Genomic DNA, 70,423 nt, shown 5'->3' with positions numbered 1-70,423 from the left:
ATAATTATTCTATTTTTAAAAAGTCAAAACCTTTTCTTATACAATTATTTATTTGAAATAAGGTGAACTAAATATTATTATTGGTAGCCGCTGCTTTTAATGTGGAGGAATGAATTGCTTGTGTTTATTGTGTATTTGTACAACTTTAAAGATTAATTCTAGTCAGTGATAAATATAAGATAGTAAAGTCATAATTATGAGATAATAAGTCAACCATTAGATAGTGAGTCATAATTATCGTAAGTGATCAATATGATAGTAAGCCATAGTTATGAGCTTTTTAAGTGATAATCATGAGATATTAAGTGATAATCATGAGATATAAAGTCATAGTTATGAGATATGAAGTGATAATCATGAGATATAGAGCCATAATTATGAGATATTAAGTCATAATGAGGTAGAAGTGATAATCATGAGATATAAAGTCAGAACTATGAGATATTAAGTGATAATCATGAGATATTAAGTCATAGTTATGAGATATTAAGTCATAATCATGAGGTAGAAGTGATAATCATGAGATATAAAGTCAGAACTATGAGATATTAAGTGATAATCATGAGATATAAAGTCATAATTATGAGATATTAAGTGATAATCATGAAATATGAAGTCAGTTATGAGATATTAAGTGATAATCATGAAATATGAAGTCATAGTTATGAGATATTAAGTCATAATCAGGAGGTAGAAGTGATAATCATGAGATATTAAGTCATAGTTATGAGATATGAAGTGATAATCATGAGATATAAAGTCAGAACTATGAGATATTAAGTGATAATCATGAGATAAATCATAATCATGAGATATTAAGTCATAATGATGATAAATTAAGTCAGAATCATGAAATATGAAGTCATAGTTATGAGATATAAAGTCATAGTTATGAGATATAAAGTCATAACTGAGACATTAAGTGATAATCATGAGATATTAAGTCATAATCATAAGATATTAAGTCATAATGATGATAAATTAAGTCATAATCATGAGCCATGAAGTCATAATCATGATAGTAAGTAAAAGTTGTGACAGTATCTCATTATTGTGACTTCCATATATGTTTGAAAGATAAATATATTTGTAGTCTGAACCATTTTGTTTCCAAGATATTGTAATATTGTTATGCACATTCATCGACATCACACGTGTGTATTTGTGTTACATATATTTAGATATATATATATATATATATATATATATATTACACGACAGATTATTTATTTGTGAAGGTGTGGAATATATGCACATATATATTCCACATATATTTGTATGTATATGTAATAATATCGTATATATGTACAGTAAGACATATATAAATATCTGTATTTATTCTATTATCTCCCGGTGGCGGAGCCCGGTGATTCACATCCGGGTGATGTTTACTGCAGGAGGGAAGCGCTTCCCGGTTCTGCTAACGAGCCTCCGTCGCCCATCCGATGAGATCAATAAATCGCGGATACCGCTGATCCGCTCACACGCACACACGATATCGATCACCTGGAACTCCGGAGGCGCTTCGGTCACGGAGAGGCACGTGACCGCGCGCGCGAGCCGCTAAGGAGCCCACCGTTCATGTCGCGCGGACTTCCCCCGAGCTCGGATATTTCTACGACGAGGTTAGCCGGCTAGCTTTAGCCCCCGTTTACTGATTCACCAATAAATACTCTGTCGTGTTTTAATACTCGACTGTGTACAAATATACACAAGCGCGCGCGCGATGTACGTGAATGTGTGCGCGTTTGAGGTATTTGATGTATTTGTGTGTGTTTTTGGTTAAGTAAGCTAGGTCAACGTAACTAGCTAGTTAGCGTTAGCTTCAGTGCGCGTCAACGCGGCTGGTTGGTTTAACCCGCTAGTTAAGGTCAACTAGTGGCTAACTAGTCGCGCTGGTGTTAACTAGGGGCTCGTTTAGGGGCGTCGCTGTGCGGCCGCGGAGGAAAGGCCCGGTGTCGTGACGGGCTGGGACGGTTGTGGTGTCCGCCAGGTGTTGAGATGGGTCGAGGTGGGTAGCTTTTCATCAGGGAGCCAAATCAGACGCGACACCTGAGGGTCTCCCGAGTGAACCCGGCCCAGTTAGCCCGGTCCGGGGGTTCGTGTCGGGTTTACTGTCCTCCTCTCGGTGTGTTTATGATAACCTGCAGCAGGTTTGGCAGCTGTCTCGTGTTCTGTCTCCACCTTCCCGGCCGGCTGGGGATCAATTATATTCATAACATCAGACTTTATTCTGAACTCGGCCCTGATGCTTGATGCTGGTATGTTTACTCTTGGTACATTGAGTCAACATTGGAAAACATGTGTACATTTTTAACTAATTTGAATGCTTGTATTTCTACACTGTGGTATGACGACTTGTCCATGTTTTATATCTGAACCCCCCCCCCCCCCCCCCACACACACACACACACACACAAACTAACTAAATCAGGTAAAATTGATATGAAATGTGTGTTTCATGTTCATCAACTCCCGAGTTCAGTTATAAAATTAAAGTGTGATGTGATCTGGTGATGATTCCCCCTTTCCCTGCTGTCTGAAGAGGTGTGTGTGTGTGTGTGTGTGTGTGTGTGTGTGTGTGTGTGTGTGTGTGTGTGTGTGTGTGTGTGTGTGTGTGGGGGGGGGGGGGATTATTGCACAGGAAGTATCACAAATTGGTTCTGTGTCGCAATGTATTTTCAGACCGTGTTTTCAGGTCTCCGTGTTTATCTAGTTCAGGTTTGACGGTTCAGCTCGGTGGTTTTTCCGGCTGCCCCGGTCTCCTGTGGGCACGAGGATCCGACAAGGAGAACGGAGAAATAAAAGATCCTTCAGAGGGGACCACGGATTCTAGTCCAGGTCTGAGGATCGTGGTCTGACGTGGTCTCTGACGTGGTCTGATGTGGTCTGTGGTCTCTGACGTGGTCTGTGGTCTATGACGTGGTCTCTGGTCTCTGACGTGGTCTCTGACGTGGTCTGTGGTCTCTGACGTGGTCTGTGGTCTTGACGTGGTCTCTGACGTGGTCTGTGGTCTTGACGTGGTCTCTGATGTGGTCTCTGACGTGGTCTGTGGTCTCTGACGTGGTCTCTGGTCTCTGACGTGGTCTCTGACGTGGTCTCTGACGTGGTCTCTGACGTGGTCTCTGACGTGGTCTGTGGTCTTGACGTGGTCTCTGGTCTCTGACGTGGTCTCTGGTCTCTGACGTGGTCTGTGGTCTCTGACGTGGTCTCTGACGTGGTCTGTGGTCTTGACGTGGTCTCTGGTCTCTGACGTGGTCTCTGACGTGGTCTGTGGTCTCTGACGTGGTCTTGACGTGGTCTGTGGTCTTGACGTGGTCTCTGACGTGGTCTGTGGTCTTGACGTGGTCTTGACGTGGTCTGTGGTCTTGACGTGGTCTCTGACGTGGTCTGTGGTCTCTGACGTGGTCTCTGACGTGGTCTGTGGTCTTGACGTGGTCTCTGATGTGGTCTGTGGTCTCTGACGTGGTCTCTGGCGTGGTCTGTGGTCTCTGACGTGGTCTCTGACGTGGTCTCTGACGTGGTCTTGACGTGGTCTGTGGTCTTGACGTGGTCTTGACGTGGTCCAGATCTCCAACATTTTCATTTTTCACAAATCCCCAAATATGTTTATATTCGGATTATTTTATAACTTAAAATAGTGACAATATTATACATTAGATAATTAATTTGATTCGTCAATTGATATTGATTGTTTGATATTTTAATTCATTTTTAACCTAAATGTTAAAAAAATTCTCCTTTTCCAGCTTCAGGCGTGTTTTATTCGTCGTTTTTGTGAAAGTAATTTGAATATTTTTGTTGTGTTTTGGACTGATTTTAAAAGAATCAACGGATGAAAGATAATAACGCCGATCCGACGTCGCCCGCGTCTGTTCGCCGTCTCCTCACCTTCCTCCTCTTCCTCCTCTTCCTCCCCCTGCAGCTGGCGGCTCTTCATCCCATCCTGCCCAACATCCTGCTCAGGGGCTTCACGCACTCGCTCATCGTAGCTCTGTCAGTCTGCACCGCCGCGGCGTCGGACCGGCCTGACGCCTTTCACCAGAGGGCGCGAGCAGCCCACGCCGATGGTAAGCACCGCGGGGGGATCTCCTTAGAGCCGCCGCCGCACGTCCCGGAGAGCCGCTGCGCCGCCTTCCGGTATCGAGCCCACGAGCGTTCAGAGGGAGGCGACGGTGCCCGACGCGGAGCCGCAGCAGCGCTAGCGATGCCCGGGTCCACGCCGGCCAGCAGCAAGGCTCGGGTGTACACCGACGTCAACACACAGAAGAACCGAGAGTACTGGGACTACGACGCACACGTGCCAAACTGGAGGTACGGATGCACGCGTTTACACAAAAGCGGCGAGTTTGTCATCATGTTGTTGTTGTTGTTGTTGTTGGCCCCTTTGGGACACAACGAACGTGTGACGAGCAAAACAACAGCAGTTGCACATTCCTGTACAGCGTGCGTACGGCCATGGAAAACCTGGAAAAGCCATGGCATTTAACAATTAAGTTATTAATATTTATTTAATTTTATATATATATATATTATTATTTAATATTATATATTTATTTATTTAATATTATATATTTATTTAATATTATATATATATTTATTTAATATTATTATTTAAAATTATATATATATTTATTTAATATTATATATATATTTATTTAATATTATTTATTTAATATTAATACTTATTTTATTAAGTTATTTCCAGGCCTGGAGATGTCCTTGGAGAAAATTAAACTTTCCAAGTGTTTTGGAAAAGTCCTGGAAATGTCTTATTTTCATGTGTTCATTCACGCCGTTTGATGAATAGAATAAACGTTCGTATAAATATTTATTCTTTTCGTCAAACTATTGTCTCTCATTCATTTCTGTCATTTAACTTTAAGATTTCACAAAATGTTGGTCATGGAAATTTGGTTTAAAAGTCGTGGAAATCCATCGGTCACATGTTGTAGTGCGTCTTTTTTTAAATGTGAATAGTGTGGTACAGTGTGTACATTGTGTTGTACATTGTGTACATTGTGTTGTACAGTGTGTACATTGTGTTGTACATTGTGTGGTAGTGTGTACATTGTGTGGTACAGTGTGTACATTGTGTGGTAGTGTGTACTTTGTGTTGTACATTGTGTGGTACAGTGTGTACATTGTGTGGTAGTGTGTACTTTGTGTTGTACAGTGTGTACATTGTGTTGTACAGTGTGGTACATTGTGTACATTGTGTACAGTGTGGTACAGTGTGTACATTGTGTGGTACATTGTGGTATATTGTGTACATTGTGTACAGTGTGTACATTGTGGTACAGTGTGTGTGTACATTGTGGTACATTGTGTGGTACATTGTGTTGTACAGTGTGGTACAGTGTGTGGTACATTGTGTGGTACATTGTGGTACATTGTGGTACATTGTGTGGTACATTGTGTTGTACATTGTGGTACATTGTGGTACATTGTGTGGTACATTGTGTGGTACATTGTGCAGCACGGTGGCGCAGTGGTTAGCACTGTCGCCTCACAGCAAGAAGGTCCTGGGTTCGAATCCCGGTCGTCCCGTCCCAGGTCCTTTCTGTGTGGAGTTTGCATGTTCTCCTCGTGCCTGCGTGGGTTTCCTCTGGGTCCTCCGGTTTCCCCCACCATCATAAAGACATGCACCGCAGCCTCACCCCGGTTGTATGGATGTGAATGAATGTTGGTGGTGGTCGGAGGGGCCGGAGGCGCTGATTGGCTGCCACGCTTCCGTCAGTCTGCCCCAGGGCAGCTGTGGCTACTGATGTAGCTTACCACCACCGAGATGACTGTGTGTGTGTGTGACTACTGGACTCTGGACTCTGTAAAGCGACTTCGGGATGTCGGCATGCCTTGAGAAGCGCTATATAAAATAAATGATTATTATTTATTATTATTATTACATTGTGTGGTACATTGTGGTACATTGTGTACATTGTGGTACATTGTGTACATTGTGTGGTACATTGTGTACATTGTGTGGTACATTGTGTTGTACATTGTGTGGTACATTGTGTACATTGTGTTGTACATTGTGTACATTGGGGTACATTGTGTACAACAGTGTGTGGTACAGTGTGGTACATTGTGTACAGTGTGTATATTGTGTGGTACATTGTGTGTATATTGTGTGGTACATTGTGTACATTGTGTGGTACAGTGTGTATATTGTGTGGTACAGTGTGTATATTGTGTGGTACATTGTGTACATTGTGTTGTGCAGTGTACATTGTGTGTATATTGTGTACATTGTGTGGTACATTGTGTACAGTGTGTACATTGTGTGGTACATTGTGTACATTGTGTGGTACATTGCAGTGTTTTTCCTGGGTCAAAATGGGTCTTCGGTGCTCCCCAAAAAAAAATCACCGTAATTAGCAGACATCTATGTATTTTATTTTTTTCCCCCCATAAATAATGGAGGCAATGCTTGAGGAAATCATTTTGCTAAAATAGATAGGCTAATAGATTGACAATTAGAGATGCACCGATCAGGTTTTTTGGTGCCGATCACCGATCACTGAAATCAGTATCTGCCGATCCGATAATACCGATCACGGTGTCGATTGAAGCATTCTATTTATTGTGTAGCATTATTGCCTAGGACTATGAGGAAATACAAATATAAAGCACCTCAAACATTAAAGAAATTACAGATTTCTTTAAACTTTTAGGACTTTTACTTTGAAAAATTTCCACATTGATACATTAAAATTGTTTGATTGCTATTGTAGGGGATTTCAGATATGTATGGAACACATCTGCATTATTCATTTCCTGGAACTCTTGGGGAAATCTATTTACAGGACTTTTCTTAACATACAAAAGTCTGACTTATTTTTATAAACTCTTCCTTGGTCCAGTAAAAATGTTTTAATGTTAGCATAATTTAAGCTAAATCTCAGAAACGATCTCTAAAGATACAAAATCAGTTCATTGTTTACTTTTATATGTTCTGTTTGATTTGTCGACATCTTATTTTGAAAAACGGATGTTGTTTCACGTGGTTCTTTCCGCTAACTTTGCAAAACCGGATGTTGTCACGTAAATCCTTCCGCTAACTTTATCAAAACCCTCTTTGCTCCCGATGGAATGTGTTTACCGTGAGCATCTCTAGGGGCTCAGAGCCTCAGACATGTGAGAGTCGGCTGAGTCGACCCAGAGATTCAACTCGGGGGACGGGGACGCCGCTCGGTGGTGAGGATCCCCTCTGACCTCTGACCTCTCACTCTGCGGCCCTCGCCGGGCGCATCGTCTCCATTGCGGTGCGCGGCGATTGAAACGTCTCTGATAGTTTTTCTCGCAGATGTTACGTCATCCGATCGGCCAAGGTTGATACGCCGTTTTGAGAGCGCCGATCAAAACCGATAATGGGAATATCGGCCGATATGGATCGGCGCTGATCAGATCGGTGCATCCCTATATAGTCCAGGTGTATTGGTGCACGTCGGGCTGTTGAGTGACCAGCAGCTGGCCGCTCTGTCCATTCACCTCACAGCTGCGTATTGACCAGACAAGAAGACACGCTTATTAACTCGATTACTATTGATCCAAACAGAACGAGGGTTCGGCTGTAGCCGACTTGAAACATACTATTGAGAACATATTCGCTGACATGCACGTGATGAACACAGGTTTTTTTCTTCTTCTTTTTTCATCGCGGACTTTTTTTGCCTTAGGCGCTCGGGATAACGGCGTAGGCGCGCGCCCAAATGTTCTCCATGCAGGAAAAACCCTGCATTGTGTACAGTGTGTACATTGTGTGGTACAGTGTGTACATTGTGTACATTGTGTGGTACAGTGTGTACATTGTGTGGTACAGTGTGTACATTGTGTACATTATGTGGTAAAGTGTGTACATTATGTGGTACATTGTGTGGTACAGTGTATACATTGTGTGGTACAGTGTATACATTGTGTGGTACATTGTGTACATTGTGTTGTACAGTGTGGTACAGTGTGTTGTACAGTGTGTACATTGTGGTACAGTGTGTACATTGTGTGGTACAGTGTGTGGTACAGTGTGTACATTGTGTGGTACAGTGTGTACATTGGGGTAACTTGATGTTCTTGTGTGACATTTATACAAATTAAACAGTTCAAATAATTGAGATGATTAGAAATATTTTTTGTGGAAGTCCTATATATTACGTTTGGTTATTTTCATAATTATTTGATAGTTTAGTCGACATGTCAGACGGTGTTTGTGAGTTCATCCCAGACTCAAGATGTTTGTGAGTTTAGACTCAAGGTGTTTGTGAGTTTAGACTCAAGGTGTTTGTTAGTTTAGACTCACAGTGTTTCCTCTGCTCAGCAACCAGGACAACTACCAGCTGGTGCGTAAACTGGGTCGAGGGAAGTACAGTGAAGTGTTCGAGGCCATCAACGTGACCAACAACGAGAAGGTGGTGGTGAAAATCCTGAAGGTGAGCTCCTCTTCCTCCGCGGCGCCCTCCTCTTCCTCCGCGGCGCCCTCCTCTTCTCTCACCAGCTCTAATTACTTCTCTCTTCTATTTCCCGCAGACGTAATTACTGCCTCTTCAAATGTGATTTTGAATATCCTCGCTTTAATAATAACGTGTCGCGGATTCAGAGCCGAACCTCGTACCCGCGCTCTCGACTCGACGCCGCGGTGTGCGGGAGACTCGGCGCCACCTAGTGGCGAAAACCCAAACGCGTACGAGCTGCAAAAAGACGGTTCCCGGCCACGCCGTCGGCGTCACACAACCGAAAGATTCAGTTTCTTTTATTTCACACCAAATCTACAAATTAAGTCAATATTATCATAATAATTTTATTTAAATAGCACCTTTAAAAACAATGTTTACAAAATGCTCTACAGAGAGTCGAGGCAAAACAAATGGAATAGTAAGAAACAAATATGACATTTAAAAATATATATTAAAATAAAAAACAGACAAACTAAATTAGGGGAACCAAAGTTCTGCATAAAAGGACGACATCACTTAAAAGCTGTTCTATAAAAATGGGTTTAAAGAAGTGATTTCAAAGAAGTTACTGATTCTATTAATTATTCTGCAAGATTTAGTTTGTTTAAATATTGACGTTCTCTGCAGGAATCGCTGACTTTGTGTTTTGAGAGTGGAACGAGTCTGAAGTCATTTAAAAAGTTTCAACTCTTTTTTGTTTTTCGTAAAAAGCTCGCTAGTCACTTTAACGGTGCTGCTTTTAATCCTTAATTCTTTCAAGGTTATAAAGTTCATGTTTTTAAAGGTTTTGAGTCTGGCTGGATTGGATATTGTTGACGATGTATTAAATTCCATTATATATAACATGTACATTATATATTAGAGTTTTATTTTGAAGATCTTATTTTACCACGTTGCCGGTGTCGGATTGTATTTTTTTATTTTAATAATACATCATTCAGTCAATGTACATCTGTGCATTTAAATAAAAACATTTAAAAGTTATAAAAGCGTGTCGTTGACCAATGAGAGCGTTGTGGGCGGGTCATCGGCTCTTCAGCGTGTTTTCTGTTTTTCTCGCCGCAGCCCGTCAAGAAGAAGAAGATCAAACGGGAAATCAAAATTCTTGAAAACCTGCGCGGAGGAACCAACGTCATCCGCCTGGTGGACACGGTCAAAGACCCGGTGGTGAGTCCGAGTCCCCCTGCCGCGAGCCCACGAGCAAGCAGCGGTGATTCTGTGTGAGAGTGAGTGTGAGAGTGTGAGAGAGAGAGAGAGAGAGTGTGAGAGAGAGTGAGTGTGAGTGATAGAGAGAGAGAGGTGATGGAGAGAGAGAGAGTGTGAGTGAGTGTGTGAGAGAGAGTGAGAGAGAGAGAGAGTGTGTGAGTGTGATAGAGAGAGAGGTGATGGAGAGAGAGTGAGTGAGAGAGAGAGAGAGAGAGTGTGAGTGAGTGTGTGAGAGAGAGAGAGTGTGTGAGTGAGTGAGTGTGAGTGAGAGAGAGAGAGGTGATAGAGAGAGTGAGTGTGTGAGAGAGTGAGAGAGAGAGAGAGCCAGAGAGAGAGAGAGGTGATAGAGAGAGTGAGTGTGTGAGAGAGAGAGAGAGCCAGAGAGAGAGTGAGAGAGAGAGAGAGAGAGCTCCGTTAAGCCTCGTGTCGTCTTCTCTTTGCAGTCCAGAACTCCAGCGCTTGTCTTTGAGTGCATCAATAACACAGATTTTAAGGTACTTCAGTTTGCCCGTGTGTCATCATTAATCCATCATAACAACAACAACAACCCCAACCCCCCCCCAGTGTGGTCTGACGTGTTCCCTCTGCTCCACAGGAGCTCTACCAGAAGCTCACAGACTACGATATCCGCTACTACATGTATGAGCTTCTCAAGGTAACGCTGTGTTCACCTCCTCACACCTGAGAATGAGACGCACCTGTGGGAGGAGCCACTCACAGGAAGTGACGCGTAAACATGTAACACAGAGACAATTGGATCAAACCAAATTAGTACTGAAACAGTTAGTTTGTTAGTATACTAAACAAATACACTTCACAGTCCAAAAACAAAATATTTTCTTTTTGAATAATCTAAATAATTGAATAGTTAATTAAATTATTTACATTATTAATTTTCTGATTTATATTGAAATATTCAATAGTTAATTAAATTATTTAGATTATTCATTTTTGGACTTTAAGATGTATTTTGTTTTTTAGAATACATGAATAATACAATTTTAAGAAACAGTCATTTGATTAATGGACAATTATATAACTATACTAAAAAAAACGGAACTTATTTTCTTTTATGAATAATCTAAATATTTGAATAGTTAATTCAATTATTTAGATTAATAACCTAATTATTGAATATTTAATTAAATTATTTAGATTATTCATTTATGGACTTTTAACATGTTTTTTTATTTTTTATACATGAATAATTAAATATAAAAAAAACACATGTGATTAATGGATAATCATATAACAACTATTTTTAAAAAAATACACGTTGCAGTCCAAAAACTAAATATTGTTCTTTTAAGAATAATCTAAATATTGACTAGTTAATTAAATTATTTAGATTATTCGTTTTTGGACTTTAACATGTATTTGTTTAACACCGAGTGGTTGAATATGAATATATATAATCCTCCTCCAGGCTCTGGACTACTGTCACAGTATGGGCATCATGCACCGGGACGTGAAGCCCCACAACGTGATGATCGACCACCAGATGAAAAAGGTAACCGTTAGCTAACGTCGTGGCGAGGACCGTGTGCTAAAGTGTTTAAAAACAAAATAACTAAATACAATTTGTTCCTTCACTACTTGTTTACATTTATCTTACAAGATAAAAGGCTTTTTACAATTATTTGAAGTTAAATTATTTTTGAACTGTTCATAATTAAAGTGATGTTTTTCATTTTAAATAATTTATGTTTTGCATATGAACCGTGGAAATTTGTTTAGGGTTTTTCACATCGTGGTCCAAATAGGATGCACATCTATAAAAATAGATGGAGTAGAAATTTAAATATGCATTTGTATTTTTTGTTATTTGCAAATTTTTATATTTAAAAAAATAAAATAAATGTGTGCAGCTTTAAATTTATGATTTAAAGCTGCACACATGATTATGTGTTATATAAATAACAGTTAGCATTATTATACTTAATGTAGTCTAAAAATAAACAAACTGCAACTTTACAGGTGTTTCAGTATTTCTTCGTTATTTTTTGGCCCTTCAGCCATCAGCGGCGTCGGAGGCGTGTTTCCTCTCGTGAGTCGGTGGAGACCAAAATCAGAGCAACAAGTCATCACTTAGACAAAAAACCACGACTCCAAATAAAAGAGCTCGTTGCCAACAAGTCGCCCACGTGAATGAATTAATGAATTAATGCAACTTTAAGTGAAAAAAGTAAAGTTTTCAGACGATATTACCAAAAAAAATCAACGTCACCTTTCACGACCACGATGATGAATGAAGCGTCGCTCCGCATTGAGCAGCAGGTTAACGCTCCTCCTCCTCCTCCTCCTCAGCTGCGTCTTATAGATTGGGGTTTGGCAGAGTTCTACCATCCCGCTCAAGAATACAACGTCCGGGTGGCCTCCCGCTACTTCAAAGGCCCCGAGCTGCTAGTGGACTATCAGGTAGAGGCCACGCCCCCTTGACCTTCAGACACGGTCTGGGTTCTTGTTGATTCACCTTTGTTTTTATCCCCCCTCCCCCTTCCTCCTCCAGATGTATGACTATAGTTTGGACATGTGGAGTTTTGGCTGCATGTTGGCGAGCATGATCTTTCTGAAGGAACCGTTCTTTCACGGCCAGGACAACTACGACCAGGTAAAGACACCTGGAACACCTGAAACACACACCTGGAACACCTGGATCAAGCTCTCTGACTGAAACGTGTCTCACGTTGACGTGTTGATGTTTTCCAGCTGGTCCGCATCGCTAAAGTCCTCGGCACCGACGAGCTCTTCGTTTACCTGCACAAATACCACATAGAACTGGACACTCGCTTCAAAGACCTGCTGGGACAGTGAGTATTTATATATGTTTATATATATTTACATTTATTTATATATGTTTATTTATGTTTATATATATTTTTTTTTAATATATATATTTTTTTATATATATATATTTATTTATGTTTATATATATTTATTAGTGCTGTGAAAAATAACGCGTTAACTCAGTTAATTAAATTACAGGTTTAACTTCGTTATTTTTTTAAACGCATTTAACGCATGCGCAGAATGAGCTTCCAATCCGTCTGTTGTTGGTCGTCTCGAACCAGCAGCATGTCATTCTGTCTCTACGTGTCACGTTAACACGACTCCGATCCCCGTCTCGCCGGATGCCGGCGTGTGTGCGCACATCGGGACGAAAAAAAGTCACTTGCACCAATGTTTTAATGCAGGGGTGCTCAATATGTCGATCGCGGTTGCCGCAGAGTTCAGATGCCGGTCTTCGCGCATGAAAAGTCACTCGCACCCCCCTAACTGTTACTCATAAAATGTAGTCAAACAAAAACGGAGCAAATCACCGTGTTCATGGCCCGGGCAAAGACAGCGCGGTCTCCTGGCTTCAACACGTTACTGTCAGGGAAGACACAGCGCACCGAAAGAAAAGTTTTTTTGTAAAACTTTTTACCTTTTCTGATTCCGCTAGCTCTTTGCTAACTTCCGCTAGTACTTCCGCTAATACCTCCGCTAATACATCTACTTAGAAAGTGTATTCTGTACGTTTTCTCCGTCGAAATGTTGCAAGACCCGACTTGCTGCATTGATCGCGACTTTAGACATTGTGTGTTAGGGCTCCTCTTGTGAAAAATTATTACGAAATAAAAGAAAATGTATATGTTCTTTGCAAAGATGAGGATATGTTGAATGCTGGGATACCAAACATGCCCATGTTTATTGACGTGGTCTGCGTGAGCAAGCCGTTTAAAGGGAAGGGGAGGGTCTTAAGGACGCCGGCATCCTCAGTGGAGTGGAAGAGGTTAACCCTCCTTTACATTTACTAACATATTTTACCCTCGGGGTCAATTTGACCCCAGCAATTAAAACCTCCAGAAAATTATAAGAATTAATATTGCTTCCCAAGTTTAAGTGTGAGGTACTTTATGTTTGTTTGTTGACTACCTAAATAGCCCTTTAAATAAATAAAAAAGTTGATATTTCTTATATGTTTGACACAGTGAAAAACAGCCTGGGGTCAAATTGACCCCAAAGAACACCGACATTAAACATTGAATGGGGTCAAATGGACCCGAAAGGTAACAGGAGGGTTAAACATTCTGCTTAGGATGAAGATGTATTAATGTTCCATATGGAAGAAAACTGCTAAATAACTGCTGAGTTGCAGCACCATTGTATAGAAGAATGTATAAATGTATATATCCGTCTTTTGTCATAAATCTCTATGTTCTCACAAAATATACCGAGAATATCGGTAATATGTGAATAATCATGATTAATCCACAGAAACCTGTGATTAACCCGATTAAAAATGTTAATCGTTTCACAGCCCTAATATTTATATTTGTTTATATATTGCGATTCAGCTGTATTTAAAACACTTAGATCTCATGAACCTCTTCAGGTTGACAAGTTATTTTGAGAGGGAAACTGTTCGATGAACAGATTCTTTATTAATCAACAGCAGCAAGAAAATCGAATAATATTAAATGAACTAACAAAACAAAAGTGCAGAGATGTAACGTAAAGTGATTAAAACTAAATAACCGGCCAGTGGAAACTCCTTATTCTGTTGTCACGTTTAAACATCAACACTTTGAGCACCAGCCGACGTTTCCTGAGCCTCAAGGAGTGAAAGTTATTACGCTCTTCATCACAGTGACGAGGGATTAATGAGCTGAAGTTAGTCTTGATCTAATAAATCATCTTTAAAGAATATAATTCACTCAAGTGTCTTATTCAAAGACTAAAACGCCAATAAATCTGGATGCAAACTGAATATTGCGTTGGATAAAAGCTGATGAACGACATTCCAACACATTGGAAGTTTAGAGTTTGAGGTTCTGATTCCCAACGTTTGTGAGTCGCCAAACTTCCCGACGGCTGACGCTTCGGTTCGTTTCTTCTTCTCTCGTCGAACGCGCTCTGACCGCCGCGCTCCGTGTTTTCGCGTCCAGGCAAACGAAGAAGCGCTGGGAGCAGTTCATCCAGTCCGAGAACCAGCACCTGGTGAGTCCGGAGGCTCTGGACCTGCTGGACAAGCTGCTCCGCTACGACCACCAACAGAGGCTGACGGCGGCCGAGGCCATGCAGCACCCGTACTTCTGTGAGTAGTCATTCAAACCTGTGTGTGTGCAGGGCTCCAGACTGCGACCAAATGGTCGCATTTTGCGCCTAAAATTAGACACAGTGCGAGTAAATTTTTCATCAACTCGCGCATGCGCGACCAGTAAATTAGCAGATTTTTTTTTTTTATTACATATTTGTGTTGCTGACAAACTTATTCTACACTGAAGTGTAGAATAAGTTTGTCAGCAACACTATAGTTAGCGGTAATGCCTGAATGACTGGTTTGCTAACTGACATTAACTCCAGAAGAAGAAGAAAGGAGACGAAAACAGAAGAAGAAGGCTGGCCTGTGTGTGAGAGGGGGGGGCGGGGGGATGACCACGGTGACCACCAGGCTAATGTGTGAAAAGAGGCGCATCGCAACGGAGACCATGCGCCCGGCGAGGGCCGCAGAGTGAGAGGTCAGAGGGGATCCTCACCACCGAGCGGCGTCCCCGTCCCCCGAGTTGAATCTCTGGGTCGACTCAGCCGACTCTCACATGTCTGAGGCTCTGAGCCCCTAGAGATGCTCACGGTAAACGCATTCGATCGGGAGCACGGAGGGTTTTGATAACGTTAGCGGAAGAATTTAAGTGACAACATCCGGTTTTGCAAAGTTAGCGGAAAGAACCACGTGAAACAACATCCGTTTTTCAAAATAAGATGTCGACAAATCATACACGAACATATAAAAGTAAACAATGAACTGATTTTGTATCTTTATAGATAGTTTCTGAGATTTAACTTAAATTATGCTGACATTAAAACATTTTTACTGGACCAAGGAAGAGTTTATAAAAATAAGTCAGACTTTTGTATGTTAAGAAAAGTCCTGTAAATAGATTTCCCCAAGAGTTCCAGGAAATGAATAATGCAGATGTGTTCCATACATATCTGAAATCCCCTACAATAGCAATCAAACAATTTTAATGTATCAATTAGGACATTTTTCAAAGTAAAAGTCCTAAATGTTTAAAGAAATCGGTAATTTCTTTAATGTTTGAGTTGCTTTATATATGTATTTCCTCATAGTCCTCATAGCAATAATGCTACACAATAAATAGAATGCTTCAATCGACACCGTGATCGGTATTATCAGATCGGCAGATACTGATTTCAGTGATCGGTGATCGGCACCAAAAACCTGATCGGTGCATCTCTAGAAACCAATAAATGTTTTGATTGGCCACATCGAAGTGCAACATGCACATGCTCAAGGTATGTTTTCTCTTAAAATATGTTTAAACTCAAGACAGTAACTTCTGAAGAGTTCTCTGTTGTGAATGTTTTGCAGTTCATGAAGGCAAACAGGCATAAGATTGTATATTGTCAAATTATTTATCAGTAATACAGTAAAAATGATGGGAAAACTTTGCAAGTCGATTTATAGTGTGCACCCCTAAATTTTCTGCTTGCGCCCCTAAAATTTTAAGTTAGGGGCCACTGTGCTCCTAGTTAAAAAAGTTAGTCTGGAGCCCTGGTGTGTGTGTGTTCTTGAATCTCTATGCCGGTGGGGACTTCGACTTGACTGCACGCAGCCCCATGGGGACTCGTGTACCGGTGGGGACCTACAATGAGGTCCCATTGAGCAAACCCACCCGACACCGAGACAAGTGCTCACAGGTCTGGAGTTCAAGTGTGTGTGTGTGTTTCATTGACCTGGTTGAGTGTGTGTCCCTCAGACCCCGTGGTGAAGGAACAGGCGAACGCCAACACAGACGGCACAAAGGCCATAAGCAGCTCCAATGCAACATGATGACCAGAGAGGCTACGACTTACAGGTGTTTCTATTGTTCTGTCCACTTTGATTATACCAGCGAGGCTTGCTCAAATAACAGAAATAGCCCGTTTAATGCGATAAGTTGACGTCTCCCATTGATTGGTCCGGTTTTTTCTCCCTTCGTCCAATCAGGAAGAATCTTTGTTACCTCAACTTGTGACCTTTTCGTGGCAGAAACGTCTGCCTCCACATCAACAGCCATACTGGATGCAAGATGTCAAGTTTGCAGAATACACAAACAAACAAAACACGCACGGATTAACCCCCCCCCCCCTCCCCCAAGAAAAAATAAATAAATAAAAAAAGAGGAGGGGGAGAAAATCTGAGCTGCTCGATCCGAATCCGAGATAACATCAGATCTGAAATCAGATCGAAACCCCTCTTCCTCCTGCTCCCCCATAACCTGTTTTTAATGAGCAAAGTGACTGTTGGTTCAGTATCAGCCAGTGTCGTGCTGTAAAGACGTTCGTCCGTCGTTGCGATGCTGTGGTGACCCGAGATCCAGTTTTAGCACTGAATGGCATGGAGGCTCTTTTTCTGCTACGGATAGAACAAAAGCTATATTGAAAGAGAATAAACCATTTTTATTTAACGATGAGCGTGTTGGACTTTTGTTTGAATCAGTTTTTTTGTTTTTGGTCTCAAATGGTCATCCCTACAGTCCAGAGTGGAATATGACTTACGGGTATTTACTCAAGTACAGAAAGTACACCGCTGGACTTTTATTTTCCTTGAGTATTTTCTTTCCATGACACTTTAAATACTTTTCAAATATTGTACTTTTTACTCGACGACATTTCTGTGAAAACTTTAAGATTTGTATATAAACACATGAAGAGTAGACTAACGTGTACGGATGAAACCATTAGTCCAATGACTGTTCCAGGTTCGCTGCTTTTGATCTGAACAATGTTATTTAATAATAATATTATTGTATTCATGTTGAGTTTGGATGGATGGACAATACAAACCTTTGTAGGTGTCACTTTGGGCTTTTGGGTAATTGTGACGTCATTTCTCACTTTCTTGACAAACCAAACAATCTGAAAATCCCAATGAAGTAGAATTCTGCTTTTATATATGAATGCATGATTAATAAGTATTTCATATATACACCAGCAACACAATTTGTATAGGTGACTTGTAAAAATGCAGCTTTGAATGTCAGTGAAATGTGAGTCTTTTTACAATGTGATATTAATACTTTGACTTATTTCTAGCGTGACGCACGTTAGCTAGAGTAGCTGTATCGAGCTAACGTCAACTCGCGGCTATTTCATTAAAATGAAACGACAACACAAACATCGCCGTCTGTCACAAATGAACATTTCTGCCGCATTACATCAAGATCTTAAAAAGAAGAAGATTTATTGTCCGTTAAAACAACGGAGACTACAACTCCCAAGATGCCACGCTTCAGCCCGGCTTCATAAAAAGAGACCAGAGAGCTCCTTCAAGTGTGTGTACTTTTTAATAAATGAACGGGAACCTCGAGGTGTTTTCCCGCCCTGGAGGTCGAGGCCGGTCCAGGCCGGAGGTTTCGATGAGGACCACATGCTCCAAATTAAAAAAACAACCTACATCTGCTTTCCAAACGGCTTAAATTGTAAACAGCAGAATCAATTTCATATCGATCTAATTCAACATTTTCATAATCACAGGAGGAGGATTCACATTTTGGTCAAGTTGTTTTTTGTTGTTACGTTTGATCCTGATTCAATACTGTCGCAAAGTGAAAGCCCCCGACCGGACAGCTGAAGGTTTTAAATGTTCAACGCGGTAAAAAGCAGCCGACAAACACACGGAAAGCTCCAGCGGATGAGCGCTACACCCATCGAAGGCACGCTAACGACATCCCCCCTCCCCCTCGGCCCGTGACTCCGCCCACAAATTCTACTTTGGCAGTTAATCTACGCGTTAAAGGAATAGCTCGACATTTTAGGAAAATTCACTGAATTGCTTTGTTGCAGGGAGTTAGATGAGAAGAATGCGATACTGGTCAACTTAGCTTAGCATTAAGACTGGAAATGCGCTATCTGTTACGTTAGCTTAACATTATCGCACAATTTTTAAAAAGATTACCGTCGCAATTCTTTTTGATTTCAGACAAAAGCAGCTTCTCAGATGTTAGCCTCATTGTCGCGAACTGAAAAGACGACTTCCGTTAGCAGATGGCGTTAGGCTGTGACTCGCTAGCGAATTGAGCTAACGTTAGCACCGTGCATTGGTGGAAACCACGTACAAGATAAAATGAAATAAAGAAAGTAAATAAAAGTAGGAAACTTCCGACAAAAGCAGCTTCTAAGATGTTAGCCGGCGACTCATTGTCGCTAACGGAAAAGACAACTTCGGTTGGCAGATGGTCGTCAGGTTGTGACTAGTTAAGCTAACGTTAGTGCGGGGAATTGGTGGAAACCACGTAGAAGATGTCAAAAATAAAGACAGTAAATAAAAGTAGGAAACTTCGACAAAAGCAGCTTCTCAGATGTTAGCCTCATTGTCGCCAACTGAAAAGACAACTTCCGTTAGCAGATGGCATCAGGCTGTGACTAATTGAGCTAACGTTAGCACCGCGAATTGGTGGAAACCACGTAGGAAACGTATGTTCAGACTGTTTATTCTAACAAAGGTTTCTAGTTCTCTACCGAATGTTTCTCTTTTCTGAACTACGCTTTTAATGTCCGTTGTCCTATTTTTTTTTTACGACATCGAAACCCTGAAGGAGTTAGGAGCTAACGGCCCGTTAGTAGCCGGACATGCTAACGTTGGTGTTTTGTTTTTTACACGAGAATTATATAAATCTCATCTAACTTTCTGCAACAAAGATGTTCCTTTAACGTAGCGTGAGAACGTTTGCCTTCTGCGGCGCGTGGGGGCGGGGCTTCACATCACAGTAGCGTCAAGATGTGAAAAGAAAAGACCACCAAGGACAATTAAGACCGTAACTCAGCTGATCATCGTCTGATAACACTGATACCCCCGGGCAGTCTGAGCTTCACTCCCCCGGGTTTTTGTTTTTAAATGTGTGTCCTTGGTGTCCTTTTTTTATTTATTTCAATGCAAACAATCTAAAGGCATAAAAACAATATAGTCTAAAATAGAATAAAAAAATGTATAAAGCTGATACCAGAGACATTCAGTTTGCGCTCTCAAAGTAAAAAAAAAACTTAAATAATTGCATAAATAAAGCATATTTAAATCCGCACGCCACGCGTTAGTGCGCTGGATGCAGTGATTATGTACGAGATACATATATTACGTCGGTTACATCGTGGAGTTGCAGTATTGAGGTAACTTCATAGTAGTAGCAAAGGGGGGGGGGGGCGTCATGCATTGGACAAGAGTGAAAACAAAGGAGATAGAGGTGTCAGTGTGTACGTCCCTTTTTGTTCGTATCATTCAAGTTTTACAAAAAAGAAAGTTGCTCAAATAAAGCGTTGATAATACTGGGTAAAAAAAATGAAGTATATTAAATGCACCACATGGACAGTCTGTGTGGCTCCACCTCCTCTTCTTGGGTTCAGGGCAGCAGGTGTTCCAGCGCAGAGTCGTCCAGGTCGTTGACGGACACGATGTGTTCCAGGTGCTGCGCGTAGCGCACCTGGTCTCGCATGAAGTGAGGGATTCTGGTCCGCGGGAGAACCGCCAGAGGACGCAGCATCTCCACGTCCTCGAAAGACACCTGGAAGAGGAGAAGAAGACCGTCAGTCAGAGGAGAGGACACCTGGTGGACAGAGAGGGAAGTTTAACTCTTAAATACATGGACTCAAGTGCTTCAAAACTATCAAATGGTTCACTAATCCAAAAAAATGGCGACAAAATCCACAATAACTCCTCCGATGTATATTTACAGTACGCGTGTTGAATTATAGTATTTTACACAACATAGTTTAGTTAAAGAGGACAGCAGCTGATTTAACGAGCAGGAAACCACCAAGAAAGATGTGTAATCTACCCGTAGAGATCTACTAAATATGCTGCATTACAATAAAATGAGGTAATAGTAGATTGTATTATGCAAGACATCAAACCCTGGAAGTCAATCTGTTTAATAATCTACATTAATATATATAATGTAACATTTTTAATCATAATGGAAATAAATAAAAAATATTAACATTGAATGATAAATATTTCCCCCCTGAAGTGTTTTATTAACATATTTTACTGATGAGAAAGCTGGTGAATTCACAATGTGCCAGTTTCCTGTCTTTACCCACAACGGCCAGCAGGGGGCAGACCATGAATATGAATCCACTTCCTCTTTGTTGCTGTAGTTCTTTAGTCTCATTTCTCTTTCTTCATATCTCCATCAGTCTCTCTCTGGTTAATTATTGTAAATGATTGTGTCTTGTTAAGGTTTGAATTTCATTTTTTTCTAATATTACATTTTAGTTTGATTATTTCATGCTTTTGTATATTTATGTGAACCCATGAAACGATAAAATAAAGTTAGTTTTGTTTTGATTATTTGTTCACGATTAAAAACTTTCACCAGTTTAAACTAAAAAAGTAAAAGTTATATTGTCATTACCTGTTTCTTGCATGTTCACATACATTCATAGAGTTATGTACTGGTAATAAAAGCCGTTATTATTTAAATGTGTTGACACTCACTTTGCCTAAAGAAGTCAACATCTTGAAGTCGATGGTCCGTCGGTGTCGGAGGATTCGGAGGATCCCGTCCAGGTAGACCTGATCTTTACTGAAGCACCCTGAGGACCACAGGAAGTGGAACCATCACACGCTCCACTGCACACGACCCTAAAGCACTGAACGATGACATCATGCTGTATAGAAGAAGACTGGAGACTAGAGGCTGAGACATGAACTCATGTTTACAATGTTTACTGAGGGAATACATCAAGAGACTTCTATACAACCAGAGGAGCCCCCTGGTGGTCAGGAGAGAGAATGCAGCATGTGTGTGTACATAGGTGTGTGTTTGTGCATAAGTGTTTGTGTGTGTGTGTGTGTCTGTGAGTGTGTGTCTGTGTGTATGTACATAGGTGTGTGTGTGTTTGTGCATCAGTGTTTGTGTGTGTGTCTGTGAGTGAGTGTGTCTGAGTGTGTGTGCATAGGTGTTTGTGTGTGTGAGTGTGTGTATGTGTGTGTGCATAGGTGTTTGTGTGTCTGTGAGTGTGTGTATGTGTGTGTGCATAGGTGTTTGTGTGTGTGTGTGTGTGTCTGTGAGTGTGTGTGTTCATAGGTGTGTGTGTGTTTGTGCATAAGTGTTTGTGTGTCTGTCTGTGAGTGAGTGTGTCTGTGAGTATGTGTGCATAGGTGTTTGTGTGTATGTGCATAAGTGTTTGTGTGTCTGTCTGTGAGTGAGTGTGTCTGTGAGTATGTGTGCATAGGTGTTTGTGTGTATGTGCATAAGTGTTTGTGTGTCTGTCTGTGAGTGAGTGTGTCTGTGAGTATGTGTGCATAGGTGTTTGTGTGTATGTGCATAAGTGTTTGTGTGTGCTCACCTGGCTGCGAGGTGTCCGTCTGGCCCCTCTTGGCCCTCAGGCAGTACTCCCAGCGGACGTCGGGGTCCTGGACGAAGCGGCCGATGTGTCCGAACAGCCGTCCGAAGCTCATGCTGCCGGCGTGGTACACGGTGTAGTAGAGCAGCGCCGCGCGCCACAGGTGCGGCTGGCGGCGCAGCAGCACGCTGTGCAGGCTGGCCAGCCCCTCCTCCGTGGGGTTGGCCGGCTGCAGGCCGAACCGCTTCCTGCCGTCGGCGGAGCTCCACGGCTGCAGGTTGTTGTTCACCCCGCGCAGGTAATGTGTGCCTGAGGAGGAGGAGGAGGAGGAGGAACCTCTGGATCAGAACTCGAGGCAAGCGTTGGGTTTGAGCATGCGGCGGTGGCGGCGGCGGCGTACCGATCTCGTGCCGCAGCATCCCCTCCAGCCAGTGCTGCCGAGCGCCGGCCAGGTTGATGGTCAGCGTGGGGCGACAGCTCTCCACCACCATGACCGCCTGGGACAGCAGCTCGTCAGACAGACGCACCACGACCTGCACACACACACACACGCACAGACACACACAGACACACACACACACACAGACTCACACACACACACACACATGCACAGACACAAACACACACACACACACGCGCACGCACGCACACACAGACTCACACGCACACACACTCACACGCACACACACACGCACACGCACACAGACACTCATACACAAAGACACACATACACAGTTTGTTTAAGGATCAAACGGTTTCTACTTTGCCATGTTTTTGCAAGAGCAGTCGCGTGTATGTGTGTGTGTTTGTGTGTGTGTGTGTATGTGTGTGTGTGTTTGTGTGTGTGAACGACACACAGCCCGAGGGAAGATTTATAACTAATCGTTTCTCTTTGAACATGCGCTAGACAGAAGAAGCTGAATCCATGATGGCAGGATGAATAAATCATCCCCGTGGTTACGGGTCCTGGCCGTGACGCGGCTCCGTGTTGTGAGGAGCCAATGGTTGGGCTCGTTGGTGAAGTGGGCGTGGCTTGTTGCTCACCTCCCCCACGCAGCCTTCTTTCTGCAGGTATTTGCGTACGGCGGCCCACACTTGACTCTTAGGGAGAACGCTGCCGCCCGTCACCGCCTCGAAGTTCTCGTAGGAGTCGAACTTCTTCAGGACGCACTCCATGATCCCCACCGCCTGAAAGTACACAGAAAACTCCTCCTCATCATCATCCTCATCATCATCATCGTCGTCTGAACTCCACAGACAGAATGAGGAGTGACCAGGCGGCAACCTGGGTTCTGCAGAGTGTTAAACCTGCATTCTCTTTACTGACCACCAGAGGGTGACTCCTTTGGTTGTATAGAAGTCTATGCTTCACATGTTAAAGCTGCATTCTCACTACTGACCACCAGGGGGCGACTCCTCTGGTTGTATAGAAGTCTATGCTTCACGTGTTGAAGCTGTATTCTCACTACTGACCACTAGGGGGCGACTCCTCTGGTTGTATAGAAGTATATTCTTCATGTGTTAAAGCTGCGTTCTCTCTCCTGACCACCAGGGGGGCGACTCCAATGGTTGTATAGAAGTCTATTCTTCATGTGTTAAAGCTGCGTTCTCTCTCCTGACCACCAGGGGGGCGACTCCTCTGGTTGTATAGAAGTCTATTCTTCATGTGTTAAAGCTGCGTTCTCTCTCCTGACCACCAGGGGGCGACTCCTCTGGTTGTATAGAAGTCTATTCTTCATGTGTTAAAGCTGCGTTCTCTCTCCTGACCACCAGGGGGCGACTCCTCTGGTTGTATAGAAGTCTATTCTTCATGTGTTAAAGCTGCGTTCTCTCTCCTGACCACCAGGGGGCGACTCCTCTGGTTGTATAGAAGTCTATTCTTCATGCGTTCGGCTTCAGGCTGCAGAGCGGCAGCTTGCCGCCTGATGAACTCCGCTGCCCCCTAGAGGCCGGGTGCTGTACCTGCTCCAGGAAGAGTCCTGATCCCTCCTGGTACTTGTCCAACACGCTCCGGGGCTCCGGCTGCTCGTACTCGAACTGGGGCTCGTACTTGTAGTCGGACTGGAAGAAGGTCCGCTTCTCCCGGTCCAGGTTCAGGGGCCGCAGGGCCACGAGCAGACAGGCCCTGGGGGGGGCGGGCGGCGAGCGGCCCGCCTCCCTCCCCGCTATGTGCGGCAGGGAGGTGGCGGGTCTCATGTGGCCCCCGCCGACCCGGAGCCCCGGGGGGTAGTTGACGGAGCGGGTGCTCTCGCTGCGGCGCAACCAGCCGCCCGGGCCGGTCGAGCCGCGGGTCGGGGGCGCCGGGGCGGCCGGGCCGCTCCGCCAGGGCGGCCGCGCGACCCGCCCGTCCGCCGGCGGCTCCTCAGGACACCGCAGGCGCCGGGGGGTCATATCCAGGCTGAGGGGCCGGCGGAGGGGTCGCCTGGGCGCGGCCCCGCCGCTCGGCGGCGCCGCAGACGGCCTCCTCGGCGCCGCCTGGCCGCTGCTCGCCACGGCCGGAAGTCCATTGTGGGACGCCTTCTCCTTCTTCGCAATGTCGCTCCTCCTGGACGCGGCGGCTTTGGGCGCCCGCACGCCCGACTCCACCGGGACGCGCTCACCCTCGACCGGATCCATGAAGACTTCCCCCGAGTCCAACACCATCACCACGGCCGCGACGCCTCGGTGTCTCCGGCCCGCCGCTGTGGACCGGACGGTTACGTTATTACTGCTGTATTCATATGCATGTTGCATTTTACTTTCCTTGCTTCTTTTTTACTTCCTCTACGTGTTCTTTAATATTTCTCTCCTCGTCATAATTTCTCTTTAAAAAAAAGAAAAATTCAACATTTTGGAAATAATTGATTTAAATGATTTTACTGAAGTTAAGTACTAATTTATTTTTCTTTTGTTCTTCGTCATATTTCATTTTATGTTTGTAATGATCTAACATTCTAATATTATATTAGGTGGAGGCTTCAAATAAGACCAGCTGGCTTTTGGCCTCTTCCTGCACCTCGTCTTCATTTATTTTGGATCTTATTGTTTGAATTGTGCAAAATACATGAATAAAAACAAATAAATAAATAAATACTAAAAGTTCCTGCACTCAAACAATCAAGCAAAGTAAGTAGAAGTATTGATGTCGAATGCCATCTGATGCTCATGTATTAATCTTACTGCTGCATTAATATGCATATAGTGAAATAATAAGTACAATATCTACCTCTGATATAAATATAACTCTAATAAAAAGTACAATATCTACCTCTGAGATGTAGTATAATAGACGTATATGGAATGAATGGAAATACTCAAGCAGAGTACAAATACCTCAATCATTTTCATACAAAGATGTTCTTTTAAATAAATATATACTCAGCCATGAGGGAGTTACACACTGGGGGGGTCGAGCCTCTGGTGAAAGTACTGCAAGATATTTAAATATTTAGCAGTTTTTACAAACTGGGAGTCGCTGGTGAAGATATTAATACACACTGAACACCGAGCAGAGCCTTCTCAGCTGTTAAATACCACGAGAAGTACCACAAGTACACCGGTAGAGCCACGACAAGTACACCACAAGTACATAGGTACATAGGTACATAGGTACCCCCCCCCCTCACACACACACTGGTTGTGCTCATTGTTGCCGGCCGGTGAGGAAGATGAGGAAGATGGAGGTGATGTCACTGCTGTGATTACAGTTGAGAACATGAATGGCAGCCAGTCGGTAACCGGTAACGAGCTACTCACCGAGCAGCTCCGTCCCGGGACTTCCTCCTCGATTCCGGCCGGTTCATTCACTCACATACCGGCGGCGGCGGCTCCTCGCGGCCCGGTGGAGATGATGATGATGGTGATGATGACGAGCGGGTAACGGTTCTCTGCTGAGCGGGCCTGAGGCGCCTGCCGGGGCCGGCCAGGAAGCGGCGGTTGTGTTGGAAGTTATGACGCGCGACGTAACGCCACGGCGCGCGCGACGCTCCCCTTGCGTCATGACGTAGGACCCGAGGAAAGGACGGGAGCCCGCGATGTCCTTTTATGCGCATTGTCTGTATATGTCGATATTTATATATAAATACATATTTATATTAGTGCTGTGAAAAATAACGCGTTAACTCAGTTCTCTTGGCGGCTTTAGCTCAGTGGGGTAAGAGGGCCGTCCTGCAACCGCAGGGTTGTGGGTTCGATCCCCGCTCTCCCCATTAGTTGCAAGTCGAAGTGTCCTTGAGCAAGGCACTGAACCCCCAGTTGCTTCCCGGGCGCTTCACCGCAGCCCACTGCTCCTTAATAACTAAGGATGGGTTAAATGCAGAGAACTAATTTCCCCTTGGGGATTAATAAAAGTGTATATTCTATTCTATTCTATATTCTAATCCAATTACAGGTTTAACTAGTTTTTTTTTTTTTACGCATTTAACGCATGCGCAGAATGAGCTTCCAATCCGTCTGTTGTTGGTCGTTGGGACGAAAAAAAAGTCACTTGCAAAATGAGCTTCCAATCCACCACTTCAACCTGAACTCTGTCCGCTCTCATGCAGACGGTCTGTTCATCGGTAATGATCCTTCCGCAGGTTCACCTCCGGAAACCTTGTTACGACTTTTACTTCCTGTAGATCAGGGTCTCAACACGTCGATCGCGACCTGCCAGTCGATCGCGGCGTAGTGTCGGTAGATCGCATGACATTAAAAAGATTGGCCCGCCCCCTGACATGTTCTCTAGAGCACGTCTTTGTTCTTTTATTAAACTAAACGTCTGTTGTTGATCGTATCTCCACAGCAGCATGTCATTTCTGTCTCTTCGCGTTGCGTTAACACTTATCGATCTCCGTCTGGCGCGCCACAGAGCTCCGTGCGCGCGCATCGGGACCGAGCAAAAAAAAGTCACTTGTCAATCTGTCCACCTTTAGATTGTATCATGGTGGAGTTAATGGTTGACAAACAAGAGAAACATGCTCTGTTTAACCCTCCTGTTACCTTTACATTTACGAACATATTTTACCCTCGGGGTCAATTTGACCCCAGCAATTAAAACCTCCAGAAAATTATTAGAATTAATATTGCTTCCCAAGTTTAAGTGTGAGGTACTTTATGTTTGTTTGTTGACTACCTAAATAGCCCTTTAAATAAATAAAAAAGTTGATATTTCTGATATGTTTGACACAGTGAAAAACAGCCTGGGGTCAAATTGACCCCAAAGAACACCGACATTAAACATTGAATGGGGTCAAATTGACCCGAAAGGTAACAGGAGGGTTAAACATTCTGTTTAGGATGAAGATGTATTAATGTTCCATATGGAAGAAAACTGCTAAATAACTGCTGAGTTGCAGCACCATTGTATAGAAGAATGTATAAATGTATATATCCGTCTTTTGTCATAAATCTCTATGTTCTCCCAAAATATACCGAGAATATCGGTAATATGTGATTAATCATGATTAATCCACAAAAACCTGTGATTAATCCGATAAAAATTTGTAATCGTTTCACAGTACTAATTTATATATATATATATATCAGTGGCGGGCCGTCAGGGCCATCAAGGCCTTCTCTGCTGGCCTAAACATCAGAATATAAAAATTTTTTAAAATAAATGTTCCCTCAAATATGTATTCAATTATTCCCCAGAATAAGAGTTATACTCTTCATTTCATAGCGTTCCTCTTGGTTGCACTGCTTCCAGCCCCAGGTTGAGATTTGGAGGGCTGGTCTTTATGTTAGATATTTTATCCAATCATATTCAGCCATCGTGTGTTGCCAGGGGGCTAAAATCTGCCCTTAGGCCTTCAGAATCAACATTGCGGGCGCTGGTAGCTTAAAGTGAATGGGAATGAAAATGTTGTGTCAACCAATCAGCTTTAGAGTTGGCTCCTGAAGGCCTGCTAGCTGGCCCCGGAACCGGCACAGGAGCCAGCTAGCAGGCGTAGTGCGTGCACGTCTTTTGATTGGATTACCAATATTGAGAGGCGGGGCCTATGGGCAGGTATATGCAGAACCTCAGAACTAGCTTATATATATATATACACACACAGGCACGTGCACAGATAGAGCCCTAGTGGTGCTCAAGCACCAGCCCCTTTGCCCCGGATGAGAAAAGTGCCCTTTTTGCTGGAGACCACTTTTTTCATTCATCAGTATTTAAGAATAAAAATGACTCTCTCTGTCATCAAGTCCCCCCCAAATGTGTTTTAATATCCGACGGGGCATTTATTTGAGTTCTTGTGAGAATTTCGCCCCGACATGCTCCGCGACGCTCACGAGCCCCCCCCCCCCGCCCCTCTTCCCCCTGCCGTGCCCCTCCCTCCTCCTCCTCCACTTCCTCCTCCGCGCAGTGCTACGAAACGGGTGCACCTCCTTCTCCTCTGACGCACAGCACCAGACAAACAGGTCATGACGGTGTTTGTTCCCTGACGTTGTTTTATGATAAATCAACCACAACATTAGCGCTGCTGAAAACATGACGTCACAACTGGTCCGATGTTTCCTAAAAAAATAAACAAACAAAAACTCACGAAATCCGTGATTTCAAAGTCTTGTTCAGCTGTTTACTGACGTTAGTTATGTTTAGAGAAGAGAGAGGAGAGAGAGAAGAGAGAGAAGAGAGAGAGAGATTGAGAGAGAGGGAAGAGCGAGAGAGAGAAGATTTTTTTGATTTTTGAAAAACACTTTATTTCACATTTTCTCAGTTTTTACATAGCTTCTTAAAAATAAAGTGCTTTAAAAAATTAGGTTGTTTAAAATTAAAATAAAAAAATAAAAATAAAAAACACCACAACCAAAAAACAAAACATTAAAAACAAATAAAACATGTTTTACCTCATAAAAAGTGGTGCAAACTCCAGCTCCTCTTCCACCACAGAGCAAACAATATCTTTAAAACACCAGCGTTGTTTAAAAGCATCCAGGTCTCCAATGTGTTTATAAAATCTGAACTCCAGCCAGAGTCTGGCTCTGATGTTGCAGAGCCACACTGCCCTGGCTTCCTGCCCCTCTCTGTTTTCCACCCGGGACTTCCTTGTTAAATAAATGGCCATTTTGGCTTCTCCGGATAAAAAATTAAGGAGCTGCCATTTTTCTTTTTCCGTCTTTTGTAGGCAGCTCCCATGATAAAACCTTCTCTGTAAAAGCCACATTAAAAGACTAAAAACCAATGTTAAAAGAGCGAAGAAACTCAAAAGTCTCTTACACTCATTAAAAACATGGTAAATAGTCTCCCGGAGGTCACAGAAGGGGCACTGGCTCAGGACAGCGGGATTAATGCCTGAAATAAAAGCGTTGGACGCGACAGCACCGTGTAAAATCCGCCACTGGAGGTCAGCGGTCCTTTTCTTCAGGGGAGGCTTGTATAGGACCCCCACTGCGGGCCAGGGCCTCCATGCCCAAGTCTCTCTGACCACACAGTGGGCGGTCTGTTGCACAGTCTGGACCTGTTGATGCTCTTCACGAGGTTAAAATACAAAGTCTTCCTGTCTGCTTTGTTCAGTGTGCAGTTTTCTGGGTGGCTCGTTCTTAGCAGGGGGCCGGTGAGTCCCCCTAGCCCCGGGCTGAGGAGATGTTTGGGAAGGGGTCTGCAGGGTCCGGCTCTGCTCTCCGCTGGCTGTAGTCGTTGAGGAGGCTCCTCTCCACCCCGGTCAGCCTCTGCCTCCACAGCTCCAGGAGCCTCCTCGCCACCCGGTCGGAATGCATCCCAGCAGGAGCCCAGGGCCGGGGTCGCTCAGCGTCGGCCCCACTGCATCCACCAACTGCTGCAGGAAAGGGTCTTTGTTGCAGCAGCGCCCATTAGTCCAGGGTGACGCTGCTGCTAATGTCCAGTCGTGCATTATAAATTAATGGTTCTCTCAACAACCAGAACAGAGAGTCAGACTGTGGGCACCTTTCGTGCTTAACAAGGGCCCACGACTTAAAAACACCCTGATAAAAAGGAGGCAGCCCACTTAGTTTTAAAATGCTGGAGTCTATTAAAAACAGAGCAGTATCCAGCCCCAGGTTGTCAGCACGTCTGAGGATGCAGCTGGCCACGTCTCGCCACACTAAAAACCCCGGACTCGTTAAAAACTTCTGAACAAACTGTAATCTAAAAGCGGCCGTCCGGCTGGCCAGGTGGACAAGGCCCTGTCCCCCCTCCTCTCTGGCTAAAAACAGCACCCCCTGTGGCACCCAGTGTAGACCCTCCCAAAAGAAATCCACCATCTTCTTTTGTATGTTGGCTAAGAAGCCAGAGGGAGGGTCTAAAACTGTCAACCTGTGCCACAGTTGGGATGCAATAAGATTGTTTAAAACCAGTACTCTACCCTTAAAAGACATCTGGGGGAGCAGCCACTTCCATTTGGAAAGTTTCCCCTCTATCTTCTCTGTGACGCCCTCCCAGTTCTTCTGGACCATGCTCGGTTTCCCCAGATATATTCCTAAATATTTAAAACCGTCCTTTTTCCATATGAGCTTTTGTGGAAGAACCGGGAGGCCGCCACGCCACTCCCCCACAGCGAGGGCTTCGCTTTTCTTCCAGTTCACCCTCGCTGATGATGCCGTGCTAAAATCATGTACTATTTGATTTAAAAGGTTTACATCATTTTGATTCTTAATAAAAACAACAACGTCGTCGGCATATGCCGATAAAATCATTCTCTTACTAAAACCAGGTAAAACCAAACCATGCAGGCTAGAGCGTATTTTAATGAGGAGGGGCTCGAGGTAGAGTGCGTAGAGCATCCCGGACAGAGCACAGCCCTGCCGGACCCCTCTACCCACTCTAAAAGGAGCACACAGCCTGCCGTTTATCTTCAGCACACTCTCAACATTACTGTACAACACCTTGATCTTAGCTATGAAACCAGCGCTGAACCCAAACTTCCCCAGAACTTTCCAGAGGAAGCCGTGTCCAACGAGGTCAAAAGCCTTTCCTGATCTAGAAATCAGACCAGTATCCATACCCAACGAGCTGGAGACCTCCAAAACGTCCCGAATGAGGTGGACGTTGTCCACCATGGACCTGCCGGGCACACAGTAGGTCTGGTCCCGATGGAGGACCTGCTCCATAGCTCCCCTCAGCCTGGAGGCCAGGACCCTGGACAGAAGCTTATAATCCACACACAGCAGAGACACAGGGCGCCAGTTACCGATGTCCTGCGGGTTTCCTTTTTTTGGCAGTAGCGTTAGCACTGCCCTCCGGCAGGACATCGGCATGGAACCAGAGGCCAGACTCTCGTTGAAGACGTCTAGGATGTCCCCTCCGAGGACATCCCAGTATTTCTTGTAAAATTCAGCGGGGAGGCCGTCGATTCCGGGGGCGCGCCCTCCCTGCAGGGCAGCTTTCAGCTCTTGGGGGGTTATGGGTCTGTCGAGCTCCTCATTAGTCTCCTCGGAGACCTGAGGCAGCTCCCCACAGAGCCCCTCCGTCGACTCTCCCTCCTCCCTATACTCAGTGGCATAAAGGGAGGAGTAAAACCCCACCGCTCGCTTCCGGATCTGGCTTGGCTCCACAACCGACTGCCCTGCGTCCGTCAGCAGTGAGTGGATCACTCGCCCCTGCCCACTCCTCTTCTCCAGGCCGAAGAAGAAGCTAGAGGAGTGTCCATCTCGCGATGGTCTGGAATCGGGACCTGACCAGTGCGCCTTGTACTTTAACCGAACAGGTCGGCGAGAGCCGCTTTTTACTGAGGACTTCAATATGTCCTCGATCTCCTGTGGACTCGCTTAAACTTTCTAGGTCCACTATCTCAGTCTCCAGGTCCTTCATAGATCTGGTGACGTCTTTAGTGACGTTGAAAGTGTGCTGCTGACAAAGGAGCTTAATTTCTACCTTACCACGGTCCCACCACTGCCTAAGATTATTAAACTCACTCTTCCTCAGCCTAAAAATGCCCCAAAAATAAAACAACACCTCCCTAAAATTCCTATCGAAAGTTAAAACTGTATTAAAATGCCAATATGCGCTCCTGGGTAAAAAATTCCACATAAAAACATGACATAAAACCAAAGAGTGATCAGTAAAACCAGCCGGAACAATGCTGCACATTTTAAAAATATTTAAATGGTGCTTAAAAACATAAATACGGTCTAACCTGGCTGAGGAGATCCTTCCCTCCCTAACGTGGGACCATGTGTACTGTCGGCAGTCCGGATGCATCCTTCTCCACACGTCCACCAGACCATGAGAATGGACCAGCCTCCTCAGCACCTGCTGTGAAGCTGGATGTGGCTCTGTGTGGTTTCTGTCATTAAAATCATCCTCTGTGCAGTTAAAATCCCCCCCCAAGAATAAAAAATCCTCCGAGGCACAGTCATTTAAAACATCATTAACTTTGGATAAAAACAGCTGCCTCTCTGTCCCAGTTGTTGGAGCATAGACATGAATTAAAACAACATTAAAAAGGTCGAACCGTGCTTTCACAAAGAACAGCCTCCCCTCCACGATGTGTTTGACCTCCAGTGACCGCGGGCTGAAGGCCCTGGAGAAGAGGAAGCCCACTCCTCCGCTGAGGTTGGTGTTGTGGCTCAGAAGGACTTCCCCCCCCCACTCCCTCCTCCAGTCCGCCTCGTTGGTGCTGTCGCTGTGCGTCTCTTGTAAGAAGAGAACATCGTTGGCCTTCATCTTGTTAAATTCATAAATTGATGTTCTCTTCTTACTGTCCCTCGCTCCATTTACGTTTAAAACTCAGACTCTGAATGTGTTCATTAAAAGAAAAGAGCTTAAAAAACAAATAAAACTTAAAATCAACAAATTAATTAAAACACACATTGGAGCTCTCCACCTCCCCCTGCTGGATGCACTCCTTTACTTTGGGTAAAAACTTTTTAATTCTAAAAACCTCTTGTTTGTCTAGTTTCTTTTTTCTCATGTGGAAGTGGCACGACTGTACAAAAGCCACGAGGTCAGGGAAGTGATCCCTGACCTCTACTTTTTGTTTGTTTTTTGTTTTATGTAGAAACAAACTTATTTCGTCGGCTGTATACAGCTTTTGTTCCTGACTATTTGTTAAAATCAGAGGAGAGTCGCTGTCCTCTGACCCCTCCTCATCACTGCTATCCTCCACCGGCCTCGCCCCCTGACTCCTCCTCCTCTCCTCCACCCTGCTGGCTTTGGCCTCGCTGCCGGCGCTCTGGCCGCTCTTTTTCCTTTTTGGGGCCTCTTTCTGCCCCCCTGCTTCCTCCTCGTCCATCTCTACCTGCTCCGCCCCCTCCTCCCCTGCACCGTCCTCCTCCACCTCTTCGACTCCACCCACCTGTCCTACCCCCTCTATGGGCTTCTCACCACCATTGTCCTCGTCTTTTTTCCCCTTTTCCTCCTCTTTTTCACTTTCCTCATTATTCTCCACCCCACTTCCCACTTCCACCTCTAAGCCCGTGCCACCATCACCACCATCACCAATATTTTTTTGTTTTGTTTTTTAAATCTTTTTTTGTTTGTTTTTTTCCCCTTCTTTTTCTTGTTTTCCTTCCTCCTCCCCACTTCCCACCTCACCCACAGCCTCTACCCCACTGCTCTTGGCAGATCCCCCCACATCCCCTCCATTTTCTTGGTCCGCTTTTCCTTTTTTCCCTTCCCTCTCGTCGCTCCCGACTCCACCCACAGCCTGCTTCTCACTGCCCTGTCCAGCCTCCCCACCCTCTTCCCCACCCTCGCCACCCTTACCCCCATCGCCACCATCACCACCATCACCCCCATCACTCACTCCCTCATTCATACTCACCACATGTGTGTCAGATACAGCAGCAGTGACGCCGCTCGCCGCGCTCTCCGCTGGAATCGGCGGCCCCGCAGCCGCAGCGCCTGCCGGCGCTCCGGCAGCGTCTCCTCTCAGAGACGCCGCGGTCGCAATCCCCGCTGTCGCAGCTGCGGCAGCCGCCGCACTCGCGGCGCCCCACGCTGGTGTAGCGCGACGCGGCGCTCCGGACGGACCCGAGCCGCCCGGACCAGCTGGTGCAGGGTCGCCGCGCTTCGAGCAGACCCTCGCGGTGTGCCCCTCCTCTCCGCAATGAAAGCACTTCAAGATTCAAGATTCAAGATTCAAGATGTTTTATTTGTCACATACACACACAGGGTGTGCAGTGAAATGAAAGTGGCAATGCTCAGCAGGAATGTGCAAGGGCAACAAGTACACACTATTTACAAATAAAAAACAACACAATATTTACAGTAAGTGTGTGTGTGTGTGTGTGTGTGTGCCTAAGAGGGGCAGTTGTGTGGGTCTATGTGGGGGTCCTGGTGAAGTCGGAGTTCACAGTCCTGATGGCCTGAGGAAAGAAACTCCGTCTCAGTCTCTCTGTTCTTGCAGCGTGACTACGGAGGCGCCTGCCTGACCGCAGCAGCTGAAACAGTCTGTTGTTGGGGTGGTGAGGATCCTTCATGATCCTGCCGGCTCTGGTTCTGCACCTCCTGGTGTACAAGTCCTGCAGGGTGGGAGTGTAGTTCCAATAGTGCGCTCAGCCGAGCACTACTCTCTGCAGAGCCTTCCTGTCCTGAGCGGAGCAGTTGCCAAACCAGGCTGTGATGCTTCCTGTCAGGACGCTCTCTACAGCTCCAGAGTAGAAGGACTGAAGGATCCTCTGGGAAACTTTAAATTTCCTCAGCTGCCTGAGGTGGTAGAGGCGCTGCCTTGCCTTTCTCACCAGAGTGTCTGTGTTTGTTGACCATGTCAGATCCTCGGTGATGTGGACTCCCAGGTATTTATACCGCTCACCCTCTCCACAGTAGTCCCGTTAATCCCCAGTGGTGAGTACGTCCTCTGTTGTTGTACCCTCCTAAAGTCCACAATCAGCTCCTTAGTTTTTGTGACATTCATGATGAGGCTGTTGTCCTGGCACCAGAGTGACAGATCAGCAACTTCCTCCAGGTAGGCCTTCTCGTCGTTGTCGGAGATCAGGCCCACAACCACTGTGTCATCCGCAAACTTGATGATGGTGTTGGAGCTGAACCTGGCCACACAGTCATGTGTGTACAGGGAGTACAGTAGGGGGCTGAGGACGCAACCCTGGGGATCCTGTGTTCAGGGTGAGGATTTGAGGTGTGTCTGCCCACCCTGACCACCTGTGGCCTGGCGGACAGGGAGTCCAGGATCCAAGCACACAGGGAAGTGTTCAGTCCCAGCTCAATCAGCTTGCCGGCCAGTCTGGAGGGACTATGGTGTTGAAAGCTGAACTATAATCAATGAACAGCAGTCTCACATAGCCCCCCCTCTGGCTGTCCAGATGAGAGAGTGTGGTGTGCAGTACCTGGGAGACAGCATCATCTGTGGATCTGTTTGGGCGATAAGCAAACTGCAGCGGGTCCATGGAGGAAGGGAGGAAGGCGCAGATGTAGTCCTTTATCAGCCTCTCAAAGCATTTCATGACCACCGAGGTGAGGGCCACGGTCGGTAGTCATTCATACATGCTGGAGAAGCATTCTTGGGCACAGGGACAATAGTGGGTCTCTTGAGGCAGGCGGGGTCCACGGGCTCAGCCAGGAGAGGTTGAATATTGTGGTGAACACTGGAGCTAGCTGGTTAGCACAGGTCTTCAGTACTCGCCCAGATATGCCATCTGGACCTGCAGCTTTCCTGGTGTTCACCCTCAACAGAGCCCTCCTCACACTGTGCTCGGTCACAGAGAGTGTGTGTTCATCCCCAGCGGTAGAACTCACCTCGGCTACGCTAACGTGTTGTTGTTAGCGGCGAGCTAGCGCTGTTGTTGCTAGCCTCAAACCGTGCATAAAATGAGTTCAGGTCGTCCGCTAGGGATGCGTCGGCACTCACCATTCGCGGGTCTGCTCTGGTAGTTTGTGATAGTCCGTAGCCCCTGCCATAGGCGCCTGGTGTCGCGCTGCTCCATCTGTGATTCCACTCTGTCTCGGTACCTCCTTTGGCGTTCTTCACCGCCCTCCTCAGTCCATAGACCGCTGCCTTGTACTCGTCCATGTTGCGGATACAAGACCGGAGTTATAGGCAGCAATGCGGCGTTCACAGCTTCACGGATGGATCTATCAACCCACGGCTTTTGATTAGGAAAGACCCTAACTTTTACCGTGGGGACGATGGTGTCCGTTAAGCGTTGCTATGAGGCTCATTGCTACTTCCATAAACTCGCTGGCGTCACTGGAACTGGATTGGATCATGTCCCAGTCGACGATACTCAGAGCGTCCTGTAGCTCAGCCTCTGATTGGTCAGACCACCGCATTCGTTCCTCGTCACTACCGCTTCGCGTGATCCTTTGTTTATACTCCGGAAGCAGAAAAATGGCGGCATGGTCTGATTTCCCTAACGGAGGAGAGAGACAGCCTTGTAGCCTCTCTTGAATGGCGTATAGCAGTGGTCCAACGTTCTTTCCTCTGGTAGCACACGTAATGTGCTGGTGAAAGTTCGGCATGACTTTTTTTAGGTTTGCCTTGTTAAAGTCCCCAGCCACCACCACAGCCGCGTCGGGATACTTGTTCTGATGCCGACATAACACATCATGTAGGTCCGATAGTGCTACGTCGGTGTCCGCTTGTGGTGGAATGTAGACGGCTGTGGTGATGACCGAGCTGAACTCCCGGGGAAGGTAGAATGGACGGCATGAGATCGTCAGATGTTCCAGGTTCGGCGAGCAGGAACGAGAAAGAGTCTTAATGTTCTTGGGGTCACACCACATGTTGTTCGTCATGAAGCAAACTCCTCCACCCTTAGATTTACCAGACTCTTCCGTTCTGTCTGCACGGAAAACAGAGAAGGACTCGGTTGGGCATATGACTCGATCCGGCACCAGCGGGGTCAGCCAAGTTTCCGTCAGACAAAAGATGTTACAATCCCGCATGTCCCGTTGGAATCTGATCCTTGCCCTAAAATCATCCATCTTATTTTCCAGAGACTGGACGTTAGCAAGAAGGATGCTGGGCAGAGGTGGACGGTGGGCTTGAACTCTCAGTCTGTTCCGAATTCCGCTCCGTTTCCCTCGATGTTTTCGTCGTCTCCCCGTAGTAGCGGCTCCACTGTTGTTGTTGCGGTTCGCTCGTACGATCTCTGCCGGCCACGCTGGATCGATGGAAAAAGTGGACAAAAACCCTTGTTTTGCGCAAAAGTTTATGTCCAAAAGTGTGCTGCGGTCGTATGTTGTTAGTGCCGATGTGTTTGTGGCAAAGAAAATATTAAAAATAAACACAAAAACTAAAAGAGCGCACAATCTCCGCGGAGCTGCCGCGACGGCGACTGGACACAGCCGCGCCATCTCATCGCCGATGAAGACGCGTAGACGTTATAGTTGAAATCATCTACTCTGACGCTGAAGCGCAGGTTTAACTCCGCGCTCCGGTCGTTGAGTATCATATAAACCGATCTACGGTAACTCAGTATGTGCTTCATCAAGCTCTCCTTGAACCCCGATGAGATCTCTCTCATCGGGGAGACCAGTTTTCCGTGCCGGGAGAGCTCTCTGCTGAGAAACTCATCGGAGATGAGCGGAGGGACGTTTGAAACGAGGACTCTGGTGGACGGCTGATCCAGCGGAAACACCTCCACAAACAAATCTCCCACCGAGAGACCCTCCTCCACCACTCGGCTCACCTTCGCCACCTGATCCAGGAAGATCACGACCGAGCCGTTCATCTTGGCGGCGGACTTCACGCTGCTGAACCCGACTTTCTTCCCGACTGCCCGGGCCAATTCCTCCACGCTGCACGAGGAGTCACCGGAGATCTTAATCCCGTGTCTCCTCGTGAGCAGCGGGGGGGGAACCGGGGCAAACATTTCCGCCTCGCCCCGAGCCCGGTGAGGCACCGGCAGCGGGAAGACACCCAGAGAAAAACCCAAATAACCACCAAACAAATTAAACTACTGTGAAACCCAACTAACACACCACATAAACTAAATACAAACAACTATGAAGAAATAGAAAAGAGAGAAACACACAGACAACGCTCCGCAGCTCTCAAACACACACCCTGTCGCTCTGACGCTCAGCGTGAACTGAGAGAGAGAGAGAGAGAGAGAGAGATATATATATATAATACATATCAATATACATATCTATATAATATAAATTATATATTTTTAAATAATAAAATATATGTACTGAAACAGATAAATATATCTTGATATACAGATAAAGATATGTCCACAAGTGGCAGAAATACAATTTATGTAATTAATTTAATTTAATTTAATAGTCAATTTACTACATTTTGCGAATTCAAAACCAAGAGGTGTTTAGATTAGAAATGGTTTATTTTCAGGCATGTTTCCACAAGAGAGTGCATGAGAGTTTTTCTTGGTGATTGGTGCGTGACAATAAACCCAGTTTATAGTATAAAGATAAGTAAATAAGGATATTTACAACAGAACATGATAAAAGGTCGGCGACTATGCTCTGGGCGGTAGCTCCCGTGTATTACACTACATTTACTGTATATCTTGTTTGTATTCATGTTTTTCAATGATTCAAGGATGAGTTACTGTCAATATGCAACACAGGGACGCACAACTAAATGAAGTTGTGGTATATTTGTGACAAAACAAATGCATAACAAGCCAAACAAAAACAGTTCTACATTCCTCTATTGCATTTCTTTGAATTGGCATCATGAGAGATGTAAATGGCCACAACAAAAAACTATTTTTATTTGCTCTTTTGAATTCAAATTGAATATTCCTCACCTTGACTTTAGTCTCCCATCACTTACATTGAAATAGTCTTTTAAAATTATCATATATTTTTTTTCAAAAAGCTTCTTGTTCGAATATTTACATTTTTTAATTTAAAATAGTCTTACTCTTACAAATAGTAGTTTCATTATTCAGTATCCATGTTTTAGTGAGTCTTTGTATGAGATAAAAACTGTGTGTGTTGTGTGTGTGTGTGTGTGTCTGCACGTGCATGTGTGTGTATGGGTGTGTGTGTCTGTGTGTCTGCACGTGCATGTGTATGTGTCTGTGTAAAAATAGCCCTATCCTCATGATTTGCCGTTGCTACTTTTTTTAAGCTCCAGTTGCAAAGGAGAAGTCAGATATTTGCATGCATGGGCTGGCAGCAGTTCTTCCTCCCATTTCACAAAAAGATGACTTGTATTTACATCATAATTCCGGTCACAGGTTCTGTTTCCACTTCACGGGTTGGCCGGTGGTTTCAGACCCTGCTCGTCCATTTGCCAACGGCCACAGGATCGTGAGAGCGAGCGCACCTGTGCGCCTAAAAAACAAACCTCTCAGAGGCAGCTTCTCTACTTTCTCTTTTTCCGTGTTAGTAAACAGCCCGGTGGTTTAGGCCACACTAAAATAACCTTTGACCCTTCACGTACGATCGTGTTTACGTCACTGTTTCAAAACTTCTCTGTTGACGCCCGTAACCCCGGAGGTTTCAAACGTATCCTCTATTTCCTGTTCTCTAAAACAACGTTGAAGTGGCTTAAAGCGGCATTCTCTCCACTGACCACCAGGGGGTGACTCTTCTGGTTGTATAGAAGTCTATGCTTCATGTGGTAAAGCTGCATTCTCTCTCCTGACCAGCAGGGGGAGATTCCTCTGGTTGTATAGAAGTCTATGCTTCATGTGTTAAAGCTGCATTCTCTCTCCTGACCAGCAGGGGGAGACTCCTCTGGTTGTATAGAAGTCTATGCTTCATGTGGTAAAGCAACATTCTCTCTCCTGACCACCAGGGGGCGACTACAAGATGATTGACAGGTCTCAAACTTGTTCAATGACTTAAACATGTCTCCTTCGTGGTGCCGTTGTGTTCTCAACCCTTTTGCGTCTCTTCTGGTTTCAAATATCCAAACTGGCAACTTCTAACAGTTCGAACTCGAAGGACTCGAAACAAACCACGTTTTGTCGTGTCCTCAAATCTCTCGTTAAAGCTCGTTCGGATTTCCTAATTATCGGGGAGGCTCCGCCCAGAAACAGACACAGTTCACCTTTCTGAACGCTCCAGCGACATCTTCCTCCTCCAGTCATCCATGAACGCCAACGTCCACATCGACCTGAGATTCACCGTGAAACACACGTATGTCGTCACGTGCTCGAGGAGCGGAGCTTCAACTTCCTCCAGGGCCACAAACACAACTCATATACACAAGATGGTCATGGAACCATAAGTACACCCCGATACTCAAACTACCTGCTGCTGAGCCGGTACAACCACATTCCACACACACACACATACACTGACACACGCACACAGGTGTCAGCTCACAGCATTTGCTTCTTAACCCTGTAAGACCCAACGTTGTAATATTACAACGTCACTTTTATCTCTCTAAAAAACACATTTGCAAAAACGTTTTTTGGGGAAAGACCATATTTACATAGTCAATGGGTCCTATTGTCTTGCCTTGCAATGCCATTGGATTGTAAATGTGTATATAGGTGTGGCCATAAGGCCATGAACTCACTCTACCTGCAAACTTTCCCGGAAGCACATCTCCTTGTTTCATTCCACTGGATATATCAACATTGAAGTAAGTAAATTCTATGAAATATTTTTTTTGGTGATTGTTAGAATGTGTAGTTCATGTAAATACTAAGTTATTGTGGAATTAATGCATCACATTAGATTTTCAGCTTGTTATGTCATTGTTGTAATTTTACAACGTTGGGTGAACATGGTAGCTAAAATAGCAGGTGCACCTTGCACACTACATGGAGACATTCCACTTCTCGGATGTTCAGATACAGGATAAATATAATGTATTTGATGGTTCACACTTTACAAAAGGGTTATTTGTTATAATTTTAAGTTTAGACCATATTTGAATAATTCTAAATGGGTTAGGGTAACCCAAACCCTATGTTATTTCTATGTTCGCAGTGAGATATAGTCAACTGTTTTTTAAAATCTGCACTTTGTTGGTTTGCCCAAATATCTCCTTGTTACACAAGCCAGATAATGTGTGTAGAATGCTTTGGAGGATGGTTGTTCAGGGACAAGTGTAAATGTTTTGGAATGTGGGAGTTGCATGTATTTTGCATTGGTCAGGGAGAGGTGTAAATGTTTTGGAATGTGGGGGTTTCATTTATAATGCATTGTTCAGGGAGAGGTGTAAATGTTCTGGAATATGGTGGTTGCATTTATAATGCAAGTTCAGGGAGAGGTGTAAATGTTCTGGAATATGGTGGTTGCATTTATAATGCATTGTTCAGGGAGAGGTGTAAATGTTCTGGAATATGGGGATGTAAGAGTTCTGGGGGGGTTGTATTTTCCTTTTGTAAATGTAAGTAGAGAGCACATTAGGCTAGCCAGACAGTATTGTGTGCCATCAGTGGAGTGTATTGCCTGAATAGGATTAATTTGCATTGGAATTAGTTATACTTGAACATTCTCTAACTATTGTTTCCATTTCAGAATGCCACCAGCAAGGAGAGCAAATATTACAACGTTTCCCTAAAAACTTACAAAAACATTTTTTTTAAATTAATCCTTCATTATCTGCATCAGAAGACTCTTACAACATCATCTGACTTAAAAAAAAAAAGATTTAGACATTATTTCTATGCTTGGGTCTTACAGGGTTAAGGCTCTGGAGCATTCTCGTCTTCACAGCGGCTTTGAGGAAGAAAAAAACAACACAAGCCAACTCCGAGGGGGAGGTTGAGTGTGTGTGTGTGTGTGTGGGGGGGGGGAGGGGGAGGAGCAAACAAAGGTGTGACTACAGGTAGAAGCAAAAGGAATAGACGGCGCCTTGGTTAATTGAACCTCCCAGGGGCCGGCGGGCAGCAGCGAGCAGCGGAGGGCCCTCGCCACAGAGATGAAGGATCTGGGATCGAACGCCAGGTCACATGATTTTAAAATGTTTGTTCTGCCGCAGGAGACGAGGGGTGACCCTCGCTGAGTCTCCCGGCCGGCGAGCCGTCAGAGAGACGGCTCTTCACATCGATGATTACACAGCAGGTTTGGTTTAAAGGCCGACAATCAACGTCTTGGAGATTGTGGATATGCTGGAAAATATTCAAAGGTATGTACGAGCTGATATCACCTGATTCATCAAGGAAGGAAGGAAGGAAGGAAGGAAAGACGGATTGAAAGAAGCAAGGAAGGAAGGAAGGATGGAAGGAAGAAGGGAAGAAAGGAAGGAAGGAAGGAAGGGAGGAAGGAAGTAGAGAGGAAGGAGAGAGGAAGGAAGGAAGGAAAGACGGACGGAAAGAAGCAAGGAAGGAAGGAAGAAAGGAAGGACGGAAGGAAGAAGGACGAAAGGAAGGAAAGAAGGAAGGAAAGACGGAAGGAAGAAAGGAAGGAAGGAAGGAAATAAGGAAGAAAGGGGGGAAGGAAGGAAGGGCGGAAGGAGGGAAGGAAGGACGGAAGGAGGAAAGGAAGGAAGGAAGGGAGGAAGGAAGGAGAGAGGAAGGAAGGAAGGAAGGAAAGACGGACAGAAAGAAGCAAGGAAGGAAGGATGAATGGAAGGACAGAAGGAAGAAGGACGAAAGGAAGGAAGGAAGGAATGATGGAAGGAGGGAAGGAAGGACGGAAGGAGGAAGGAAGGAAGTAGTAATACTGCATTGGTGTCCCTCTGGTGTCTCATTGAAGTCACTCTGGTCTCCATGACGATCAGCCGTCAGCTGGACGATGTTTACGTTGAGCTGTCGGCCATGTTTTCTGATCAGAGAACTCTCCGTGTTCCGTGAGTAACTCGCCGTCCGCCTCACCGTCTCCTCTCTGCTCTCAGCCCGGGCGCCGAGGATGCTGGGAAACCGCCGGACGGCGGGAGGTGGTGCTCTTCCTCGCGCCTCCGCCTCGTCTTCGTCCTCCTGGTGCTGGCGGTGGTTTTGTTCTTCTACAACACGAACATGAAGGACTTGCTGCCCGCGTGGAACCCGGCGAAGTGGGGGCTGGCGTCCGGCGGCCAGAGACACGGCGTGCCCCCCCCCCAACCGAGGGCCCCCCCCGCCCGGCCTAAACCGAACGAGACCGGCCCGACTCCGCCCCCTTATCGATCTCCGGGCCCCTACCTGGTGGAATACCCCTCCGAGTACCACTTCGTCATCAACGAGCCGAAGACGTGCGAGCGGCGCAAGCCTTTCCTGGTTCTGATGGTTCCCGTGGCGCCCGACGACAAGGCCCACCGCAACGTCATCCGCAGCACCTGGGGCGGCGAGCGCGAGGCGCTGGGCCGAGCGGTGGCGCTGTTCTTCCTGATGGGGCTGCACGCCGCCCCGCGAGCCGGAGCCGGGGCGGCGTGGACCAACGAGCGGCTGCTGCGGGAGAGCCGCGAGCACGGCGACCTGATCCAGAGCGACTTCCTGGACTCCTACAAGAACCTCACCATCAAGACCATGGTGATGCTGGAGTGGCTGGACGCGCACTGCCCCGGCGCCGCCTACGCCATGAAGGTCGACACCGACATGTTCCTCAACCTGCCCAAGCTCGTCGGCATGTTGGCGAGCGCCCCGAGGACCGGCTACATGACGGGCCAGGTGCAGGCCGGCGCCGCGGTCCACAGGTACCGGACGTCGAAGTGGTTCCTCCCGGTGGAGATCTACCCGGCGGCGAGCTTCCCCCGCTACGCTCTGGGCATGGGCTACGTCTTCTCCCTGGACCTCGCCGAGAGGCTGCTGGAGGCCTCCAGGCACGTCAGAGCCGTCTACATCGAAGACGTGTACCTGGGGATGTGCATGAGCCACCTGGGCATCGGCCCCACCGACCCGCCCAGCTGGAGCTACTTCCAGGTGGAGCCTCAGAGGTACAGCCGCTGTGCTTACTCGCAGCTCGTCGCCATGACTACGCACCCGGCGGACGATCGCTTGGGGGTCTGGGAAGACTTCAAGAGGCCGGGTCAGCACTGCTGACCTGCCGACACAACCACGGCTGAAGAAGGACTTGATGTGTTGAGTGTTGATTTATATTTATATAAAGTTTTAAAACATTTGTAATAAAGTCAATATTTTATATTCATGTTTTTGTGTGTTTTGGGAATCATTCCTGCAGCCTGGAGCGCTGAAGCTCTAAAACTCTGAAGCTCTAAAGATTTGAAGCTCTAAAGATTTGAGGCTCTAAAGATTTGAAGCTCTAAAGATTTGAAGCTCTGAAGTTCTGAAGATTTGAAGCTCTGAAGATGTGAAGCTCTATAGAGTTGATGCTCTAAAACTCTGAAGCTCTAAAGATTTGAAACTCTAAAGATGTGAAGATCTAAAATTCTAAAGATTTGAAGCTCTGAAGATTTGAAGCTCTGAAGATTTGAAGCTCTGTAGATTTGGAGCTCTAAAGATTTGAAGCTCTAAAATTCTAAAGATTTGAAGCTCTGAAGATTTGAAGCCCTGAAGTTCAGAAGCTCTAAAATTCTAAAGATTTGAAGCTCTGAAATTCTAAAGATTTGAAGCTCTAAAGATTTGAAGCTCTAAAGATTTGAAGCTCTAAAGATTTGAAGCTCTAAAGATTTGAAACTCTAAAGATTTGAAGCTCTGTAGATTTGGAGCTCTAAAGATTCGAAGCTCTAAAATTCTAAAGATTTGAAGCTCTGAAATTCTAAAGATATAAAGCTCCGAAGCTCTAAATATTTGAAGTTCTAAAGCTCTAAAGATTTGAAACTCTGAAGTTCTGAAGCTCTAAATATTTGAAGCTCTGGAGCTCTAAAGATTTGAAGTTCTAAAGCTCTAAAGATTTGAAGCTCTGAAGTTCTGAAGCTCTAAATATTTGAAGCTCTGGAGCTCGAAAGATTTGAAGCTCTGCAGATTTGAAGCTGAGGCGTAGATTCCTCTGAGCAGCAACATTTCATCATTGTGGATTCTCGCCTGTTTTTTCACTGTTTTTTACTCGTCCACGTGGCGTCTGCAGGACCCAGACTCCATATCTCGAAAAGAGATTAGGCCTCAGCGTCACCGCGGCGCTCCAACACACCCAGCCAAGAGCATTTCTAATGAATCACCAAGCAGAGGGCAGCTTACTCCTTGGGTAAAGAGGGGATTTGTTTGTTTTTTATCCTTAAAAGGAACTAAAAGTCATCGCTATGTCGATGATTTTCAATCTCATATATTTTATATTTTAAAGCATATCTCATGACTTAAAATAAGACACTTCTAAAAAGTTATTTTCTCCACCTCAAAGTCTGATGAACTCTCTACATTCAGATATGTATATGTTTATTAAACATGTTCTTGAATGAAGATATTGGAGAACGAGTTCAATCACAACACCTCTCTTGTCTGAAGCTCGCGCTTCAGGCAGGAGGTGAAAGAGAGGTGTTAAAGAAAAGGAAATGTCAATGAGAGGAGATTAAGAATGAGTCACAGTTAATATTTCACTTAGGTGGATAAAGCTGTGTGTGCAGAAGGGAAACCTCCTTTCAACCACACACACACACACACACACACACACACACACACACTGACACACACACACACACACTGGAACACAAGGTGCATTAGTTTCTTTTGTGTGTTACGAGCTGCCAACATATTTTTTATTTTCCACGTCTTGAATACATTTTGTGGATATTTTGTATACATATATAAATATACATATATATATGTATATATATAACTATATATATGTATACATATATAAATATATATATATATATGCATAAATATATACATATATAAATATACGTGTATATATATGTATATAACTATATATATGTATACGTATATAAATATATATACATATATATATATACATATATAAATATACGTATATATATATGTATACATACATATATAACTATATATATATGTATACAGGCACGTGCACAGATAGAGCCCAAGTGGTGCTCAAGCACCAGCCCCTTTGCCCTGGATGAGAAAAGTGCCCTTTTTGCTGGAGAAACATTATTTTTATTCATCCGTATTTAAGAATAAAAGTTACTCTCTGTCATCAAATCCCCCCAAATGTGTTTTATCATCCGGCGGGGCATTTATTTGAGTTCTTGTGAGAATTTCGCCCCGACATGCTCCGCGGCGCTCACGAGCCCCGCCCTCCTCTCCCTCCCCCCGCCGCGCTCCTCCCTCCTCCACTTCCTCCTCCGCGCAGGTCTCCTCGCGCCACCAAACGGCTGCACCTCCTTCTCCTCTGACCCGCAGCACCAGGCACACAGGTCATGACGCCGGTGTTTGTCCCCTGACGTTGTTTTGTGATCAACCACAACATTAGCGCTGCTGAAAACATGACGTCACAACTGGTCCGACGTTTCCTCAAAAAAAAGGGTTTTAAACTCTGTGATTTCAAAGCCTCGTCCAGCTGTTTACTGACGTTAGTTATGTTTAGAGAATAGAGAGAGGGAGAGAGAGAAGAGAAAGAAGAGAGAGAGAAGAGAGAGAAAAAGAGAGAGAGAGAGAGGGAGAGAGAGAAGAGAGAGAGAGAGAGAGAGAGAGAGAGAAGAGAGAGAGAGAGAGAGAGAGAATTCTTATTCCGTTCTATTTAACAGGGGCTAGTCTAGGATTTGCGTGGCCAGACTGAAAAACAATCCTCCGGCCTCTCTTGTTCAGAGGGCCGGGCCAAATGTGGAGGCGGGCCGTAGCCGGCCCGCGGGCCTTAGTTTGAGGACCACTGCTCTTGGCTGTTGATGTCTATCAATATCGCTCATTTTGAAAATGACGTCAGAGGGCAATACGGATCTGTATCAGACCAGCGAGGCTGGCATGACGACCCATTAGCCAATCAGAACGCTTGTACTGTTGTTGCTTTATAATAATTCATCTTTATTCATAAAGAAAATGTAAGCTAGCTGTCTGATGCTGCCAGAGGAGACGCAGGTCGAGGATGTATTGCATCATCAGTGTATTGCTGCTTATGCTTCAACTCTGTCAGAATTTTTTTTTTAGCATTGGGTGCCCTTTTTTTTGGTTTGAGCACCTGCCCCCCAAAATGTCTGTGCACGTGCCTGTATGTATACATATATAAATATATATATATGTATACATATATAACGATATATATGTATACATATATAAATATATATATATATGTATTTATATATAAATATATATGTGTACATATATAACTATAAATATATATATATATATAACTATTTATAAAATCTGTCTGGATATATGTTGTCCTGCAGAGTCCCCTAGTGGACATTTTGTACACTGCAACTGAATAATGTGACGAAACTTCAGTCGAATAAATTTATTATAAAAACATTATTGAAAACATTTATTGGTTCGACTGTTTGCATTAATTTGACTTAGTTGTCACAGGGTAGTGGTGGAAAGTACCTCAAGTACTTTAAGTGCACATTTGAGGTACTTGTACTTCACTTGTTTCAGTGACCCCGTTGCCTTTCAAAATAAAAGACCACTCGTGTTGCTGCTTGATTAGTTTTTAGACTATTAAAGATTAAATGAACATTTTTGTTTTGTTTCTTACCGTCATCTCTCTTGTTTGTATTGTTGTTGCTTCTATTGTTGTTTGTTTACCATGTAAAGTGGCTTGAGCACTTTATAAACTGACAAAATAAAAGAAGACACAGTTGTAGTCCCCAGCTACTTTCTGTTTATATCCCAATTATTGGAGATGTAGTTCCATTATATTAAATGACATTTATCTCCCAAATAAAAGAAAGAACAATTAAAACTCTCTTTGTGTTACGTCTAATATTAGTGAAATTACCAATATGTACATTTATTTATGGGAAAAGTAATGAAATTAAACAGTTTGGCTGTGATATAGATGCAAATGAAGGAGACCACAAAAGACACAGAGAAAACCTTTTATTTCCTGGTTGTGACTGAGGCTCCGTTGTGCCTTCACACTCTATAAAAGCCTTAACTACAAACATAAATCTAAAAAAAACATCACCAAAATGTCTTATGGTGGAAAATAATTTACTTTAACGAGTCGATGAACAACATTCACATTTTAACCTCCAGAGGTTTTACACATTCAGTCCAGCAGAGGGCGACATTCACAGTTTCGAAACCAAGACGACGTCACAGCTTTACATTTGATCACAGTAAAACTAACGTGATGAATATTCGTATTAATCATCCTAATGAGGCATACGTCAAATGTTAAACAGCACCTAACAGTGATAAAAAAAATAAAGTATTAACGTGTGTCCAACGCTGCCCAGTTTTAAAGGAATAGCTTAATGTGTACATTTGCTCTCCCGATGCGTAGCTTAGCACAAAGAGTGGAAACAGGTGGGAACTGAGACGCTCGCCTGCATATTTTTCCGGAAACTATTTGACAAATTCGCCGTTCTTGGGGTCGACGTGGCGTCTTTTTCTTTTCCAATTGTTCCCAATAAAGAGAGAACGAATGCACCGAGAGAAGAAAATAAATAAATGAAAGAAGCTTATTTGTCCGTGTCTGTCTGTCCCGAGCTTCTAAATATCAGACGGACACCACCTGACGGAGGCCGTGTGCCTCTTTGGTCCATCGGTCACGCGACGAGCTCGTCGATACGTGAACTACGCGGGCCACGAAGAACCCGAGGCGGCCGCCGGCTAACGGTCACATTACCCGCCGTCTAAAACTGACGCTAGTTTGTAGCTCAGTGACTCAAACGTCTGTGTTTGAGGTGTCGGTGCAGAGAACGGGTCGTACGTTTAGTCGAGTACCGTACTCACGTAGTATTTCGAGGTACAGTGCATTTCCAACAGACGAACATTAAACTGTACTAAGTAGCTCACGGCGCTTTTTCCGCGTCAATCGGCGTACTTGGGCACGGCGCACGTGCAGCCCACCGGCACGTCGACGACGCCTCTGTTCAACACAAACTTCTTTGGGTTCTGAGGGCACGGAGACTTCCTGAGGACCGCCAGCGACGCGAACACGGGCACCGAGTTGTAGCTCAGGTCCTCGCGCCGGTTGATGATGCAGCCACCGCACACGCACTCGGCGAAGGGAATCCGGTGAGGGATCCGGTCCTCATCTACGTTGAGCCTGAGAGGAGACGGACACACGGCAGGAAAAGACCATTTAAAGGGCCGGTGTAACGTACGGCTGCACAATTTACGTCAACAAATACTCCGATGATACACCGAGTGACAAAGCTGCACTTTGAAATGTGACTTCTGTTCTTCAGTTTTTTATTTGCTGCCTTTTGTGTTCAGTTTCTTTGTCTTAAATTTGTATTTTATTTATTTTATTTATTTCATTTATTTTATTTTAGCAGAATTCTGAGCAAAGGCAACACCGAGAACACTTTATTATCTGTTTATTTAGCTGATATGCTATTTAATAAAGTCATATTCTTCCACATTTCCTTCTATAATCTACATGAAAACTAAAACTTATACTTTAACAAATATACTTATACTTTAATTAACATCAGTGTACTTCATCCACCTCTGCAGTATACTTATACTTTAATAAATAGACTTATACTTTAATAAACATCAAAGTACTTCATCCACCTCTGCAGTATACTTATACTTTAATAAATAAACTTATACTTCAGTAAATATCAGAGTACTTCTTTCACCTCTGCAGTATACTTATACTTTGATGAATGTACTCATACTTTAATAAATATCAAAGTACTTCATCCACCCCTCTTGTGACGGTGCTATCTCCTAGAGTCGTGATAACGGATAGCGCGTTTGTCCCTCCGCGCTGCCCGTAGCTGTCACTTACCGGTACCTCCACGGGGACAGGGAGCGGTTGCTCAGGTCTCCGCGCATGTCCGCGGCCGTCTGCGCGCACGTCCGCGCGTCCAGCAGGTTCGCGGGGACCCGCATTCTGCCCCAGAGCCGCCGCTGGAAGCGGCTCAGCTGCTCCGGGCTGAGGCAGCCGGAGGAGCTCCGGGCGGCGGACATGTGCTCGTTGAACACCAGCAGCGAGAACTGGAAACAATGACAACATGCATGAGTACAAATGCAGGAGCCTCCTCCAGGCTCCACGTGCGCGCTCCCGACGGGTCGCGCTTACCATTTGCAGACTGACCAGTCGCGTCATCTCGACCCTCCAGACGTGTGACTGAGCCTCGCCGCCGCATCGCAGTATTTATACACCAACTATATGTGTGGATGCTTCTGGAAATACTATTAAATCGCATGTTTTCTTTCTGCCTCAGAGAAAGAGAATAATCAGCATCATGACCCCGCCCCCCCCCCCCTCCAAAACCACACTGGGCGGGGACTCTCACCTGAGTGGGAACCTCGAATTTCATTTAAATTAATGTTTAATATCATATATTGCACATTTCTAACACAAGCAAAGAATGAACATTAAAAAACATAATTAACTCAATTAAGATTTTTTTTAATGGGCTAAAATAAAATCTAAATACATATAGAGGACAATTAGAAATAAGTTTCTCTCAAATGCAACAAAAAGAATACACATATTAATCCTCTTGTTAGATTACTGAACAGCAAACACTTTAAATATCACTTTGATCGATTATTTATTTATTATTTATTATTTTCTATTTTTTACATTTTATTTTCATTTATTTATTATTGTATTGTCTTGTAGAACAACTCTATAGAGAGTGGGTCCATCCCACGGCCACTTACATGAATTAAATCAAAAGTAACCGGAAGAGGAGTCGTACAAAATAACCTCATAAAAGTTAACACCACTATTTCAGCAGTGCAACAAAACAGGATAATTAAATGTGGACTCCTACATATTTAATCTCTGTCATGTAAAGCTGTTTTAGTAAATGATTTAATATCAGATAATCACATTGATCTATTGTGTCTGACTGAAACCTGCTGAGTCATAAAGAATACGCCACCCTTAATGAACCAGCTCCTCCAGGTCATATCAATACTCACATTCCTCGAGGCACCGGCCAAATCCCAAACCTAAACTACATCTCATTTAAAAGCCTTGTTCTTAGTCTTCCACATCCAACCTGGAAGACATTACAGCCAATTATATTTGTGACACTGTACCGGTCACCACGTCCATATTCAGAGTTTATATAGAAATTTCCAGAGTTTCTATCACGACTGCTTAAAGACGTTTTGCCTTTAATTGGCAGCTCTCTATTAGATATTATCAATGTGTCTTTGCTAACAGGCCACGTACCACATTCCTTCAAAGTAGCTCATTAAACCTCTCCTGAAGACGCTCTGGATCCAGAGGTGGTGGCTAACTACAGACCGATCTCTAACCTCACAAACTGCATTGTTTCATCTTGGCACATCTTGTCTCAAAAAGATGCAGACAAACTGGTTCACGCGTTTGTTACTCCTGGACGAGAGTACTGCATCTTCTCATGATCCGGCTGCTCTCATACGTCTCTTAATTAAACTCCTTATTATCCGCCTGCTCTAATAAGTCTCTTAGGTCCTTCCAGTTGATCCAGAATGCTGCAGCAGAGATCACATGACTCCTGTATTCGCTGCTCTGCACCGGCTCCATGTAAAATCTTCTCCTCGCCTACAAAGCCTGGATTGGTGATGCTCCATCCTTAGCAAACTTGTAGACACAGTCCCCTCATGTAGACTGAAGACTTTCCTCTTGATGGTCTTATAGCTCGGGCTGAATCAGGTTCACCTGGTCCAGACCTAGAGAAGCTGCTGGAGGCTGATAGGCTGCTGGGGGACGCTTAGGATGCACTGAGCACCTCTCTCCTCTCCTCTCTCCTTATGGATGAATGTACATCTCTCCATCACACATGACTAACTCTGCTTCCTCCAGTGTTTTTATGATTTTACGTCTCATAGGTCATGAGATCGGGCTGTATCTGATTTATTTATTTTGTTGGCATTTTAGTGCTCTTATTTATGTCTATATATCATTATTTAGTGTGTTTAAACATGCTGACTCTAATGCGGTGCATTCAACACTACTATGACACCCGTGGTTACACATGTGAGTGCGCCTCAGATCCTGGTGAGGAGTAAACACAACACCCGGTGGACTTTGACTCAGAGGCAGAACAGCTCACACATGAGTGACGACACCGTGCCTCTAGTTGACCGAGATGACTCCTCCCCCTTTCAACCTGGCTGATATAAATGTTCTGCAGGCTGTATTTAGACACACTGAGAGCAACCGCTGCATTTCCTCAACTTGTGATCAAACTTCTGTTCTGAAGATCATTCAAGGCAATCAGGAAGTAAACACAAACCACCGGAGCACAAGTTGAGTTAGGTTGCATGTGCTTCCAGTACAATGTTTACGATACATATGTAATCAGTGCACACAAAGACCTGCTGACATTAAATCACACCACTTTCACAATATCTTGTGTCTTATTTCTCTCCATATTCTTTTTTAGACTTCTTATTTCTTTTTTTAAACTTTATTTATCTGCAATGTTTCTGCAACAACCTCGTTTCACAACCATGGGGGCAGTAGAAGTAAAAGTCAGTCACCAAAAGGATTCATTCAAAATGAATGTCTGTTCAAAGTTTCATGGCAATTCATGCAATATTTGTTGAGATATTTACGTATATTTCTACTATGCTGCCATCAACAGAGACTGACATGCTGACACGGCTCATTTAAAAAAAGAAAGGAATCTTCTAGCAGTTTCACATCAGGAAGCCTGGCAGGGAAATGCTGATTGTTGGAGGGGATTTCCCACAGTTACATCATCGACTTGTAGTTTCTGTCAGCGGCAGTCTTCAAGGATTAATCGGTATCTGAGTCTAAATATAACTATTGCACAATATATTTAACATCCAGCTGACGTGCTTCTGGTAATTGAATGATACTATAAGTCTCAGTCAGGTCTGAATTCATTTGTGGAACATGTGCCTTTCTGAAAACTACCGATGCGTTGAATGTAGACGGAATAAAACAACGCTGTGACGTGAATCAGTATAACAGAGTCCACGTTGTTATGTTGCATTGCTACCTTGTTTTACGTCGTTACGTTGTTACATTGTTATGTTGTTACATTGTTACGTTGTTACGCTGTTACGTTGTAACGTTACATTGTTACGTTTTTACGTTACATTGTTATGTTGTTACGTTGTTACGCTGTTACATTGTTACGTTGTTACATTGTTACGTTGTTACGCTGTTGCGTTGTTACGTTACATTGTTACATTTTTACGTTGTTACGTTACATTGTTGCGTTGTTATGTTGTTGCATTGTTATGTTGTTATTTTGTTACATTGTAGCATTATAAAATGGGAACTAACTCTCCCGTAAGATGTCATACGAACTGTTTTATGAGAAATGTCGACATTCTAAGATTTGTACATAATATACACATTGATACACCCCATGCAGTATGGATACGCCTTGTGTTGAAACACCAACAGGCTGAGTGACTGTTTGGCAAATATAAATACACTTTTTTGAGAAGGAGGAGATGAGGGCCAGTCGAAGTTTAGTGTCCATCGGGTCATCCTTGAGTTCAGACATTCCTCAGGGCCAACAGCAGTGGTGTGAGTGGGTGATGCAACTTCACTGTCACCTCCTCCTCCTCCTCCTCCTCCTACTCCGTATAAATGTGTGCCGCCTGTATTTAGACTCACTGGATGAGCTCTTTTACAGATGACTGAACCTCAGGCTCAGTGAAGCACTTTGAACTACATATCTTGTATGAAAAGTTAATGATATTATATTATATTATATATATCCCATTCCAATATCCGAACTGCTTATCCTTTTCTTAGTCATTTTATAATATCTTATAATATAATATAATAATATATATTTTGTTGTTGATATTTTAATATAATAATATTATATTACATTATATCACAACATAATATATAACATTATAACATTATATTTTACATTACTATATATTATATTGTTGTATAAATATATTAGTGTATAATAATATTATATTATATTATAACAAAGTATATTATATTATAATATTATATATTATAATAATATATATAATATTATAATATAATCATATTATATAATATTATAACATAATATATAATATGATAACATATGTTTTATTATTATATATTATATTATATTAATATATTACTGTATAATAATACAATATTATAACATAATAAATGATATTATTATTTTATTATTTTATTAAGTTATTATATTATTATATCCACTAGAGGGCCCTGTTTCCCCTCAGGTGAGTCAATCAGCTGTTCAGGTGACTGAACGTGTTCAGGTAACGTTCCAGTGGACCTGCAGGTGCGTCTGATCCCGGGATAAACCAGCATCCGGTGTGTTTTGGACACATTTCAACTGGATCACGATCTACTTCCGGTCTCTGCAACGTGATTTTAAGTCGTAGTGTTTTAGAAGTTCACCAACTGCGAAAATAAGACACGCACGTGGGATTCAACGAGCCAATCAGGTTGCTGTTGCTCGTTGTAATATTCCTCCATAATCTGAGCATCTGGACCGACAGTTTGAGATCTACCTGTTTTAAGATTCGTCATACAAGTCAATGGGAGACGCAAAGAGACAGGGGCCGGAAAAATGTGAGAAAAATAATGTTTCGGGTTTCTTTTAAACATTAAAGCATGTAAAGATGTTTTATTTGAAACCACCCAAAAAAGTAGGAAAAATAGTATTTTATGTCTCATTTAACTGCTTTTTATCTTTGGCCTCTGACATGATTATTATGGCTAAAATAAAAATATGACTTATTAGTATATTAAGTGCTTTAAAAGTCACTATATGAACATCTCAACTATTTTGTTCAGAAACAAATATATTTCACGTAAACCAAATTTTTTTCCCCATCTTATAGCTAATGTACAGAAACGACTAAAATAAAACTAAAATAAAGAAAATAAAAATAATACATCAGACACAAACCGTCATCATCCTCCATATTGAACCTGCTATAACAAATACATATTAATGTATAGTAAGCTACTCTGTATATTAATGTGTTGTATGTGTTGCGGGGGGGACATTGTCAAATATATAACATCATAAACTTAAATGCTCTTCAGACTCTTCCTCTCTGAGCCTGAAACAGAAACACGATGAAGATGAAGAGCTGAAACACGAAGATGAAGAATCACAGACTTCGACTGCAGCTCAGACTAAATCGGAATCGAACCTCTTAAACTTTTATCTGGTGCCAACTTGTCGTGTTCTTGACTCTCGGGTGAATTCCAGGAGAATTAATCCTGAGTCTCGTGTGTTTGATCCGCATCGGCTCCGTTGAACTGAACCGTAACTATGGAAACGCTGGCTGGTGCAGGGAAGTGACACCGACTCCACTTCATCAAAGAACCTAAAAGGTCAAAGGTCAGAGGTTGTTTTGGTCAAATAAAGGTGTAATTAATGCTCCTATTCTGAGATTTAAATGTATTTAATGTATCTTTTATTTAGTATTTAATCTTTTCCAATAAAGAAAAATATGATCTATGTTAAATACAATGTTCCTTTCTCTTTTTAAAATCCCATATTTTTTATAATTGTGAATACACACGAATACAAATGTATGAATATATTTATATTAGATTAGATTTTACTTTATTTATCCCCCGGGGGAAATTTGTTTTTACAGCAGCAAAGTATTTAAAATATATATATATATTTACAAAAAAATATATACAATCAAATAAAAATAAAATAGCGGGACGTATTACAGTTAATTAATTTAAATAATAAAGTAAATTTCAATGTTAAAACATTTAAATCATATAAATGGATTTAGAGCATAGACACAACGATATTACACAACATATACTTATGACCGGCACAAAGGAAATAATGGGAAAAAACAAACTTCCTCCCAAACGGCCAAAACAAAAGAAAAATCTGTTGCCATGGTGAAGAATTAATTATTATGTTGAAATGTATCACGTTACATTGTGCAACAGAAACACAAGAGCAACCAAGGCCAAAAAAACGAAGTGTAAATATATATATATGTATATATATACATATAAATACATGTATATATATACATGTATATATACATATATCTATATGTATATATACATGTATATATATTTATATATTTACATATATATATATATATATTTACATATATGTGTATATATATATATATTTTTAAAAATATATATATATATATGAGAGATGCCGGTGCCATGCAGCACGAGGAGAGCCGCTCTGATCCGACACCTTCCTCCACTTTCCTTCTAACAAGGTGAAATTAATTCGATTAAAGAGTTTATTAAACCACATGACCCCGCCGGGTAATCCCTTGAATGTGACCCAAACATTCTTTTCCAGACCAAATGAAAGCAATCTTATCCCCAGTCATCAGACACACACACACACACACACACACACACACACACACACACACACACACACGCCTACTCACACACCTAACCGCACACACACTCCTCCCATTCAAAACATCAACTAAACCGGTCTTACCGTCTGACAGCAGACATTTCTTTCCGGTGTCGTCGTGACTCTGACAGATCTCGGCTCCATCTGATATCCCACCATGCTTCTCACGCAGAGAGAGCCTCGCGGCCTATAAGAGCCTCCGGGGACCAGGTCTACAGAGCAGAGGGACCAGGTCTACAGAGCAGAGGGACCAGGTCTACACAGCAGAGGGACCAGGTCTACAGAGCAGAGGGACCAGGTCTACACAGCAGAGGGACCAGGTCTACAGAGCAGAGAGGGACCAGGTCTACAGAGCAGAGGGACCAGGTCTACACAGCAGAGGGACCAGGTCTACAGAGCAGAGGGACCAGGTCTACAGCAGAGGGACCAGGTCTACAGAGCAGAGAGGGACCAGGTCTACAGAGCAGAGGGACCAGGTCTACAGAGCAGAGGGACCAGGTCTACAGAGCAGAGAGGGACCAGGTCTACAGAGCAGAGGGACCCAGCAGACACACAGTATGGGTAAGACTCGTCTCCTGTTTCACTTCCTGTAAGTCTGTTTATCTGCTCTGACACACACACACACACACACACACACACACACACACCAAACTCTGGGAAATCAATAAGCAGTAATGTCTTTTGTTTTGATCGTGTGACACCATTTAGTCAATAATAAAACTTAAATATTATTATATTCATACATCTGCTGATTCTCTGACATTTAAATAAAATAATGCTCACAAATATTTAAAAAATAGGTCTGTTGAATAATGTATACTTTGTTTTTATAATCAGCGAACAAGTATTTAAATGTTTAATGTTTGAGAGACTTTGAATACTAAAAGTTATAATATGAGTATGAGTACTGCGTCATGTCATACAGTTATGGACAAAGAAATAACTTTAAATAAATATAGTGCTGTTGAAATGTAATGGAGTAGAAGTAATATGAAGTCGCCCCCTGGTGGTCAGGAGAGAGAATGCAGCTTTAACACATGAAGTATATACTTCTATACAACCAGAGGAGTCGCCCCCTGGTGGTCAGTAGAGAGAATGCAACTTTAACACATGAAGCATAGACTTTAAACTATTTTGTATCAATCAATTTAGTTGTGTGTGTGTGTGTGTGTGTGTGTGTGACAGCTCAGAAGACGGCCCTGATCGTGTACGCCCACCAGAGTCCGGGTTCCTTCAACGCGGCGGTGCGTGACGTGGCGCAGCAGGAGCTGGCGGCGCAGGGCTTCAGGGTGCTGGTGTCCGACCTCTACGCCGCCAACTTCAGAGCCGAGTCCACGCAGGACGACGTCATCGGTGACCTCGCCGCCGTCTCTATATGCTAATGAGCTTCACGGGTCGTGTGTGATCCCTACTCACCAACGTTTTTAACCTGTAGAGTGCGGATGTCGGGGACTATTTTCAGCGGCGCATTAATCCACATTCGATGCGTCCTTTGGAAGAAATAACAATAGATGAATGAACCTTGTGTTCAGGTGGCCTGAAGAAGCCGGAGCTCTTCCAGTACGGGGAGGAGACCATGCACGCCTGGATGGAAGGACGCCTCAGCGACGACATCGTGGCCGAGCAGCGCAAAGTAGAGGAGGCGGAGCTAGTCATCTTCCAGGTCGGAGGTCAATCACGTCGCTGTAGTTTATCCAGAATGGCAACTTCATCTGAAGTCAATGCTGGAGAACCTGCATTCTCTCTCCTGACCACCAGGAGGCGACTCCTCTGGTTGTATAGAAGTTTATGCTTCATGTGTTAAAGCTGCATTCTCTCTCCTGACCACCAGGGGGCGACTCCTGATGGTCCGTGTAGACTATAATAATATAAATATGATTCTCCTCTCCCAGTTCCCTCTGTACTGGTTCAGTGTGCCGGCCATCATGAAGGGCTGGATGGACCGAGTCCTCACACAAGGATTCGCTTTCTCCCTGGAGAAGATCTACAATAACGGGGTGTTCAAGGTCTGTCTTTATATATTAACCAACATATATATATATATATATATATATATATATATATATACATATGTTAAATTAATAGTAAATCATAAATTAGGTCATACTTATTTTACTGCTTAAAAACAATACAATTATAATACTTGTTTACTAATTATCAGTGTTGCTATGAATTATGTAATTTTATCATTAGTTTGTTTAATATGAAATTATTTTCTAATTAATTATATATTGTATTGTATCTGATAAAATGCTTTACACACTCCATGAACAGTCTATTGTTGCACACATTATCACATATATACCATATTCAGTATTTGTTAATGATAACCAAATTATCTAGAAACAGTGATCTTATACATGCTATACAATATTTATTTACCATTTTAAAAAGTATTATATTCACCAATAGACATCCTAATTAATTGCGAGCTTGATTAATTATGTTTTCATAAGAATGAAACATATTTATTCAGATTTTCACATCTAACATTTTTTTACACGCGGTGATGTTTTCTTAAATTTTGTTGTTGTTGAAATATGTCTCTTACTCTTTCTCTGTGTTTACACCTTTACGTCTCCTTGAAGGAGAAGAAGGCGATGTTGTCGTTCACGACCGGAGCGATGAAGTCGATGTTCCAGCCCGACGGCATCAACGGAGACATCAACATCGCCCTGTGGCCTCTGCAGGTGAACCGCAGACACACAAACACGCTTATTCACATCTGGAAGGAACATCTGGAGATGTATTTAATGTTTCCGTCACCACCATGCGGCACAAAGCATGGCGGAACCAGCTCTGGAGATGGAATGTAGATGTTCCTCTAGGAAGGCAAGATGTGAACCTTAAGTTAAAACACGACATGACGGAATATAGGAGGCAAAACTATTTGTACAACACAATAAAAGCATCAAAAATATTTCACAATAAGATACTCATTAAAAAAGGTACACTGCACACCGCTAACAATGTGTTTTTTGAGCTGTAAACTAAATGATACATTTGTATTTCCTTCGAATGAAACGTTCTCAAGGTCAACGTCGTGCTGCGAAGTTTCAGTCGGTTTGCGATCTTCAGCTTCGCCACTAGATGGCGCCAAAGCGCACTCGCCCTTTAAGACAACGAGGGGTTGGAAGTGATTCAAAGTGCTTGAGAATGAGTCACGAGAGCGTTTTGGTGATCTTGTGATGTGTTCCGGGTTGGTGGACAGTTGTTAACTTGACTCTCTCTCCCTCTCTCTCTCTCTCTCTCTCTCTCTCTCTCTCTCTCTCTCTCTCTCTCTCTCTCTCTCCAGAATGGCACTTTGCACTTCTGTGGCTTCCAGGTTCTCGCCCCTCAGATCTTCTGGAGTCCGGCTCACTGTCCCAGCTCGGTGAGAACCGCGATGCTGGACGGGTGGCGAGCCCGAGTGAAAGGGCTGCTGTCGGAGCGACCTTTGACCTTTGCCCCCTGCGAGCTGTTTGACCTCAGCTTTCAGGGCGGGTTTCTGCTGTTGCCCAAAGTGAGGGAGGAGCAAGAGTCGCGGCCGTACGGCATCACCACAGGACACCACCTGGGGAAACCTCTTCCCCCCGACAACCAGGTGAAGGCTCAGCAAGGAAGTGACCGACCAGACGACAGGAAGTGACCGACCAGACGGCAGGAAGTAGAACTTCATGTCAACGAGCTGAAATAAAAACTATTTACAAAGCTTGAGCCTCTGTTTCATTTGCAAACACACTGAAGATAGAAGGCTAATAGATATACCATAATATACTATACCATACTGGAGTATAGGATATACTATACTATACCATACTGGAGTATAATATAATATACTATGAATAACATTTATGTTCTTAGTGATTTCAACCATTAGTCAAAATCAGGTCAAATCTACTTTTTTTAAATGTCAGTTTCAGGCAGTTTATAGTTTGACACACCACCTATTTCAGGTGTTTTATGTTTTTATATCTCTGATTACTGAATGTCTTCATGGCTCTGGGATGTTGTGATAACCATTTTCTTCCATTTTCTGTTATTTTATAAATACCAACAAATCAGCAGATTGATTACGAATGAAACTAATCGTGCATTGCACCCTTTAACGAGGTGATACTGTAAGTTATGGTTATGTTTATGTTCTTCCCAGTGGGTAAGACCAAATACAACTAACGAAGGGAACAAGCGTAAAACACGATCGCCGTTTGAAAAGTAAAAACACGTGATTTATGAATATCAAACCATAAACATCTTAATTAGGATAATAAATAGATTATCCTAATTTATTTTAATCCCCTAAGTGTGAAGGGAGTGAGCGTGTCCCAGTTTCTTTCCTGCCCGTCCACCCCTCGAGCGCGCGGCGCAATGGAACAGTCCGGGCGTGACGTCACTGCCGGGGCAGCAGACTGAACTGCGAAGAGCAGATTGTTGTTTGTTGTTTTTGCTCGACAGCTGTGCTGCGCCCGTCTCGTGCGCTCATTAACAAACAAAAAAACAGTCACGCGCTAAAGAGGGTTAATTAAACTCTAGATACATATATTCAGGATATATAATATATAGAGATATATATTTAACATTTCGTGTTCATTGCGACCTTTCCTGCTGCATCGAGCGAGAAAAGAGCCCCGGAAACATGAAATGGATGTTCAAAGAGGATCACTCCTTGGGTAAGGGAAGGAACGCACGTTTAATAAATCATGTAATATTGTATAACGTTAATTCCTCAATTTGGGAGCAGGGGGTGTGGTGGGGGGATTCATGAGGGCGTGGAGCTGCGTAAATCCTCCATAATAAGGTCGGCTCCACGGCCTGTGCTGCTGCGGGCTTATTGTCTCCTCGCGCTCCTCTGGGCTCGCTCATCTTTTAATGGAGTTAACATGAATATAAACGTTGTGTGTTGATGAGTCAGCACACAGACGGTGGTCGATGACACGGCACCGTGTCTCTGTCCGTGGCCCCCGGGCTGCAGATGGAGCCTCCCCGGGTCCGCATTGAGTTACAGTCCGCCGCCCCGGGGGATCGAACCCGCGTCTCCTCTATAAACGCGGTCCATCCCAGGTGCTTCCTCTCTATTATACTCCCAATCTGTTGTAAACACCGGAGGCCCGACGGGACCAGGAGGAAAGAAGTGCAGGCCTTGTTCCACCGCCACGTTTTAGGAGTTAATTTCATGAATTCAGATTTATTTGATCAATAAATCGACTAATTGTTGAAGATGAACGTCCTGATTGGCTTGTAGGTCCTAAAAGGGATTCCTTAAAACAGCACACATTGTCCAAAGTAGTTTAACATGCTAACATGAATTATTATTAAACATCTGACACTCCCTAAATAAGCTTTTATTTGCTCCATATGAAACTAAATCACATCTGCTGTTGTAATTATGAATATTATAATCCTAAAATGTTGTAAGATTCATGTTCTACCTTCACTTCCTGTTGACGGGCAAGCTGGTGGCAAGTGGTTGTTTATCAGACTTTAAAACTATAAATTGTAATCCTCACTTTACATTTGTATTAATTATTATATTATTAATGCCGTTGAGAAATAACATTTGCTTTAAATTAGTTTATTTCGTGTTAAAAGTGTAAAACTGGCATTTCTCCACCACGGTAGTTATTGTTGGTGTCAGTGTTGAGACTACATTACCCACAACCCCCTCTGCTTCCTGTGAGGAGGAGGAGGAGGAGGAGGAGTTTAACCTGGTGTTAAACACGGTGCAACAGTGAAGGAAAGTATTTCACTTAAAAAAATATAAAAGTTAACAATATAATAAACTACAGTAAAATAAGAATGTTATTAAAATGTTTACGTGTATATTTAAAGTGATATATAAATGTCTGTAATTGATCGCACGGGTACAAATAAATTAGATGGCGTTAATATATTATTTAAATAACTTTCTAATTATCAGAAGTCATTTTTCTGTCGACTCTCAAATCTTTTTAAACAGCTTTAGTAGCATAACATAATGTAACTCTACATTTAATTAAATTAACTCAAGTTTAGTCTTTTAATATTTTTGTTGTTTGGGTTCATTTTAAATTCCATAATTATAATTTTACTTTTTAAGAAGAGCCCATCTTTGACTCTTTGGGTAAGACTCACATTTTAATAATTAATGTTGATTTAAAGGAACTGAAGTAAGAGAACTCGGGGGAATTAAATAAGAAAATAGACATCAAGTAAATCTATGTAACAATAATTGTTCACGGCTTTCTGCAGGAATGACATCATCAAAGAGCGACTGGCTGGTGTTTTATTGATGATGCACTTGATTACCTCCTGCAGCCGCTTGTGAATGTTGAATATTGATCTCTGTCCACCATAAACATGCATTCCTGTGACACGACCCACGTCACTAATGAAACGCTGTGTTCTGGTTATTTTGTCCACCAGAACATCGATGCATAGAATCGGCCAAAATCCGCAACAAGTACCCTGACCGCGTCCCGGTGAGTGAGACCTCTGTTCCCGAGCCGCTTTGCGCTTTGCGGCGTGTAACCACGGCGACGCGTGTCCCCGCCAGGTGATCGTGGAGAAGGTGTCGGGCTCTCAGATCGTGGACATCGACAAGAGGAAGTACCTGGTGCCCTCTGACATCACCGTGGCCCAGTTCATGTGGATCATCAGGAAGCGCATCCAGCTGCCCTCGGAGAAGGCCATCTTCCTGTTTGTGGACAAGACGGTGCCCCAGTCCAGGTCAGGGGGGTCGGGGGTTGGACCGGTATAGAAAAATGATGCAATTCTGAATGATATTTATATCTTTTTTAACGGTGATTTTTGCATTACTTTGACGTCCTCTCACGTCCACAATATATATATATATTTTAAATACATATTTATTAATATTTTAGGTAGTTTAATACATTTAATTTTCGAACTCTTATAAATTGTGTGTTGAGAATATAAATTGAAAGGAATACCTCAAAAAAAATCCCCTCTCAAAAAGGTAGATTTGATGCTTTTCATCTGAATATCTTTGGGATTTAAACTGTGCGTACATGTCGTTGGGCTGAAGTTATGACGGGCATTTAAAAAATATATATATTTATTTTTAATCTCTCTATATATAGATTTATAGATTTTTTAAATTTATATGTGTATATATATATAATTATTTTAGTCTATATAGATTTTTATTTATATATATATATATATAAGAAATACATGTGTGTGTATATATAGGAAGGTCTGGTTTAGAATCCTGAAGGTCAAACCTGCCCTCTCTGTGGCTTTCAGCTCCATCCCCATTGGTTGATCCTGAAGAGACACGCCTTTAAAAACACTAATGCACAGTTTCAATACAGTTCATTTAAAAAAAGTAATAAAAGTGTTTTTGTCCTTTAATCGGAATATCAACGAATATTAGTGGAATATTCCTTTACATTAGTCACGCAAACGGCTTATTGGGGATATTTTCAGAATAAGAGCGCAGGCCGTGATGTGTATGTGTATATATATAGTTATGTATGTATATATAAAATGAGTGTTCTCCCCGTTTCAGCATCACGATGGGGCAGCTGTACGAGAAGGAGAAGGACGAGGACGGCTTTTTATACGTGGCCTTCAGCGGCGAGAACACCTTTGGTTTGTGAAGGAGACGCCACACCTCCCCCTCTCCCTCCTCCGCCTCCTCTTCCTCCTCGTCTAATCACAGCCCTCACCTGGAGGAACCGCGGGGAAACCCCCGAGATTCAGAGACATGAAGGTACCCGAGAGGCGGGGCTCACCTGGCTGGACGCTCACCAGGTGGTTCTGGCCCACGTTGCACCAGTTCTTCAAAGATCCATAGATTCACTTGTGTATAGTGTTATATTTGAATTATTATTGTTATTATTGTTTGTTGTTGATTTGGTTTGAGTGTTTTTAGAAGGAACTTTGATTTTTTTGTCTTTTTTTCCCACATTTTAAAGGATATGCGTGAATGAATGCTTGTAGCTATGCTTTCCTCCTCGAAGACGATATTTAAAAAGATTAATTTTAATATTTGAAATTAAATTAGAATGAACTATAACCAATAAAAAAGCTTAAAATGAAATATGCCTATTGTTGTACTTGTATGTACTGTGTGTACTGCATATCTGTGTGTAGTATAAATATCTATTAGACGTATATTATTATAGATTTAATCACATTTTCAACTCATATCCTTTCTCCGTTTTTCCCTTATTCTGCAGACTCCAGTGAATAATAATTTAATCAAAAACCAAATCTTCCTCTGACTCGAGTCTCAGCCTCAAAATGCAAAGCCCAACATTAATAGAGAGCGTCTGCGGCTACAAGGAGGTCGATTTGAAAAATGTTGCCGTAAATAAAGGTGACAATTGAGGTTTCTGCTGAGGTGCAAACAATCATGTATATATATATCTAATATATATATATATATATATAATATGTTTATTTATAAATATATAAATAAATAAATGTATTTACATATAAATAATAAAGCTCAAACAATTGGATGTCTGTACCTGTTGGTGTCCACTAGGTGGCGGTAAAGAGCCGTCCGTGTGTTCAAACGCCACAAACTGTTTCAGGATCAGTTGTTAGTACTTCTGGGATTTATTTGAGTTTGTTAAACTTAAACTGAAATCACAAAAGTCTAAATTAACTAAATTATTAAATGTTATTTTTTACTGTCTCCTGTTGCTTGAGGACATCTTCTTAATTCTCAGGTGGGAACTTCGTCACAAAATATTTTTATAAAAATAAATGAATGTCAAGTCAAAGTTTAAAAACAGTATATCATGTTTATGGGAAGGAAGAACAGATGTTAAACAAGTACTGTGCTTGAGATCAGTGTTTTTATACTTCTACTAATATAATAGAAACATGACGTTAACTAGTAACTTAAGTTACTATGCAGATTTAGGTTATTGAAGCAAAATATAATGTATTTATTTTTATTAATATTATTTATTTTATATATATATAAACAATACAATTATTTATTTATTTAAAATAAAAAGTCAAATGTTAGAGGTAATCATGATATAAACATATATAGACAATTTATAACTAATTTTAACTTGCACTAATGTACAGAATGGTCACAATCGTGGAATATATTTAGAGTATTGTTTGTAGATTTACGTCATGTGTTTATTTAATAAAAGAGGAGAAAACGGGGGGAAATTAAGGTAAAAGCGTTCATTTACACCCAATAATAACAAAATAAAACTACTTTCAATGAAGACGCAGTAAAAGTTGTCTAAGTAGTTTTTCTTTCCCTGTTTTCGCTTCCTCTTCTCTCTGCGGACACTTTTCCTTGAACGCACCGCGCAGCATACTCAGTATTAAACGAGCAGAACATCCTCGTTTTAAACCAAAGGAAGCTTTTCTTCCTCATCCTCAAGTTAGACTTTATTTGACATTCTTACACAACTTACATTTGATTTTGCAATCCTCTGTTGTAAAATGTAAAAAATACAGTAAATTATCTTTTTAACTTAAAACACCTGTGTGGGTGGGCCGGACCTCTAATCTACAATACTGCAAAAGAGCAAAGTTAGAACTAACTATCTCTGCTTTTCTCATCCTGAAAAGAAGTGGAGTATGTAGAAGTAAAATGCAGCATTAATTGGATGTGCTGAAGTTACTTTAATAATATAATACTTCTTAGGGACTTTCCACCTCTCTGGGGTTCCTCAGGGAATCGTACTCGGCCCACTTTTCTTCTTCTCGTCCCTCTTTGTGGAAATACCCCACCTGTATTCTTCATGCCAATGCAAGATAATCTTCTTCTCTTCTATCAGTGTTCAATCCCTCACATAATTAACACATCTAATAACGTTACTTCTGAAAATCACAGGAAGAAGCAGAGGGGGCGAAATTAGTTTCCTCGTTACATCGGAATTGATCCTCCTAGAATAATGAAGTATAAATATATTTTTTGTGAATGACTTCTTACGTGTGACAACCGTCTCCGTTCGTTCACAGAAACTCTGACGTGATGTTTCTGGTGGAAACTGGTGAGGAAGTGAGAATCATAGTCAAAATTTAACCCACAAGGTTGTGACTGATAATACTCTTAAGTACACTGTTGTAGTGCCAGGTATAGTACTACTCAGTGGTGAAAGAAGTATTCAGGTATATTTAAATAAGTAGCAAAATCACAGTATAAATACACTGCATTCAAATGTTTAGTTAAGTATAAATACAGAACTTTTTATCAACAAATTGTGCTTAAAGTATCAAAAGTAAAAGTATTCATTATACAAAACTGTCAGTGTTATAAAACTGGATCATTAGTATTGATGCATTGACATTTACTTTAATTATGTAATTAATCCTAATTTGAAAAGTAATTCTCTATTTACATGAATATAGTGACGTAAAAAAGTATAATATTACTCCGAGAGATGTAGTGGGGTAGAAGTATAAAGTAGCATAACATGGAAATAATCAAGTAATATACAAGTACCTAAAAATTGCACTTAAATCCAATACTTTAGTAAATTAACTTCCACACATGGGATTACGACTTCAGGTACTTCTTCACCTCAACGATTACTACCGCTATACCTGCTAGTTACTATCTCCTACTGCTATTGTTAGTAGAAGTACACATATACTACCTCTACACACTACCTCAGCATTGTACTTCAAATACAAAAGTAAAATTGTTGATTGATTTAAAGTGACACAATTAAGAATAAATGATTTCTGAGTGCAAACAATGCAAAGAACAAAAGAATCAGAAACAACAAGATAATTTAAACACATTTATTTCTGTTTGGAAAAAACCTTTTTGTTTATTACTTTACTCAAAGTACTTGTGTTCTCAACCCTCGGTCACAACGGGTGAATTTAAGGTATTTTAATTGTGGGATCAAGTGTGTGTCCTCAATAAACTGGAGCAGGAACGTCCCCAATAAAACCACAACGTTTAATCCCACAGCCATAACAATATAAATCATTCATTGTGTTATATATCAGGCTCCATAAATGTAGTTTTTAATATTTGTAATATATGTGTAATTTACATAACTGTGAAAAATCCCCTCTAGTATATAATGTACAGCACATTATTCGATTGTTGTGTTTATTTTATATTCACATAAATAACAACAGTGGCATTTAAAGGCTGAACATACTGAAAATGAATTAATATGGCTGTTATTATAAGACTGACGCTATAGTTAAAAGATTAACTAAAGTTAGTTTGTGTTAGTTTAAGCATGTTTGTCCTCTAAAGACCCAGATACATATTGACTCATAGACTTAGATTATAATGTTTTGTAATTTCTTAATTATGGCAGTTATACCCCGATTAAATCTAATTCAAAGAAAGCGAGTCGAAACCCCCGCATTACACGCTGCGTTAGGCTCTTTTGCAGAATTGCCTTCACATTTTCCCAGTAAAAAAAGAAGAAGAAGGGGAACCAGAGGAAAGGAAAGCCCCGTCTGCTTTCTGAGAATGTGAATGGAGGTCAACGGGGAGCAGCTCATAAAAGGAGGTCTGGTCCTCACAGAAGATCAAAGGCTCCTCCGACTGAAGCATGAAGACTCTGCTGCCTCTCCTCCTCCTGGCGTGTCACATCAGCGCCGGTCGGTAACTTTACGCTTGCATTCTTTCTCTCTCTGTGAGGCTTCGAGTCTCGACTGCATTGTATTCAACATTAAATATTAAATGTGTGTTCACAGCACCGTTCGCCCCGATGCTGTCGAAGGTCGGGTGCTGCAACGGCCACGACCGGACGTGCATCCCCAAACACTTCGTGGTCCACGTGGCGATGACCCCCCGCGAATGTAAACACAGAGCTATTGTGTAAGTGTTCGCACCTGTTCGTCTGACCTTGTGTCGTGTGGTTGACCTTGAAGAGCTTGCACAGTATATTTGTTTTTTAAAAGCCTGGAATTTAAATTTTTTGGGTATTTCCCCTGTAAGTTCCTTAACTTACTAAAAACGCGACATTGGATAAAGCCACGTTCAATATTTTTATGTTTCGTAATATTATAAATGAGTCTCTAAATGCTGTGTGAACTAACTCCTCAGCATAAAGCTTCATAATATATAGTTTTTATTAATAAATGTATATAAATTAGTCTCTGAATGCTGTGTGAACTAACCCCTCTGCATAAAGCTTCATAATATATAGTTTTTATAAATAAATGTATATAAATGAGGCTCTGAATGCTGTGTGAACTAACCCCTCTGCATAAAGCTTCATAATATATAGTTTTTATTCATAAATGTATATAAATTAGTCTCTGAATGCTGTGTGAACTAAACCCTCTGCATGCAGCTTCATAATATATAGTTTTTATAAATAAATGTATCTAAATGAGGCTCTGAATGCTGTGTGAACTAACCCCTCTGCATAAAGCTTCATAATATATAGTTTTTATAAATAAATGTATATAAATTAGTCTCTGAATGCTGTGTGAACTAACCCCTCTGCATACAGCTTCATAATATATAGTTTTTTTTAATACATAACCCCTCTGCAAATACACCAGTAAGTAAACACGACCAGTAGCAGCACCGTGGACATTTCTCCACAAGAGAGAGCTCTTATGTTGACAACTGCCTGAAACTCGTAATGTAAAAAAAAACCAACTATATTATTTATTTATATATGAAATATATATATTTCATATTTTTAAGATGAAAACAAATAAAATGTGTTCATGCACTGGTCAATTTTGAGATGTTGTGATATGTATACATACAATATGTTATAAAATATATTTTTAAATATGGATTTAAGTTTGGATGGATTTCATTTAGGCATTTTAAAAAAAAAAATGTCTTTTTTTTGTCTGTTTTTCTCCTAAATCCCCCCAAAAGTTACTGTTAGATCTTGTCTCATTTAAATAAATTATGACATTTCAGAAAACTTGTATTTTAAAAAGTAATCATCTTAATGTCAGTAACTGGAGAAGTTTCATGTTGATATCTTTTTGTGAATTATTTTACCATATTCACCTGTTGCACTAAAACACCACAACCTTTTATCAATTGTTGCTATTGTGATAATAAGATGAATTTATGATGCACTCCATTATAGTTTTATTAGGGGCATCAAGATAAAACTCATGAAGTTTAATACAGCAGTAAATCCTGCTTAATAAAGCTTTTAATGTCCATTTTGTTTTAATTACAGTTATTACGATCATTTTGGAGGATGATGTGGACCTGTATTGCGTCTCTATTATTCTGTCCACCCCATGTAAATCAACCAGGGTCGTCTAAACATCACTTTAAGTAAAAGAACACGACCTGCGTGCTCATGTCACCGTGTGTTGTTCTAACATTGTGCAATGTGTGTGTTTTTGTTTCAGAATCACAACTAAAATAAGAAAGTTCTGTATTGATCCCGATTGGAGCTGGGCGAAGAACCACTTGGATCACTTCAAGAACCCACCTCCCACTTCAGATCTAGAGTGTCGAAAGAAATGACATTTAGATCTAAATAATTATTGACGATTAGACGGAAGACTAACTTTTGTAAAACCTCAAACGACCTTGTGACCCTGGAAGGTTTAATGTGAAATGGCTTCAGCTTTAAAATGTCTTGTATAATAAATCATATGTTTAGTGTTGAGTGACTGAGCCAAATATATGCGTCACTGTACGGATATTATATTAATAACAGGAAGATGTAATAATGCAACAAAAGGTTCAGACCCTTTCTGAATAAAAGCTTTTTGTATTATATGTTCTGCTGCCTTCATTTAACCGACTTCTGTCTGCTCACTAAAGCTGCTGAAGGTTTATGTTTAAGAATATGTATATGCATATATATATATATATAATATATAGGGTGAATATATATTAAGGTGAATAGGGTATATATATTATTGATATATTATTGTTATATATGTATATACATTTATAGATACATATATATCACAATAATATAATTGTGTATATATGTAGATATACATATATATATCTTTATATATATATATTATATAGGGTGAATAGGGTATATATAATATATATATATATATAACAATAATATGTACAGTATGTGGGCGGCTGTAGCTCAGTGGGGTAAGGGGGTCATCCTGCAACCCCAAGGTTGTCGGTTCGATCCCTGCTCTCCCCATTAGTTGCAAGTCGAAGTGTCCTTGAGCAAGGCACTGAACCCCCAGTTGCTCCCCGGGCGCTTCACTGCAGCCCACTGCTCCTGAATAACTAAGGATGGGTTAAATTCAGAGAACACATTTCGTTGCATGTGTACCTGTACTCTGTGCAATGACAATAGATTGAATCCAATCCAATGTATATACATATATATAGCAATAATATATACATATATATTATATAGGGTGAATAGGGTTTATATATTATATACAGTATAACAATAATATATGAATATATTATTCGTGGGTCAGGGACAGGACCGTCAGAGCGGCGGCCATTTTCTTGGTGTACCGTTGTAGCGGACTAACTTCAGTATAAACTTAAACCGATTGTTAGGACTGAGTGGTGTCTGAACCCAAAATGCAGTA

At 42.7% G+C, this 70,423-nt stretch overlaps 6 protein-coding genes across 8 annotated transcripts; 4 read left to right on the top strand and 2 right to left on the bottom strand.

Moving 5' to 3' along the window:
- The first annotated feature begins 1,390 nt into the window (after positions 1 to 1,390).
- On the top strand, positions 1,391 to 17,117 carry csnk2a2a (casein kinase 2, alpha prime polypeptide a). Its single transcript, XM_056413349.1, has 13 exons — positions 1,391 to 1,625; positions 3,926 to 4,314; positions 8,318 to 8,429; positions 9,519 to 9,620; positions 10,103 to 10,153; positions 10,255 to 10,314; positions 11,086 to 11,169; positions 11,967 to 12,077; positions 12,169 to 12,270; positions 12,369 to 12,469; positions 14,591 to 14,739; positions 16,424 to 16,522; positions 16,654 to 17,117. The coding sequence occupies exons 2-12, from the start codon at positions 4,208 to 4,210 to the stop codon at positions 16,495 to 16,497; spliced, it is 1,053 nt and encodes a 350-aa protein (XP_056269324.1). The 5' UTR covers positions 1,391 to 1,625; positions 3,926 to 4,207; the 3' UTR covers positions 16,498 to 16,522; positions 16,654 to 17,117.
- Positions 17,118 to 17,973: 856 nt separating this feature from the next.
- On the bottom strand, positions 17,974 to 27,353 carry kiaa0895l. Of its 3 annotated transcripts, XM_056413313.1 has the most exons (7): positions 25,725 to 27,332; positions 23,952 to 24,670; positions 23,034 to 23,177; positions 22,390 to 22,522; positions 21,993 to 22,298; positions 21,139 to 21,236; positions 17,974 to 20,203 (listed from the first exon to the last, which is right to left on the bottom strand). In XM_056413313.1, exons 2-7 carry the CDS (start codon positions 24,630 to 24,632, stop codon positions 20,042 to 20,044), a joined length of 1,524 nt encoding a protein of 507 aa, XP_056269288.1. In that variant the 5' UTR covers positions 24,633 to 24,670; positions 25,725 to 27,332; the 3' UTR covers positions 17,974 to 20,041. The 3 variants fall into 3 exon arrangements, with proteins under 3 accessions (XP_056269288.1, XP_056269289.1, XP_056269290.1); XM_056413314.1 differs by lacking the exon at positions 17,974 to 20,203 and having other exon boundaries at positions 21,141 to 21,285; positions 25,725 to 27,353; XM_056413315.1 differs by lacking the exon at positions 17,974 to 20,203 and having other exon boundaries at positions 21,208 to 21,293; positions 25,725 to 27,351.
- A 14,251-nt stretch (positions 27,354 to 41,604) lies between these two features.
- LOC130192789 (beta-1,3-galactosyltransferase 1) lies at positions 41,605 to 43,807 on the top strand. Its single transcript, XM_056412949.1, has 2 exons — positions 41,605 to 41,869; positions 42,578 to 43,807. The coding sequence occupies exons 1-2, from the start codon at positions 41,850 to 41,852 to the stop codon at positions 43,695 to 43,697; spliced, it is 1,140 nt and encodes a 379-aa protein (XP_056268924.1). The 5' UTR covers positions 41,605 to 41,849; the 3' UTR covers positions 43,698 to 43,807.
- A 3,734-nt stretch (positions 43,808 to 47,541) lies between these two features.
- On the bottom strand, positions 47,542 to 49,795 carry LOC130192841 (interleukin-17C-like). Its single transcript, XM_056413016.1, has 3 exons — positions 49,723 to 49,795; positions 49,429 to 49,637; positions 47,542 to 48,735 (listed from the first exon to the last, which is right to left on the bottom strand). Exons 1-3 carry the CDS (start codon positions 49,747 to 49,749, stop codon positions 48,498 to 48,500), a joined length of 474 nt encoding a protein of 157 aa, XP_056268991.1. The 5' UTR covers positions 49,750 to 49,795; the 3' UTR covers positions 47,542 to 48,497.
- Positions 49,796 to 56,076: 6,281 nt separating this feature from the next.
- nqo1 (NAD(P)H dehydrogenase, quinone 1) lies at positions 56,077 to 59,671 on the top strand. The gene is made up of 6 exons (XM_056412893.1): positions 56,077 to 56,536; positions 57,161 to 57,328; positions 57,508 to 57,638; positions 57,868 to 57,981; positions 58,564 to 58,665; positions 59,271 to 59,671. Exons 1-6 carry the CDS (start codon positions 56,533 to 56,535, stop codon positions 59,601 to 59,603), a joined length of 852 nt encoding a protein of 283 aa, XP_056268868.1. The 5' UTR covers positions 56,077 to 56,532; the 3' UTR covers positions 59,604 to 59,671.
- A 721-nt stretch (positions 59,672 to 60,392) lies between these two features.
- Positions 60,393 to 63,998, top strand: LOC130192477 (gamma-aminobutyric acid receptor-associated protein-like 2). Its single transcript, XM_056412500.1, has 4 exons — positions 60,393 to 60,624; positions 62,357 to 62,412; positions 62,487 to 62,659; positions 63,465 to 63,998. The coding sequence occupies exons 1-4, from the start codon at positions 60,591 to 60,593 to the stop codon at positions 63,553 to 63,555; spliced, it is 354 nt and encodes a 117-aa protein (XP_056268475.1). The 5' UTR covers positions 60,393 to 60,590; the 3' UTR covers positions 63,556 to 63,998.
- Positions 63,999 to 70,423: the final 6,425 nt, after the last annotated feature.

This window comes from Pseudoliparis swirei, chromosome 4 (genome assembly GCF_029220125.1).
Source record: "Pseudoliparis swirei isolate HS2019 ecotype Mariana Trench chromosome 4, NWPU_hadal_v1, whole genome shotgun sequence".
Lineage (NCBI taxonomy): Eukaryota > Metazoa > Chordata > Actinopteri > Perciformes > Liparidae > Pseudoliparis > Pseudoliparis swirei.
Note: the sequence above shows the minus strand (reverse complement) of the source record. Positions and strands in the feature narration are given on the sequence as shown.

Bases quoted from the DNA above. Each gene is read 5' to 3' on its own strand.
- csnk2a2a (XM_056413349.1), top strand. From the start codon at position 4,208: ATGCCCGGGTCCACGCCGGCCAGCAGCAAGGCTCGGGTGTACACCGAC. The intron at 11,170-11,966 runs GTAACCGTTAGC...CCTCCTCCTCAG, and splicing joins TCGACCACCAGATGAAAAAG to CTGCGTCTTATAGATTGGGG. The intron at 12,078-12,168 runs GTAGAGGCCACG...TTCCTCCTCCAG, and splicing joins AGCTGCTAGTGGACTATCAG to ATGTATGACTATAGTTTGGA.
- kiaa0895l (XM_056413313.1), bottom strand. From the start codon at position 24,632: ATGGTGTTGGACTCGGGGGAAGTCTTCATGGATCCGGTCGAGGGTGAG. The intron at 23,178-23,951 runs GTACAGCACCCG...GTGTACTTTCAG, and splicing joins CAGGACTCTTCCTGGAGCAG to GCGGTGGGGATCATGGAGTG. The intron at 20,204-21,138 runs GTGAGTGTCAAC...CTCCTCTTCCAG, and splicing joins TGTTGACTTCTTTAGGCAAA to GTGTCTTTCGAGGACGTGGA.
- LOC130192789 (XM_056412949.1), top strand. From the start codon at position 41,850: ATGCTGGAAAATATTCAAAG. The intron at 41,870-42,577 runs GTATGTACGAGC...CTCTGCTCTCAG, and splicing joins ATGCTGGAAAATATTCAAAG to CCCGGGCGCCGAGGATGCTG.
- LOC130192841 (XM_056413016.1), bottom strand. From the start codon at position 49,749: ATGACGCGACTGGTCAGTCTGCAAATG. The intron at 49,638-49,722 runs GTAAGCGCGACC...CATTGTTTCCAG, and splicing joins GACTGGTCAGTCTGCAAATG to TTCTCGCTGCTGGTGTTCAA. The intron at 48,736-49,428 runs GTAAGTGACAGC...GTCTCCTCTCAG, and splicing joins CTGTCCCCGTGGAGGTACCG to GCTCAACGTAGATGAGGACC.
- nqo1 (XM_056412893.1), top strand. The intron at 57,329-57,507 runs GTGACCTCGCCG...CCTTGTGTTCAG, and splicing joins CACGCAGGACGACGTCATCG to GTGGCCTGAAGAAGCCGGAG. The intron at 57,639-57,867 runs GTCGGAGGTCAA...CTCCTCTCCCAG, and splicing joins CGGAGCTAGTCATCTTCCAG to TTCCCTCTGTACTGGTTCAG.
- LOC130192477 (XM_056412500.1), top strand. From the start codon at position 60,591: ATGAAATGGATGTTCAAAGAGGATCACTCCTTGG. The intron at 60,625-62,356 runs GTAAGGGAAGGA...TTTGTCCACCAG, and splicing joins CAAAGAGGATCACTCCTTGG to AACATCGATGCATAGAATCG. The intron at 62,660-63,464 runs GTCAGGGGGGTC...TCCCCGTTTCAG, and splicing joins AAGACGGTGCCCCAGTCCAG to CATCACGATGGGGCAGCTGT.